Below are 70,412 nucleotides of genomic sequence, written 5' to 3'. Positions count from 1 at the left end.
GCTTTTCGTCAAGAAGGGGAGGATGATGAGGACATGACACCCATGCATATGACCATGTTTGGCACATGGTATGGAGGGGTAGGAGGCCATCAAGGGTGTCCAAGTCAAGAAGGAGGCCCGAGGCTAATTCGGTTCGAGTCCCCGAGGTGGAGGCCCAAAGCAACTCAAGTTCGAGTCTGTCTCGGCCTTCAGGACCAGTCTACCTTAAACTGGTCACCCAGGACGCATCCAGACTCCGTTTTCAATGATCCACATATGGTTGGAAAGCTAATTTGATAAGGAAGCCGATCCAAGTGGTCTCACATCAAAATCCCTTCAGAATGAACGGGAATCGTTGAAACAAGTCAGCATCCAGAGTCTACCAGGGTGCTACGACATCGTATTTTGGTCCGTTGGACCGCGTATCGTGTTTGGGCCCATTAGGGGGCGCATCTTGGGTAGTCAATGACCCTAAGACCTTTATAATCATATGCCGTCACCGTCATTAGGTTTTGGGTTTTGCTTAGATTAATCTGTTAAGAACAGTTTCGCCGTTCATCGGTTTGTGAGACCCCCACTTCGGGAGATTAATCATTCATCTATAATTTGGTTGTTTTCTTTCTTGTTCTTGCTTGTGTTCTTCATTGCGCAGGTAGGGATTAGCCTTCTTAGCGAGGTCAACCGGATCTATGTCTCGGTTGATAACCAGAGGAGTTGTGGTGCTAAGATTGTAGGGTTCGATCTTTCGATCTGAAGCCGGATCGGTGTGTCATTCTCTGCCACAACGATAGTTACCACTACCTGACAGAAGATCAAGATCCCCGTTCCCATTAGTGATGGGCAGATCAATCAGCCCAAGTGGCATGGCCTGCTCTCTAGGCACGATGCCATGGAAAGGCACCCTGGTCGGCCGGACACACACTCGGTCGATGCCCGTGGCGTCGAGCATTTCAGCGTACATGATGTTAAGGCCGCTACCTCCATCCATCAGTACCTTGGTGAGCCGCTTCGTGCTGATGGTCGGGTCGACCATGAGCGGATATTGTCCCGACTGTAGGATGCTTTCTGGGTGGTCGGTCCAATCAAAGGTTATGGCAGACTCCGACCATTGGAGGAAGGAAGGCGTGGCTAGATCGATCATATAGACCTCACAATGCACAAGCTTCTGGCGGAGCTTGGAGTCATAGGTCGTTGATCCTCCAAAGATCATAAGGCAGCCATCCAGTGTCGAAAAGCCGCCATCTTTTCCCTCAATGTCATCTACGACCGGCTTGGGGTCCCCCCAATGCTCCCCCTTGTTGGAGTCTCTGGACAAGAACCACTTCATGAGGCCGTAGTCCTTGTATAGATGCTTGATGGAGAAGGCATGGTTCGGGCATGGCCCTTTGAGCAGCTTCTCGAAGTGGTTCGGGGTACCCTCGGTGGGCTTTTGACCCCCTTATGGTCGGCGGTGTCCATGAGTGAGCCCTCACACCGTTGCTTGTTTTTCTTCTTGCTAGGACAGTTGGAGGCGCCTTCGCCGATGTCCTAGTCCCGCTTTGCCTTGCCCTTGAGGTGGTTGAAGATCGCTCTGATCGCCTCCTTGCATGAGGCATGGCTAGGTGGCGATGTTGAGGAGCTCCTTGGTGGTTCATAGGCCCTTACATCCTAGCTTATGGACTAGGGGCTCATAGGTGGTCCTGGACAGGAAAGCTCCTATGATGTCAGCGTCGGCGACGTTGGGTAGCTCATTGCACTACTGGGAGAAGCACCGGATGTACCCACGAAGGGTTTCTCCGGTCTTCTATCGGTAGTTTTTGAGATCTCATGGGTTCCCAGGATGCGCGTATGTGCCCTAGAAGTTTCCCACGAAGATCTCTTTTAGGTCCGCCTAACTTTGGATTCTGTTGGGCAAAAGGTGTTCCAACTACGTTCGCATCGAATCGGCCAGGAACAATGGAAGGTTGCGGATAATAAAATCATCATTATCCGCTCCACCGGCTTGGCAAGCAAGCTGATAATCCTTGAGCCATAGTTCGGGGTTTGTTTCCCTAGAGTATTTTGGGATGTTGGTTTGTGGTTGGTACCATGGTGGGAAGACGGTGTTGAGGATGTGTCGGCCAAAGACCTGAGGTCCCGACAAGTCGAGGCTTGAGCTTTGGTCCTCGCAGTTGTCATAGCGTCCACCACAATGAGGGTGGTAGCCGTGGCTAGCAACCTCCCTCGCATCACCGTGGGCATGCCTGCGGGCATCGAGGGTGTCGCGCACGTCACGATGGCGGTCGAGACGCTCATGCACCAAGACCGCGGTGCGTGGCCTGCTGCCTTGTGGTGCCTAGTGGACAGACGCATCTTTTTTGGGTTGTTCTGAGGGCATGCGCTGGCTAGCATCGAGCTTGTGTCATTGGGACAGTGAGCTCTTGGCCTACTACGCCGCCGCATGCTCGAGTAGCGTGTGAATCTTGCGATGGGCTGAGGATCCTCAGGCATCGTGAGCCCCAAAAGCCCTCAGAGCAAGGCCACCACAACAGTGATGTTCTGGCTCGCCCGAGTGAAGTGTGGGAGGGCTTCATTGTCCTCAATGATCCTTCGGTTCACATCATGGGCCATGGCGTACGCTTGCCCACCGTCTTCGTGGTGCTCGATCTCTCGCTTGAGCTCCGCGCGTTCCTGCTCGAGCTAGAGTCGTGCTTCCTCGAGCTCTTAGTGTTGGGCCTTTAGCTGCTCTACCCGTAGGCGAGGTGGGGCCCCTGCATCCCTCTTGACCTCATCGTCGAAGTTGTTCATCAGGGTAGCCTCTCCCTCGTGGATGCTTTTGACGTGTCCCTCAGGGGTACCTGCCATGAAACATTCATGAGAAGGATGATGGCTCCCCTGTTGGAGTCAGAGCTAGAGGGTGACTCCGATTCTCCTATGAGGAGGTCATGGAAAGATTCCATGACATATTCGGTCATCCCCATGAAGTCATCGTTCATGGGGGATGGAGGAGTGTGTTGCGCCACTAAGGTGGCCAACGGTCTCGACAGGTGTTGCAAAGACCGGATGGGAGCGCTGTCGGGGCACTCTGGATGAGGTATTCCGGAGAGAGCAGCTCTCCTCTGGCAAGCTGTGCCATAACATTGGTGAACAAGAAGGTGAGGTGGTGCAGGTCATCTCAGGATGGCTTGGGTCCTAGGAAGGCACTGAGCTAGCGCTCTAACCTCCCATAGTCGAAGCCAAGGAGCTGGTCGCTCCTAGGGGCGTGGGCCTCCGGTGCGTGGAGCTATAGCTCCTAAAGCGCCTCGGTGATCATGTTAAGGCCGGTGGAGTGGAGAGGTTGGACGGCGGCGGGAGCCTACACCAACTCTCCATCTGTTGTGACGATGAAGTCCAGGTCCTTGAAGCGCATGTGCGTGCCTGGGACTAGCTGACACCATGATCGGCCATCCGACACTTGAAGTGGACGTCGAGACACGCAAAAAGCCCCTATCTAGCATGCCAACTGTAGGTGTTTTGAGTTACCACCGATGAGTAAATTTCTAATATTGCTTGTCTGGCTCAGATGGTGTGCTTAAAGGACACAAAGTTTATACTAGTTCGGGCAAAAAGTCCCTACATCCAGTTTGTTGCTGCTGCTCGTGTTACTAGCACTACAAGTTTGTAGTAGAGGGGTACAAACGGGCAAGAGAGGGAAGGATCCCAAGACTCTAGTGGAAAGAGTGAACAGGTGCTGAGAGCTCGATCGTTGCTCAGTCGTGTGTTTGTGTCATGTTCTTGTGTGTTTATCTCGTGTTCTAATCGGTTCAGGGTGATTCGATCGGTCCTTGATGGGTCGATCACCACCATGGGATGCCCTGCTTTCCCTATTATAGGACAAGGGAAAGCACGGATTACAGCAGAGGAAAAGAGAAGAATGAGAGGGATAAGAAGACCTTCAGGATCGTTGAGTCCTTCTCCCTCATGGGGGTCCGCCGACCCTGTAGATGTCAATAGGGGCAGCTCCACGTCATGTCCCTGTCCATCACTGGTGCCATGCGTAGACGTTGTTGGTCGGTCATGGTGTTCCATTCTGTCCTGGCAGACATCGTGATGAACTAACGTGCCTATCAGTGTTCGCACGATGGTTAGGCAGAACAGCACCGACACGCCCGATGATGTTCTTGATGTGAACCCTCAAGTATGGCCCATCACGACCACGGGTTACATTAGGGTGTGCCAGTATCTTCCTTGGTGTCAGAGTTTTGACCCAGGCCCATACGCCTGGACCTAGAGTGGTTGGCGGTGGTATGGAACCCCATCGGGCGAGGCGGAGCCCTCCCCCTAGAGGTTGGGCGAAGCAGGGCGCGTGGCCTCGGGGACGAACGAGGCAGAGCCCGTGGCCTCGGGGTCAGGCGAGGCAGAGCCCGTGGCCTCGGGGTTGGGCTAGGTAGAGGCTGCCCTCATAGGTCGAGCGAGATGAAGCCCACGAGCTCAGGGTCGGGTGAGGCAGAGCCCACCCCCAGAGGTCGGGCGAGGCAGAGCCCATGGCCTCAGGGTCGGGCGAGGCGGAGCCTACCCCCAGAGGTCGAGTGAGGCAGAGCCCGCGTACCTGGGGGTTGGTTGGAGCTGTAGTCATGCTCTTGACTACTCGGATGAATCGATGTTGATGGTCATTAGCTCCTCCTCTTCGGGTACCCTAGTATTGGTCCCCGACAACTAGGAGAAAACACCAAAAATATTCTTGATAAGATATCCACCAAATAAATGCTCCAAGTTCTTGTTGCTATCTCTCAAAAGTTTTGTTGTAGAAAAGAGACATGGGGCTATGCAAAATTTATTCATAAAAAAAGAAAAAAAGTGTTGAAAAAATGTACAAGTGTCTGAGATATTGAAAACAAAGGGTACTTCGATGCCCGCCTGAAAAAAGAAGAAGAGATGAATAAGATAGCCCATGCTTTCTTGCAAAGTTGCTTCTAAGTTTCAAAAGAGAGAGATGTTTTCAAGGAGCAAAGTAGAATTAGGTTAGCCAGCATATACATCCACACACATGCACATCTTGATTTGATTGTATGACTTAACTCTCTTTGGATCTGAGGTTTGACTTTACAATATATGTATTGTAAGTATGCTCTTTCATGCTTTTTCCATTCCTATGAGCTCCACATAAGCCTTAGTTGTAGGAAGAGAAAGGCATAACATTATTATTGTTTTGGTGAGGATCCACAAATACCAAATATATTGAGATACTTGAGAGTGTCATACAATGGAAGCTCTGAGTTTTATTTTCAAAACCTATAAAAACTCTAGAATAATGGTTGAGCATGTAACACCCTAGGTGTTAAGCTTGCATTTACCCTTGGCATTGCATGAGCACAAGCATCATTGATCATTCATGACCATGAGTATTTCAAATATAATCTCTATGTTTGCTTATATTGCATGTGTTGTCACTAAAATGCTTTACATATGCTAGGGTTTATATGTAACCAATGTATAAAATGTGTGTGGAACCTTAGGAATACCTTAAACATGTTTAGAATGTCACTAGGAACAACTTTGGTATTCATGACTAAGGCTAGTTTGGTCTCTAAGTCATAGCTAGTGTAAACCATCATTTTCAAGTTGTATGTTTGACTGGAGTTGAACATCACTTTAGAAACTTTGCATGGCTGTGTACCCTAAAACAAAGTTGTAGAACTCAAGTAGTGTAACAACTTTTATTTTTGGGTCATAGGCTAGTTCAGCTCCTAACATGCTTGAATTTGGCTCACAAGAATCAACATTGTACTGTTTTTGGAACTTAGGAATTTTTCTGTCATATTGAGATTACAGTTTTGTTGTGGCTGACTTTGTGATGATTTAACTCCAAACCGTTGTGAATTAGGAGATGGTTTCTGAAGCAATGTTGTATCCCTTACATAGATCTACAAATTTTGTTTTTACATCGTGCACCAATTCACCGTGGATTAAGTGCAATACCATCGTCATTTTGCTCTATCAGTCGCTGGTGCGGAGCCTGATGACAATCGTGGTCAGGTCGTGCGTGGCCAACCGGGCGCAGCGCTTGGCCGCCGCGTGGCCGCCATTGGCCGGCGTCGGGCCCCCACCGTAGTTGGTTGGCGTGCGCTTAAGGAGAAGCTGTGCTGTCCATTTTGCTCACTCCATCGCACTCTCTCCCTCTCCATTGCTCTCTCTCGTGCGTACAGCGGGAGCACTGAGTGCCGCCGCATCACCGCACGGCTCCACCGTCGCCTAGCACCGGCGCCACCACACCATTGCCATCTCCATCTAGTCAGCAGATGCGCCATCTTCCTCTCTACCTCCTCAATGCAATAGCAGGGCCAGGCGAGCTACGGTGAGGGCGAAATCACCGTTCTTGTCCTCATCGGAATCTCGGCTTCCATAGCTGCCTTCACGGCAAGCTCACCGCAGCTCTGCTCCTTTGCGCATTCCTTCGCCTTCTTCACGTTAGACCTTGGTTAGGGTGTGTCCTAGCATGTAGTGTGACCCTCTGGTGAATTGTTGTCTCGCCAGTGCAAAACACGACGGCTAGCGCCGCCACGCTCTCGCTGTCGCAAGACCATGCACACGGTCAAACCTCGTCGTCGTGTCCCACCTAACCTAAGTAGTCTCGGTAGGTTCATGTGGTCATCGCAAAGCCCGTGCGTTTCTCACCGAGCCTTGCCGTGGCCAGCAGCGGCTGGCGTACCTCCACGCAGCGCCGCCATGCCGCCATGGCCAGCGACGAGCATGCTCCGATGTGTCCGCGCTGCCACCACCGGTACCAGTCGAGGCGGATGAGTGAGGAGAACACGAGGGTGGGGTTGGTTTCACCAGAGAGTTCGCCGTCGGCGAGCTAGCGCCGGTCAAACCCGTGCCCCTATTTTGGTTCGCTGACAGTGGGGTCCGCTGACTACTAGGTCCCGCGTGTCAGCGACTGCAGTTAGGGTTTAGTTTTATTTCTTTTCTAGATTTTTGTGCTAACTTTGAAAAATGATATATAGAGCTAGCAGTGTCCAATTTTGGTGAACCAAATTTTGTTGGATTCCTTATGAAGTGTAGTATTTTATAAAATATGAAATGTACCATTTCTGGTATTTTAAAGGTGAATAAAATGTATCTAGATAAGTGTTTTTTGAATGTTTGCAATCTTGTAAAATGGATAACTTGAGCTAGGGATGTGATAAAATTATGATTCCAATTTTGCTGATCTTGTGTTGACATGCTCTAGCTAAGAAAAATAATAAACTTACAGTAAATTGTCGATGGGGAACCCTATGGCCCCCCATGGACCATACTGCAGGGAGGTAGACCTTAGTAACAAGGCCTACAGCCCAATCGCCAAGAAGAACGCAGAGCAAAGCAACGTGCAAAACCAAAACTCCAACGCGAACTGTACAAGGAAAGGCGCCCAAAGCGTAGCTTAGGACTCTGACCTTGTATCCGAATAGGACACAAACAACGCCTCTCAGCGCCTGGACTATAAAGGGCTAGTGAGGGTACCCATTGTAAGAGGAGAACGGATACCCGATACTCAAAGCAATACAACGCAAACAGGCTAACGCCAAAACTAAACGTAAGGTTATTACTCGACCAAGTCGAGGGCCTGAACCAGTATAAATCATGAGTCTCTTTGCGTAACCGCCGAATTCTGCTATTCACCGAAGCCCGAACAACTATCCCAGGTACCCCCGTGGCAGGCTATCGGTGGTAAAACATCGATAGCTGGCGCGCCAGGTAGGGGCTTTCGACAAATTTTTTCTCGAGAGTTCGGCGGACCTCAACCTCAAGATGACCTTTTCGGCGGGAACAACCTTTGTCTTCGGATCCTGGATCTGCAAGGCTGACGGCGACGGCAAGCTTTGTACCCGTCTCCGAGAAGAAAAAGAATTCGATGACGAACTTCAATACAAACTCGCCGAGAAGATGATGAAACTCTCAACTTCGGATACAACTCGGAATAAGGAAGAAAGCGGATACGAAACCGACTCTGAAAAAGAGATACAACCCGATTCCAAGACAATCTTCACGGCACAAGAGCCAAGCCTAATTGCACTCAGAGACACAACAATGATCGCAAAGGGATACGACCCGTACAACTCAAAGAAGAACTTGGGAACTTACGGACTGCGCAACGCGGCATCAGTCTATCAGCACTTTACCCAAAACAAGATGAACTTATCAAGAAGAATACTCCTGGACGGAGCACAAGAAGGGATGATCATGACAATTACCCCATAAGATTGTGTGGTGCATTGGCCAGGTTCTTTCTCCTCAAGCAAAGCCCAGACTGGCATGCGCGTTGAAGAACTACCTTATCAAGAAGGAAAAGAACTCGGATCCAGCTCAGAAGCTACAGACAGCTCAACCAAACGAAGGATGGAATACCGTACAAGAAGAGCTCAGAAGAGGTATACTGTATACATGGCAGAGCAATTAGAACAACCTTTGGAACCACCATAGATACTAGATATAAAATCTTCAGACGAATCAGAAGGCAACATCTCGCCAGATGAGAAAAGCGACAGCAACGAAAATGATGAGCAAAGACTAGCAAGGCTAAAGAAGAACAAATTGAAAGCTAGAAGGAGGAACCGGGCTAAACAAAGGAAGCAAGTCTAGAATAAATACAAAGCGGAGCTAACGGAATACAACAGAAAGAAGGTGGAAAAAGAAGCCACAAAAAATACAAAAAGGGAAAGAATTGAAGAATTAACAAAGGAGTTGTACACCCTCACGAATAACGGGAAAGCAAAGGAAGACCAGAAGAAAGAAGTCGGGGATCAGAAAAACAACCCGGCGAAGAAGTTCCACAGGAGCCACAAAGGGAGCAGCCACCCAAAAAATCAAATTTTCAAAGGATAGGACCAGTAGAAAGTGCAGATATCAATGGAAGGAAGGAACACTACTCAAAGCAACAAGAAAGAGACAAACCAGAATTGAGCCAACGCTACCAAGAAATATCAAGAAGATTTGACAAAGAAGATGACTACGGAGAGTCTGAGTTAAAAGAAGACAGGTCTTATTATAGAAGGGCATGATCGCCAGATTATGGAAGAACGGAACCATATGATAGATTACCTTGTTTCTTAGGAAGACTACAAACTTTAAAGCTACCGCACAAGTTTAAACCAGCAAATCATTCCAAGTATGATGGCAAAGTCGAACCAAGACAATGGCTAAGGGTTTACTCCCAATCTATTGAATTAGCTGGAGGAGACGACGACATCAAGGCTCTATTCTTCCCAATGGCCCTCGAAGCAATGCCGCTACAATGGTTTGACAAATTGAGGCCAAGATCAATCAGGTATTGGGAAGACTTGCAAGAAGCTTTCTGCAACAACTTCGCAGGCATTATTACCCATCCAATGACTACAGCCGAATTGAAAGGAGTAAAGCAAAGGAGAGGAGAAAGTCTAAGGGAATGCTATAGAAGATTTGGAGAATTCAGGGCTCAAGTCCACGACATTACTGATAGGGAGGTGATAGAGGCCTTTGTAGAAGGAATCTGGGCAAACTGGCAATACAAGGACTATTTCAATGAGAACCCAAGAACAAATGAAGACTTCAAGAGGGTTGTTGAGAAGCTAATTTCGTCAGAAGAGAGAACTCAGCATAGATTTGCTAGGGACAACCCAGAGAATAGAAGACCCGATTACAGACAGCAAGACAAAAGACCAAGGCAGGACAATATGGTGGCAACCACAGACAACAAAAGAAGATACAATGGCAACGGCAATGATAGCAATGGTAGCAATCATAATGGCAACTACAACAATAGCAACAACCGTAACAACAGTGGTTACAATAGTAATAGCAACTATCAGAGTAACAACTACCGAGGAAGAGCGCCAGAAAACATAGAAAACATGCCGTGTCACATACACCCAGGGGCCAGACACAAGTTAGTTGAATGCAGCACTTTTCAGCGGCAATTCATGAAGAGAGAAAACAGGAATCAAAACAACTCGGAGCCAAAGCAAGAAGAATCCAAGAAGGAGGAAAAGAGAGCTGAAGGAGATTATCAAGAACCCCAACACCAATTAGCGGTGATATTTTCAGGTGTTCCTAACACACGAAGCAAAAGACAAGAGAAACTAGCTCACAGAGCCATCATGGCAGCTGAACCAGCCATCCCAAGATATCTAGATTGGTCAGAGTACCCCATCCACTTCACAAGAGAAGACCAATGGACTAGTGCAGCAAACGTAGGATGCTACCCGCTGGTACTGGGTCCGACTATCGCAAGAGTAGCAGTAACTAAAGTACTCATTGATGGAGGAGCCGGGCTTAACATAATTTTCACAGACACTCTCAAAAGGATGAATCTGGATTGTGAAGGTCTAATGACACCCACAAGCACACCATTCTATGGAAAAGTACCCGACAGAGCAGCTATGCCCCTCGGACAGATAACCCTACCTGTCACCTTTGGCACACTAGACAAATACTGGACGAAATTCATCAAATTCGAAGTTGTAGACTTTGAATCATGCTACCACGCAATACTTGGGAGACCAGCTTTAACAAAATACATGGCAGCACCACATTATCCATACCTACTACTCAAGATGCCAACAACAAAGGGCGTATTATCATTGAAAGGAGATCTAAAGAAAGCACATGATTGCGACGTACAAGCAGTACAAATATCCAAAAGATTACAAGATATAAAGGAAGGAAAGGAGATTGCAATGCTGGACAACGAAATGAACCCAGATCAGATTAAGATACCGGCTAAGAAGCCAAGCAACTTCGCACCACCAAAAGAAGCCGCTACCATTAGTGACTGGTGATCCGGAGAAGACGGCAATCATTAGTGCAAATCTCGACCTCAAATAGGAACTCGCGCTCACCAACTTTCTTCGGGGCAACAAAGATATTTTCGCTTGGAAACCAGCAGACATGCCAGGGGTCCCAAGGGAGTTGGCTGAGCACATAATTGATGTGAACAAAGGGTCCAAACCCGTTAAGCAGAAGTTACAAAGATTCGCTCCAGAGAGAAAAGCAGCAATCAAAAAAGAGATCACCAAGCTCATGGCAGCAGGATTCATCAGAGAAATAATCAACCTGGATTGGCTTGCCAACCCGGTTCTAGTAGAGAAGAAGAATTCAAAAGAATGGCGCATGTGCATCGACTACACAGACCTCAACAAACATTACTCAAAAGATCCATATGTCCCACCAAGGATTGATCAAATCATCGACTCGACAGCAGGATCAGCTCTGTTATCCTTTCTAAATTGCTATTCAGGCTATCATCAAATATCCTTAAGAGAAGAAGACCAAAGCAAGACTTCGTTCATTACACCCTTTGGGGCATACTGCTATAAATCAATGCCTTTTGGGCTACAAAATGCAGGGGCAACATATCAAAGAGCAATTCAAACTTGCTTGGGGAGTCAAGTCGGAAGAAATGCAAAAGCATACATTGATGATGTAGTAATCAAGACAAAAGAACCCGGATCATTGATAGAAGACCTCGAGGAGACTTTCAAGAATCTAAAAGCATGGCAGTGGAAGCTAAACCCCACAAAGTGTGTTTTTTGGATACCATCAGGACAACTACTCGGGTTTCTAGTCAGTAACCGAGGAATTGAAGCAAGTACAGAGTAGGTTAAAGCCATCATGGATATAAAACCTCCAAAGAAAGTTAAAGACATACAGAAGCTTACAGGATGCATGGCAGCACTCAACAGATTCATCTCCCGACTAGGAGAAAAAGGGCTACCTTTCTTCAAATTATTGAAAAAGGCATGAAATTTTGAATGGACAGAAGAGGCAGAAGAAGCATTCCAAAAGTTAAAAGAATACTTGGCATCATCACCAGTAATGACACCACCAAAAGACAAAGAGGACATGATGCTATACATTACAGCAACCAAGAACGTTGTCAGCACAGCAATTATGGTTGAGAGAGAAGAACCCGGACACGCATACAAAATGCAAAGACCAGTCTATTACATAAGCGAAGTACTAATAGAATCAAAAGTGAGATACCCACACGTGGAAAAACTACTTTATGCAGTGTTGATATCATCAAGAAAGCTAAGACATTATTTCCATGAACACAAGATTACAGTGGTAACCAATTTTCCACTTCAAGACATTCTACGCAACAAAGATGCAACAGGTCAGATATCAAAATGGGCAGTAGAACTCGGTGCTCTCAACCTAGACTTCAAACCAAGAACAGCAATCAAATCTCAAGCATTATCCGACTTCATTACTGAATGGACAGAAATCAGTCAAAAAGAACCCGAACCAATACTTGTTCATTGGAAAATGTATTTTGACGGTTCCCTAAAGTTAGGAGGAGCTCGAGCAGGAGTACTATTCATATCACCAGAAGGGAGATAGTTAAAATATGTGCTACAAATACTTTGGCAGGCAACTAACAATGAGGCAGAATACGAAGCATTAATACATGGTCTAAGAGTTGCAAGCTCGCTTGGGATCAAAAGACTACTTGTCTACGGTGATTTAGCTATAGTAATCAATCAAGTCAACAAGGATTGGGATTGTACAAAAGATAATATGGATGCGTACTGTGCAAAAGTCAGAAAATTGGAGAAATTTTTCCAAGGGCTCGAAATCCATCATGTACTAAGAGATTCCAACGTTGCAGCAGATGTGCTAGCCAAATTAGGATTAGATAGAGCAAAAGTACCACCCGGTATATTTGTGGAAGAACTCATAGCCCCATCCATCAAACAACTTGGGAACACAGAAAAAGAGAAGGAGACAATAGATCCAATGGAAATAGATCAAGCAGAAGAACCAGACCAGTCAAGACAAATCATGGTCATACAAAGTGATTGGAGACAAACATACATTAATTTTATCAAAGAGAAGAAACTACCTGAAGACAAAGCAGAAGCAACTCGGGTTGTACGAAGAAGCAAAAACTACGTTCTGGTGGGGGATAAACTATACAAAAGAGCAGCATCATCAGGAGTACTGCTAAAATGTGTTCCGACAGATAAAGGAAAGGAAATCTTGGACGAAATCCACTCAGGATGCTGTGGAAATCATGCAGCCTATAGGACACTAGTCAGCAAAGCATTCAGAACCGGTTTCTATTGGCCAACAGCACTCAAAGATGCAGAAGAGCTCGTCAGAACATGCAAGAATTGCCAAATGTTTGCTAGGCAATCACATATGCCGGCTCACAATTTAATATGCATACCGCCGGCTTGGCCGTTCTCATACTGGGGGCTGGATCAAGTCGGACCACTCAAAAAAGCAAAAGGAGGCTTCGAATACATATTTGTGTCAATCGACAAATTTACAAAGTGGATTGAATACAAACCTTTGGTCAAATACAGTGCAGAAAAGGCAGTGGAATTCATACAAGACATCATGCATAGGTTCGGCATGCCCAACAGAATAATCACAGATCTTGGTTCACCATTTACAGCAAGAGAATTCCAATACTGGGCAAGAGATTGTGGGATAGAAATCGACTTTGCATCAGTAGCACACCCGCAGGCCAATGGATAAGTCAAAAGAGCAAATGGACTCATATTACAAGGTTTAAAACCAAGATTATATGAAGATTTGAAAGATTATGGTGGAAAATGGATCGACGAATTACCAAAAGTAGTATGGGGTCTAAGAACCTAGATCAGCAGAGCAACTAGATACTCACCATTCTTTCTGGTCTATGGATCAGAAGCAGTACTACCAGCCGACTTGATATGGCTATCTCCAAGAATAGAATAATATGAAGAAGGCAAAGCAGAAGAAACAAGGCAGTTAGAAATTGATTCAATAGAAGAAATAAGAGACAGTGCAATCATACAAAATGCAAGATATCAGCAAGGGTTATGAAGACATTATGACAAAAGTACTCAACCCCGATCACTAAAGCCAGGGGACTCAGTACTATGACTAATCCAGAAGAAAGATGGATGACACAAACTACTCAGTCCATGGGAAGGACCCTTCATTGTGAAGACAGCAACAGGACCCGACACATACAAGTTGATGACTCCAGATGAAATACCTGTAAAGAACACTTGGCATATCAGCCAGCTCAAAAGATTCTACAATTAAGTACAACAGATTGTACTCAAGTTTCAAGAGAAATAAAACAGAGATTATTCAAGAAGAACAACTTCAAATATGAGCCCTATCCAACGGACAGAACCAACCCGTAATCAGGTTGGGGAAAAAGGGGCTTCCCTGTTAATAGCCAACCCGGAAACGGTTGCGCTACACGGGCAATCTTGTCACTCAACCATATGGAGATGGTCTGACTGACGGCCAACGGCCAAATAGCTTCTTGGGTAAGGAGACCCAAGCTAGCATTTGTCACTCTACCATAAAAGAGATGGTACAACTGACAGCCCTGTCCAACGGACAGAACCAACCCGTAATCAGGTTGGGGAAAAAGGGGCAGCCCTGCAAATAGCTCAACCCGAAAACGGTTGTTGCTATACGAGCGCAATCGCTTACCCTAAGAGCTGGTACGATTGCTTACTTACCCTGCAAACAGCCAACCCGGAAACGGTTGTGCTATACGGGTCCGGTCGCCTACCCCAAGAGTGGTACGATCGAATACTTCGTCCAAGGAGCGGCACAAACATTCCAACAACTCGATCGTCTACCCCAAGAGCGGTACAATAGACTACTTCGCCAAAAGAGCGACACAATCACTCCAACAACTCGGTCGCCTACCCCAAGAGCGGTACGATCGACTACTTCGACCAGAGAAGAGCACAAGCACTCCAACAACTCGATCGCCTACCCCAAGAGTGGTACGATCAACTACTTTGCCTAGAGAGGGACACAAGCACTCTAACAACTCAGTCGCCTACCCCAAGAGCGGCACGATCGACTACGTTGCCCAAGGAGGGGCACAAACACTCCAACAACTCGGTCGCCTACAACAAGAGCGGTATGATCGACTACGTCGCCCAAGGAGGGGCACAAACACTCCAACAACTCGATCGCCTACCCCAAGAGCGGTACGATCGACTACTTTGCCCAAGGAGCGGCATAATCAGCAAAAACAACTTGGTCGTTTACTCCAAGAGCAGTATAATCGACCACTTCACCCCAAAAGTGGCACGAGTAACAATTACAACTTGGGAGCTTACCCTCAGAACTATCCTGCCTCAAGAATGACGCAGATCTACAGTACAAATCAATCGATTACCCCAAGAAAAAGTATAATCAACTCTTTCAGCTCTACTAGATCACCAAGAAGAAACAAGCTATGGCAGAGCACAAAAAAGTCACAAGGAAAGACAGGGCGAAACTTTTCCATATTATTCAAAGACATCTCAGAAGAAAAAGAAAGATAGGTCGAAGCCTGCTCATTTCAGTCAAAGACAAATTCAAAAGCAGGGCAAAGCCTGATCATATTTTCAGAGACAAGTATATATTACAAGAAACCACAAGTTCATTACACAAAACATCTAAGGAGCTGGAGGCACAGCAGGAAGCACATCCATCTGCTCCAAGATTTGGTCTGTAAGACCACCAAGCTCCACCTTCGCCTCATCCCATCGCTGCGCAAACTCTGTAGTCATAGAAGGATCTACAATCTGCTGAAGCGGAGCATCAGGAGTGGCAACCCGGATGAAGGATATAACATTGTTTACACAACGGTAAAAACCACCCTTGACAAACTCAAAAAATTGAGTTGACAACACCGGGATAATGCCTCTCAACCCTTGAGCAAAGTCCTCCTAGCGACAAACAGCAGCAATAATAGGCTTCACAGCTTCATAAAGAGCCCGGAATTGATCTTGGGCACCTGTCAGCTTAGTTTGGAGAGCCTAGAATTGATCATGGGCAGCTGCTAACTTCTCCTGCAAATCTTGCATTGATTTCAAAGCCTCAACAAGGTCATGGTCAGCTCCAGATCTAATCAGCTTGGCCTAAGCAAATAAATCTTGGGCCTCTTTCAATTTGATATCAGAAGAAGAACTTACAGACTCGGCTTGATTTTGAGAAGTACGAAGGGTATTGACCATCTCCTCTCGTTCTTTATGCCAACTCTCCTTATCCTTAACAAGAGCTGAAAAGAAAGCAGACAAAGAACTCAAAGAAAGAAATAAAAAACAAGGTAGAAAAAGCAAGTATGCAAAGAAAGGAAAACCACCAGTTTTTTCTTTCTTCAACGTGGAGACCTCACTCTGAGCAGCAGTAACAGCCTACAAAGATAAGTCGCGCACCTTCTTAGCCTCAAGCACCTTAGCATTGAGGGCGAACTCCATCAGAGCACGCTGTGCCTTCTCATAAGTCAGGACAACATCAGTCCGAGCCGGCTCATCTTCCTTTCTTTTCAAATTGGCTTCAGCAATGGCAATAAATTGTGCCTCTTGAGGACCGAACAAGACATCCTGATCTTGAAATAAAGACTGCAAAGCAAAAATATGTGAGACAGCAGCAGAAAAAACCAATATCGAAAGTTAAAAAGAACTCGAATACCTTGAGTTTGGCGCCTTATGCGCCCGAGAAATTCTCCCACAAAGAAACCAACTTAGACAGCCGCTCAACACGACAGAGTTGGACCAACTCTTCCCCACCCTGAGTTAACAGGAGAGTACTTGGAGTAGAAGTCAAAGGTTGGCCGGCACTAGAAGTACCAGCAGCATCCACAGCAGCAACAGACGAAGGATTATTATCAACCGGCTCCCCATTCACTGCATCCTCCCGAGCAGCTGCTTCGAGGTTGTCCAACAGGGACAACCCGATCGGCAGAATAGGAGCAGCAAAAGGGCTGCCTAAGTTCACTTCAACTCGGTGCTCCATTGGAGGAGACACCGGAGTCTCAATAGCCTCCTCAACACGCGGAGCAGGAGAGGCAATACGTGGAAGAGAAGCTACAAAGAAAACAACCCGTCAGACAGAAAAGAAAAAACCAAGAAAGCAAGCATAAACAGGAAAATAACTTACCAGCAGTAAAATCTTGTAGAGGTCCACCAGCATCAAGAGCCAGGGAAGAAGAAGTATCCTCCGAAGGCCTACATTCGAAAAAAGAGCTCGGGCCAGTCAGAGACAAAAGCAAAAATGGCGAATCAGAAGACAAGATAAATATACTTACTTGATAACCTTCTTAAAGTTTCCAGCCACCCCTGAGAAGCCAAGATTCAGTAGAGGCACATCGACCAAATCATCCTCAACCACCTCAAAGGAGGGGATTGGGAGGGCCTCTAGGACAGAAGCAGATACAACTGTCACAGAAGGGGCACAAGGTGCCGGTCTCCGACTATAATGAAAAAAGCAATTCAGTTATTTAGGAAAAGAGCAAAAAGACAAGCACAAGAAAATTTACAGCGGAAGACTTACGGTCGAGTGATCAAGGGGACCTCATCCTCAGTCTCCACCTCGCTCAAGACAACAGACTGGCCTTCTATCAAGACAACAAAAGCTGGGATTAGTAAAACAAAGCAAACCAAAAGACAGAGGCAAAAACAACACAGGAGAAAGCACAAGCTCACCTACAAGAACATTACCTATTGAGGCAATCTGACGAATTGAACGTTGCCTCTTGGGTAAAATATGCTTAGCAGTAACCTCTGACTTCCGCTTCCTGGATGACAAGATATATTGAGCAATTCGAGGATCAGGAACATACTCAACGTAGGAGTGGTGACCTTCAAACAAGCCAGTAATCAACCTGGCAGAAGAAGAACCCAGCCCGGTAGCAGCAACTACCACAGGACCGGCAACAGCATCATCATCTTCATCTCCTTCTTCGGCAGGCTCTTCAACAACAGCCCCGCCACCACCAGCAACAGCTATCTCAAGCTTAAAAGCCCGACCAAAACCCTACAAGAGAAGAAGAAAGAAGTCAAAAACAGAATACGAATTACAAAAACCCAAAAGAACTCGGAGGAGATTACCACTTACCTCAGGAGGAGGATGAGCAGCATCATACTCTTCAACACGAGCAGGCATCACAGAGACCCCACCCAGAATACGCCCCAGGCGTTCAAGAATGACCTCCTCAGGCAACTCGACATCAGGAACAAGTCAGGAAGGATCTGAGGGCCTAGTATATTCAAAGCCGTAATGCACCCTCCGCATAAGAGGTTGCACCCGGCGACGCAAGAAACTGGCAACTATACAATTGCCACTTAAGCTTGCCTGTTTAAGCACTACAACTCGAGCGAGTACGGGCTTCAGAGCAGGACGCTCAGCAGAAGAGATTTTATCTTTTCAAATAGAGAGGGGAACGGGAAGAACAGAAAGATCATGAGAAAAGGAAAGAGCAGGTTTTGAAATATAAAACCACTTCTCCGCCCAATTCTTGACAGAATCAGAAAGGGTAAGAGAAGGGAAAGAAACTCCCTAACGGGATTGGATAAGGCAGCAGCCGAGAAAAGGAGTATTATTTCCGTCTGACAAACGCACACAGAAAAAATGACGAAAAAGAAGAAGATTTGGAGGAATTCCAACGAAAACTTCGCAAAAATACATGAAGGTAGAAAGAAATAGAACCCCGTTAGGGGTAAGATGATGGATTTGAATCCCATAGGATCCAAGAAACTCAAGCAAGAAATCGGACGGGGGATAACAGAGCCCCGCCCACACAAAAGGAACAAAAAGAACAGATTGATTCGGAGTGGGAGAAGGGACAACGTGCTCACCAGGACCAGAGAAATTAGAGAGACATTTCTCCTGAAGAAGGCCATGAGCAACAAGTAGATCCAACTCCGCCTCCGAAGTCGACGGCTTGGGGAGTTGCCTCTGCATTTTCCGCATCGCAACAAATTCGGTGTTCTCGATCACCTTGAGCGACGCCTCCTCGTCGACAGATTTGCCCTTATTCTTGCTCTTGTTCTTCGCCACCATCTCAGAAAAACAAAGACAAGATTTGGATGGAAATAGCAGGAGATTGAAGGCACAACAGAGCTAGGGTTTTGGCTGAGATTGGGGAATTTTTTACTGCAAAGGCAAGTTAAGCCAACAGTAACAGAGCAGTTATCTTTATACAAGAAAAATACGCGGCCCACGAGGTCCAAAATCACATGGATTGCCTGAAGAGGCCCTTCAAAGTTACCATTCCACAATTATCGTGCACACAAAACGAAAAGGCAATGGTCCGTTCAGACTATAATGGATACATGACGAATTAACACATTCACAAGGAGGCAACCAGGAAAGAAGGATGCAACAAGTCAGTCATGACAATACACCACAGTACAAACATACAAAAGAGCTCGACCACATCAATAAACAACTCGGTCACAGAGCAGAAAGGAATATTTTTTCATTTCATCAAAGGTACATTGAGATTACAACAGAATACAAGATCGGATGAATTCGATGAAGAAAGCAAAGGAAATCATTCAGCACGAGGTTGCAACCCTCGAACCAAGATTCGATATTACCAGGCAGGATAAAACAACTCGAACGTACTTTTCTCCAAAGGAAGGGCGCACATCCAAGATTGCTATAGGTGACAGAGAAGGCACCCACAAGTCATCCAAGATTGACAACGACAACCACATCAATATGGAAGAACCCGGCACCATCTCTCAACACGTGCTGATCTGTATTGGACTGAACCTAAATGGCACAACAGAAGACTGAATAATGGCTGATCTACAACGGACTGTCGAAGAACAAGCCGGAACACGCGCCAATCATCACTGTAAGAAGAACAAAAAAGAAAGGGTAGGCACTGAAAGATGAGGCAACGCAACATGCATCACAAGACCTACACCATTTACTAGCAGAAGAAAACAGAAGAAAGAGAACAGGCCCGGGGGCTCGTCGAGCTCCCAAACTATAATATCCATGACTACAAAAAGAAGAAGAAGAAACTGCACAGCAGGGTATCAGCAACAGGCCATATTTATAGCACAACTCAGATACACATAAGCCAGACCCATGGAAGAAAAAAGAACTCTAAAAGGACAACCATGTGAACCACAGCAGAGCCAGGACTTCAGTAAAAAATTAGATGTGACTAGACCATCACGAAGGAACAGTACATGCCCAGAACAACCACAGTACAAGATAAAGCATATCCAAGAGAATATTCCACAGCAGCAATACAACCCGTGAAGACACATTGAATTCTCCAACAACCAGAATGACAACAGCAATAAGTAACCGAACAAACAATTCAGAGACGTATGAAGGATCACATACAAAATTACAATGTCAAAGGATTACAGTCGAAAAAGAACTCGGACAGAGAAAAATCATACATCTCATTGATCAAAGACAAATACAAAGGTTACAGACGGCCAAACAGGACCGGATAAACTCAGACATAAGATAGAGACAAGATTCTTAAATATTGCAACAAGGAACCCAGTGGCGGCAGCAGCGACAGCCCAGACGCAGAAGAACAGATAGAGCAGCATGTTCATTACCAAGCAAGCATAAGCCCGGGGGCTGCTCAACCTCACACACCAGCATATCTACGAATGAAGAAAGAATTGAAGAAGAAATTTCCTACTCAAGGAAGAACCACAACCAACAAAGAAGGTATTTATAGCAAACCAGAGGTAAACAAGGCTAAAGATCACAAGAAAGAAAGAGGAAAAGAACAAAAGAGCAAAGCAACAAAGGTGAATAGTACCCAAAAGCAAGATTCCTGACAAAAAGTAAAAGAAGACGCTCACTCATGGCTATACAAGACCCATCCGTGACTAGCAAAAGACAAAGATCAAAGGAGTACAAATCAAGACCCTTCTTCCGGCTTCTTTTCAACAGAAAAGAACCCGGAGAAGACTCGGGGGCCGCAAGTACCTACCATAGAAAAACATATTTTCAAATTTTTTGACCCTCCAGCTTTTTGTACCAAAAAACAGAAGGCTCGGGGGCTACACTCAATGAGTGCAATTTTTGCAAAATTGCACTCGCTGCACTCAAAGGAAAAAGAACCCGGAGGACATCAAGCAAAAGTGCACATCAGCCAAAAGAAGAATCAAAGAAGACCATCTCAAGATTTCACTTCAAGAAGGACCCGGATCAAGACTACAACAACTCAGCCCTTGAAGCTCAATCATGAAATGCTCGGGGGCTTGTCGATGGGGAACCCTACGGGCCCCCCATGGACCATACTGCAGGGAGGTAGACCTTGGTAACAAGGCCTACAGCCCAATCGCCAAGAAGAACGCGGAGCAAAGCAACGTGCAAAACCGAAACTCCAACGCGAACTATACAAGGAAAGGCGCCCGAAGCGTAGCTTAGGACTCTAACCTTGTATCCGAATAGGACACAAACAACGCCTCTCAGCGCCTGGACTATAAAGGGCTGGTGAGGGTACCCATTGTAAGAGGAGAACGGATACCTAATACTCAAAGCAATACAACGCAAACAGGCTAACGCCAAAACTGGACGTAAGGTTATTACTCGACCAAGTCGAGGGCCTGAACCAGTATAAATCGTGAGTCTCTTTGCGTAACCGCCGAATTCCGCTATTCGCCGAAGCCTGAACAACTGTCCCGGATACCCCCGTGGCAGGCTATCAGTGGTAAAACATCGACATAAACTTGATTGAAATATGATCTTTCTATTTATCTATTAATAAATGGTGTTTTCTGAGGAAAATTATAGGGATAAAAATAAGTAACATATTGCCATGCAAATTTTTGTACAGTATTATGGCACTAGGATGAAGCTAAAAAAATATAAAATATGTTGTTTGACACTTTTCTATAGGGTTAACTATTTTCACTAAAATAAACCTTGCTAGCTTATTATTTTTGTAGAGGATGTTATACATGTTCAAATGGTATGAAATTTATATAGTAGTCTATTGGGAGCACTTGGAAGCTACTATAAGTTTATGAGAATTTATTATGCACATTGGGTATATGTTTGTTATTTCCCCTAATTATCTAATTAAATTAATAAAGGCATTTAAACAAATAAATTGTGCTTGACCATGATGTTTTGTATGGTGCTTGTGATACATATGAACTATTGATGTTAGTAGTAAGGCTTAGAAGCAATTGGTTGTATGCAACTAATTAATTATTGCTTTATAATTCAACTAGAAGGTTGCATGCATAGTTTTGGTTGAGTTGATAATTTCATGGTGATAATGGTCTTTTCTGTAAAACTTGTTAATAACAAAGTTGTATATAACTTACTGATATACCTTGTATTAACTTTTCATAGTCATAGGCTTTAGGGTTTAAGAGTTTTGGCTGTTAGAAGTTTGCTGTCTGAAATGTTTGCTCTCTGGACAAATTTGAATAACTGAATTGTTTAACCTAGATAACTGTTGAATCACATCAAGGGTATTAAAATAAAGTTGTAGCCAATTTCATAGGATTTCTAGAATGTCCACAACCATATTATTTCGATGTATATAACTCCATTTAGGATCAAAAAATAGTTGTTGTCTTATAGTCTAGAAAATATATTACAGAAGTATTTGCTTAAGTAATAGAGAAGTGATATGCAGCTACTCAGTAAAATAAGATGCACTTATTATTACTTTAATATCATGCTACTGAAAACACTTATGGGGATGCATTCATCATGTCATATCATATTATACGTGTCATCATATGTGTATTCGTGATATCTTATTCCATGCTCATGCATATAGGATCGTCCGAAGAGATAACGTTGTTGGAGTTCAATGAAGAAGAGGAAGGGGATCAACAGGAGACGCCCCAAGCCGTAGCTCCAGGAGAAGAGGAGCAGACTCTTGAAGAGCTCCCTGAGTGCCCAGATCATAGGCCAACCTCTTTCCTCAAAGGCAAGCCCCAGAGCATTCTAAGTCTCATGTTTTACAAAATATTACTTGAGTCCTTTATGTTTGATGCATTACATTATAAGAGTTGATTAGAAACACTTGATGCATGGAACTACCTTGTCCAGATACATATACTTTTAACCCTGTGTAGGTCCAAGATCGAATATATGCTTAGCCATGCTTAGACCGATAGAAGTCGAGTGATTTCCTATCACCTGCGAGATATAGGTGGATACCGACACACGGTTGGCTATATTTGCTATCGTGGAAAAGCACCATGGGGTAATGTAAATGGAGGCCGGGCGGAGTCTATGTGTAGGTTTACTCATGTGATTCTGTCTGTGCCGATTAAGGATCATACCCCCTTCTGGCAAGATTGAACACATGCCTATCACTTAGCTGGCTGGATAACTCGTTCTAACCGTGAAACTGAGTAGCTCAACTCAGGCTGGGCCCCATTCTATAAAAGTGCACACTCTAGATGGTAGTAAGGAAGTATGGGGAGCCAGACGTGACCTAAACTCGGCCTGAACATCCTGGCAGCTAGTTGTCCCTGATTGTACGGCGCTAGGCGAACCCGTGAAATGTGGACTTGAGTTGTACCAAAGGTAACCTAAGGTGACCGTTGATCTGGTCTGCCTGGGTTTATGTTAGGAATAAATTCTCAGCTGGTTAAAATCGATTTGAATCACCATCTCTCTCGGATAGAGAGAAACTTGGCTAGCTCCAACATCGTAGTAATTGTATTATGGAATATGATGGTTCGGATAAACATGAAATTACTACACCGGCTATGGTTACAATTGTACGGTATCAAATGATATACCACATGTTTGGCACAGGTTAGTTACTAATCTAGAGATGAATAGCTATAATTAACTTGGTGACTAAATTATAATTGTATAACTGAGTTAATCGCTTTTATGCAAAATGTTGTCAAGCTACCTCCACTTATAAAGCCTTACATAATCCTTGGAGTCAATTTATTTCTAGTTTATGACAGGTAAGTCTAGCTGAGTACCTTCTCGTACTCAGGGTTTTATTCCCATTGTTGCAGATGGTACAGTTTATCACGGCTATTGCAAGCACTGCTTCTGTCCTGTCGTGGATGAGGAGTGAGCCCTAGGCAGGCATCCTTAATAATCCTTCTTATATGCTTTTGTGGATTGTGATCATGAGTTGGCACTGTATTTGAACTATGTTGGCAAATGCTAGTTTTGAACTTTAATTTGATTCTGCTACTATTTACCGAACTTGGTTTGTAATAACCTTATTTCGTACTCTGATGAATGAACTGTATCTGTGAACTTTATGTAACATATGACATGTATGTTGAATCATGTACAATCTTAGTTGTATGTGGATCGTTAATTGAGACCTGTCGGGGTACTCGACGGACTACCAGGTTTATATGGGCCCAAGTATGACAGTGCGACCGTTTGCGGGCTACCATTATACTTGTGCTCTTATAAATTGGTCGGTTCTGTGACAGAGCAAAGAACTTGAGACATAGTGCTTGACTTGATTATTCTATCTTTCAATTACTCAAGACCCTAGCGAAGTATAAGGAGCCCTATAGTTGAAGGTAATATGGGTAAGTTTGAAAGTCAAATCAGTTCATTCTAATCCGGAGGAGAATTCTTGTTTGAATGCATGTGTACTTTTGAGGCATGAAAGCATGGACGCAACTCCTGATCTATTTTTGCTAAGTTTAGCTTTGCTAAGGGACTAGCAAAGGTTAAGCTTGGGGGAGCTTGTTGACGGTAGTTAACAACCATTATAAACTGTCAATAAAACATACATAAGGGCACAATTGAGATCACCAACAAAGGTTTAGGGGTTTAAACCAACAAATTCTACAAATTTTGGTGAATCTATGATTTCTATAGGGTTTATTCAGAAAACCATCAAGGTGGACCTAGATGTCAGAGTTAATCGCGCTTATCCACAGAGAAACGGACACTAGAAGACTCTAGAAGACTTGAGAGGACTCCACACCAAGGCAGAGCCCAAGGGGATGCTAGGTGGGGCCGCCTGGCCCCTGGGCCCACCTATCAGCCTCCGCGTTGTAATGTCGGTTCTCCACCGCCTTCTAGGTTGCATCTACGCCATTCCTTAAGTTGATTTGATCCAAGGGCTCACGTTCGATGCTCCGACCTATATATATCAGCCTCTGCCCCCTTGAAGTCATCAAGTCATTTAAGAAGACAAAAACCCTAATCGTCCTCAGAGCTCCATCATATTCTAGGGCATAGCTAGTTAGGCTAGGTCTAGAGGGAGGCAAGCAGGCTTCGCTTGGATTCCCGATCGTGTCAAGAGCGTGGTTTGGTATAATCTTTGTACCCCCTCTCTCTTTTGTATCTCCATTATTTTTATATGCTTGCTACAATTGTAATGACAATATTAGTATTCGTCTTATTCATGTTCTTTGTTATAATGTTCATCGTCTACTTTGATTATATACCTAGTACAGTTAGATTATCATCATATTCATGCATATGTTCGTATAGTGCTCACCCTAAGGATCCATGGGTGGGTGGTCAACATTGTGTAAGTGTGGTGCTTATATGTTGTTTACCTACGGATACACCCTATATTCTGGGTCATGTGGTAGATCGCAGACATGACACTCCCGTTGAGTCCTTTGTAGTCCACTCTCCGATGTAGGTAGCACGTAGGATCTGGTTACGAAGGGAGACAAGCTATGTTCTTAATCTCCCTTAGTAATATCCCTTATGTGTAGATATGAAGATGATCTTAGCAATGACTATTAGGTATAATTGCACTAATCAATGTATGTTTTGACTTATAATTAAGAATGATTTAGGAATTATTCCTCTAATATTCTACCTGACCATGCTAATGCCATAGAAAGGAGTACTTTGAGTGATTTATCATTATCATTGATCAATACTTATCATATATATATATATATATATATATATATATATATATATATATATATATATATATATTATCCTATGACTTACCCCTGTTTTGAGTCGAATATTGGTTATGGTTTACTTCTCCATCAATAGTATAAGTTATCAATACATGTCAATGATAGACCTTCCATGTGGTAAAAATATAAATAACGATACCTGGAATACTCTCGGGTGAAGTGCTACAATGGTAAAATTATCTGTGTGCTTGTAGATTCTTTTTTATTCATATCTATATATTTCTCCTAGTCACATAAATTAATAAAGAACTATTTAGTATTATTCCAGTAGTAATGCTAGGTAGTACCAACAAGTATCTCTAGCAACATCACTAGGGATGACAACCTAGTAAAGTAATGTTAGGGGATATAGGTTTATAATATGTGGCTATTAAAACAAGTGATAATTTAATAATACCAACAAACATTTCTGGCGTTGTTGCCGAGGACTAGATTTAAAACTCTGTTCTTAGTAGCGACGCTAAAAAATGTCAATAGCAACTAATCTTGCCTTGTTCCTTCTCACCACACCATGTTCATCTTGCTTGTTTTGGAAGACCCACTTGGTGCCAATCACATTAGTCTTGGGTTTTTGCACCAACTCCCATACTTGATTTCTCTCAAAGTTGTTCAACTCTTCTTCCATACCTATCACCCAATTCGGATCCTTAAGAGCTTCATCTAACTTAAGTGGTTCTAAGGAGGAAACAAGCGAGTAAAATTAGCAAAAATTTGCTAGACGAGATTGAGTTGTTACCCCTTTTCTTATGCTCCCAAGGATGTTGTCAATGGGATGGTCCCGTTGTACACTTTGATGGACTCTTGGGTGAGGTGGTCTGCTCGAAGGTTGATGTAGGGGTTGGTTGTCATCATCTTCATCAGCTTTAGGCTCATCATCTTGAATATGTTCATCCTCTTGCTGATTGTTGTCCCAGACCCCGGAGCCTCTGTGTCCTGGCGCGAAACCTCTAGGCCCCGAAGCCACCGCATTCAGGCGTGGAGCCTCCACGTCCTACATGTTCACAGGACCTGGAATAGCAGTTGGCCCTTGGAGTGGTGTTGAAGCTTGTAGTGGAGGATCTTCTTCTTTAGTAGCTTCAACTGGTCTCACATCACCTGTGGCTAAATGCCTGATTGCTTCACAAGGTGGCTCTTCTTTTCCTACAACATCTAGATCAACTTGCTCCACTTGAGAGCCATTAGATTCATCAAACGTCATGTCTATCATGATTTTAGTTCTTCTGGTAGAAAGATTGAAAACCCGATAGGTGTGCTCGTTTGGACCATAACTAAGAAGAAAGCCTTCATCAATCTTACGTGTAAATTGAGAGATTCTGGACTTCTTGTTAAGAATGAAACATTTGCACCCAAATACTCTAAAGTATGACACCTTGGGTTTGTTACTGGTTAGGAGCTCATATGAAGTCTTCTTGTACTACTTGTGAAGATAGAGGCGGTTGATAGCATGACAAGTGGTGTTGATTGCTTTGGTCCAATAGTTGTCCGAAGTGTTGTACTCATCAAGCATTGTTCTTGCCATGTTAATGAGAGTGCGATTCTTCCTCTCAACCACCCCATTTTGTTGAGGGGTATATGAAGCCAAGAATTCATGCTTGATGCCCTCCTCATCAAGAAACTCTTCAACGTTGGTGTTGCGGAATTCGGTGCCATTATCACTTTGCACCTTCTTGATAGGTAGCCCAAACTCTCTTTGTGCTCTTCTAATGAAGGTCTTCACCTTCCATTGCACTTCACTCTTATCATACACAAAGAACACCCACGCGAAGCGAGAATAATCATCAACAATAAAAAAGACCATATTTGTTACCGCTAATGCTAACATAGGCAAACGGTCCAAAGAGATCCATGTGGATGAGCTCCAATGGGCTTGAGGTAGTGACGATGCTCTTTGGTGGGTGTGGTACGTCTACTTGCTTTCTGGCTTGGCATGCTTTACATATCCTATCTTTCTCAAATTAAACATTCATTAGTCCAAGGATGTGTTCCTATTTTAGAAGTTTGGCCAAGTTCCTCATTCCAACATGAGCTAGTCAGCGATGCCATAACCAACCCATGCTAGATTTTACCACTAAACAAGTCTCAAGCGTTGCTTTACTTTTGTTGAAGTCGACTAGGTAAAGCTTGCCCTTCAAGTGACCCATAAAAGCAACAGAGAAATCCTCTCTTCTAATGGTGGTCACACCCTTATCCGTAAAGTGACAATCATAGCCCATCTCACATAATTGTGATATGGACAATAAATTATAACTTAACGAATCAACATGTAAAACATTGGAAATTGAATGATCTTCAGTTATAGAGATTTTACCGACACCAAGCACTTCTCCTTTTGAATTATCCCCAAATACTATGTTTTCACTTCGACCTTTCATTTGGGCATAAGATGAGAACATACTCTTCTCTCCGGTCATATGATTTGTACATCCACTATCAAGCACCCAACTTGATTCACCGGAGGAGTATGCCTGCAAAACAAGTTTAGTTCCTTCTTTTAGGTCCTCAATTAGCATTGGGGCCTTGAGTGTTAGCCACTAGAATCTTAGGAACCCATAGAGATCTTTTCACATATATGTTGGACTCATTTCCAACATACGTGGCAACAACTTTACCAAAGTTGTTGCGTCTCAACACATAGTTAGAGGACATGCTCTCATGGGGTGCATGGGCCTTGGGCTTGTAAGCATACTTGTTCCTCTTTGGTATGATTGGGTTCTCCTTGACCTGTAGACGAGTGTTAGATGCTTCAGGAGCTTGTTGTCTTGGTTGAGATAGTGCCTTGGTTCTGTTGGTGCCACTGTTCTGCCAGACCCCGAAACCTCCATGTTTTGGTGCAGAGCCTCCAAGGCGTAGAACCTCCGCATTTCTACATGTAGCCTCTGCGGTCTACACAGGCTGCACCTCTCCAATGGTCTCCTTCTTCTCAAACCTGATGCAAGACACTCCATTCACCATCTTCCTTTCACCGGTCTTGTCACCCTTCTTGTGGCCGAGACCATCCTTGATAAAAGGATGTCTTCCTTGAATGAACTTGGGCTTCTTGCTTGCATCATTCATGCACCCACTAGCTATGATATTGTTGAGTCTTGCAATTTCCTTCTTCATAGCTTCCATATTAGCAAGGTTAGTAGCACAAGCTTCTAAATCAACATTGTAGCATCTATCACAACCCTTGCTAGTAGATGCATTAGAGATCTCACTTGCCTTTGTAGGATGTGAGGTTTTATCCAAAAGGATGCTAAATTGCTCTTTAAGCTCCTCATTTCTTGTCTTGAGGGCATTGTTCTTTTCTTGAAGAGTATTTAGGTCATCCTTTAGGGTAGCTATGACACTTTCTGCTTGTTCAATTTCCAAACATAAAGTTTTAACCTCACTTCTTTTCGATGCAAGAGCTTTCTTGCAAGTAACATAGAGTTTCTCTTGTTTGGCAAGAGTAGCTTGAGTTCTCTCTAATTTATCTACCACCTTGGCTATGAAGTTCTTAGATTTTTTATCCATTTTACTTACCAAGTTGTTTACTTCATCATCACTAGATTCATCACTAGAGTCTATGTTGGATTCATCACTAGATGGAGGAGAGGGTTTAGGCTTGGATTTTGGTTTTACCTTTTCTCCTTTGCCCGTGAGACAAAAGAGTGTAGATCTCTCCTCATCATCGGTCAAGTTGGTGAAGAGCTTTGGTGAAGAAGAATGCTTCTTGATAGCAATGGTTGCAACTTTCTTTGTTTCTTCTTCACTTGAGCTATCATCATTTGAATCCCATTCATGACCAATATGAGCTTGACCCAAATAGTTCTTCTTGTGTTGGGTCTTGTCATCTTTCTTATAGTGCTACTTCTTCTTGTCTTTCTTGTCCTCTTTGTTCTCATAAGGACAATCGGCAATGAAATGCTCCGTGCTCCCAAAATTATAACATTTCCTCTTTTGCTTGTAGGAAAATCTCCTCTTCACAAACTTGTACCTTCTCTTTTCAACCCCTTCTTGTACTTCCTCATGAACAAAGCAACATCACCAATCTCACCGGAAGACACTTCATCATCTTCATCATCACTTGAGTCACTTGATGAATCAACCGTCTCAACCTTGTTTGATCTTGATCTTGGTGGCTTGCTTGAGGTGAAGGCCTTGTTTGATTTGTTTGCCTTGAGAGCTACCTCCTTGACCTTCAAGTTCTCCATCTTTGCTTCTAGCTCTCCAAACTTCTTCCTTTGTTGTATCTCCATCTCCATGAGCTCATGAGTGAGTATTCTTCCAAGGACATCACTAGGGGTGAACTCTTCAAACCTCTTCTTCTCTCTAATCAATGTCACAAGAGTTGGGTTTCTTGGTGCAAATGCTTCCAACATCACTTTTACAACATGATGATCATCCAAGTCATCCCCACCCAAGCCTCTAATTTTGCCAACTATCACCATCAATCTATCAAACATCTCTTGAGTGCCTTCTCCATCCTTGATAACAAACCTATTGAGTTGAGCCATCAATAGATCAATCTTGGACTTCTTTACCTTAGTAACTCCTTCATGTGCAAGATGAAGGGTGTCCCAAATCTCCTTAGCAATCTCTAAACCAAACACTTTGTTGTACTCTTCTGGGCTTAATGCACTTAGAAGAGCACTAGTAGCTTGAGCATTGTGATGTATCATGCGAATCTCTCTTGGTGTGGGATTTTTGGGATCAATAGGATCTTCAAAACCTACACACACAATATTCCACATCTCCGGATAGAGCCCAATAAGATAAGCCTTCATCATATGCTTCCACTTGGCAAAGTTAGTCCCATCAAATTAGGGTAACTTGCCCACGGGTATGTTGATGAGTGTTAGTAGGCAAATTTACGGAATCATAATTAAAGGATACACTCGAATATGATCTCTTGGTGTTAGACTTGAGTGTCCTCTTTAGTAGCCTTTGAGCATAGTACTCATCATCTCCATTCTCTGACTCGCTGCTTGGTTGTGGACTTGATTGCACCTTTCTTCTTGCTTTGTGTTTCTTCTCCTCCTTGTTCTTGTTCTTGTCCCTTTGCTTATCTCCCTTGGAGGATCCCTTAGCACCAAGCTTCAACTTTGGAAGTCGCTCAAGCACTGTTGTGGCATCATCCTCAGGAGCTTTGGGTTCCTCTTCACTAGGAACATCCTCAAAGCGGTTCTCTCCATCTTCCTCCGGTACCCTTTCTCTAGGACTTGCCATTTCCTCACACGGTTAAGTGCTATCACGAGGAAACCTGCTTTGATACAAATTGAACGGACCTAGCAGGTGGCCTAGAGGGGGGTGAATAGGCCTTTTTCTAAAATTTAATCAACTGATAAAAATAGTTAGAACACAGAACCTCCGGGTTTGAACACGGAAGTTCCGGGGAGCGAAGGTTCTAGGACTAAGCGTGGAACCTCTGGGGATTAGAGTATGAAATCAATCTACTACAAAATTTAACAAATGAAAAATAGATCGAATGTAATACCAACCTTCCTGGGGAGTATGTTGAGCTATCCAAACAGTCGGTTGCACCTAGAAGATGAGGAATTCGTAGATAGGATGCAAACCCTAAACATCAATCCAAATCACAAGTAATAGCAACAACAACAACAATCAAAGTAAACACAAGGATTTATCACGTGGTTCAACTCATCACAAAGGCTTATCTACATCCATGTTGTTGAGGTTAGCCACAAAGGCTATGGAGTCTCTTTCAACTCGCTCCTCTTTTCCAACCGATCACCAAGGCAATAGGTTAGAGGGTTCCACTAAGTCACAAAGGGTAATACAAACTTCTTGATGCACAACCACAGCGGATTGGGAGCTACTAGGCGACCGCTAGTCGTCTAGGAGCCAAGCTCCAAGAGTAACGAACACACCAAGCGGCTAGAGCTTCACCAAGTGCATAAGAACGGAGGAGAAGGATCTTCTCGAGCTTTCTCACACTCTCTAGAGCCAAATCCCTCAAGGAATCACAAAGATTTGAGCAAGGGAGTTGGGAGCACTGAGTTTTGAGAGAGAGAGCTTCTGTTGCGAGTCTGAGTGAATGAGGAAGAAGATGACCATTGGGGGCGAAGGGGTATGGTATAAATACCACCCACGTCACCAACAAAACGATCGAGTCTATCAGACCCCGAAGCCTCCATGTCAGGACGCGAAGGTTTCATGCCAGAGCACGAAGGTTCCACGCAGGCCAGAGCAGATAAGAATTTAGCTCGGCTGGCCTTTTTGTGGCTATTATTTGAGATGTAGATGGAGTTTTGAGCACTTGGTTCCACCTAGCACACCATTAGTATCCCCCCTTGATAGTATGGCTTGTCCTATGACTCAAATTCAAAATATAAAATGAATTAAACTAGCTCTTGGAGCCATGGCAAGCCATCCATTCGAGTTGGGGGGTCTCCTCCTTTGTTTCTTTGCATCCATGATTAAAGATATGCTGTCAAACACTTGTCAAAGCCATTAGTCCTTTAATTATGTGGTCAACATCACCAAAACCCACTTAGAGCTTGATTACACTTACAAGGAGGAGCAAGCTCATAAACTTGATTGATGCATTTGAATGTGCATTTTCATATGTTTGCTTGCATGGCACAAGTTTTAAATTTTAATATCCATGCTTGTGTGGTGTATGCTAGTTGTAGGCTTGATTGATGAAATGAAAAACTAGCATGCATAGGTTGAGTAACTAGACTTGTGTCTATATTGTGAAAACTAGACCCTTGCTTCTAATGTTGATCTCACGGGGTATTCTAGTTTTTGTGAATGTTTAGTTACTAATGGTGCTAATGATGATATAATGGTGCACTCCGATTGGTATCACGCTTCAAAGGTCCATCTCTTATACCTTAGCATCATTTGGTAGACATTGCCCTCCCATATTTCCAATTCATGCATATGTGCAAGCTTCAATCTAAATTCTTAGCACATATGTAGGGGGAGCTAATGCTACAAATTGGGGTTCATGAAACTTGTCCATATCCTTTTACACATGGTAAAGATGCTTGGGCAAGCAACATGGATTCAAATGAATTTCAATTCACATCTTTGTGAAAGGGTTATCATCAATTACCAAAAAGGGGGAGATTGAAAGCTCTAGTTTGGTTTTGGTGAATTGATAAAACCCTATGTGCTAACCTAGTTTATCTAAGTGATCAATGAGATAGGTAGAACATTCCAAGTGGTGAAGAAATGGTGAAGATCATGATGATGGTGTGGTGGCCATAATGATCAAGTGCTTGACTTAGAAAAGAAGAAAGAGAAAACAAAAAGCTCAAGGCAAAGGTGAATTTCCATAGGAGCTTTTTAGTTTGGTGATTGAGACACTTAGCGAGTGTGATCACATTTAGGATTGATAGCCGTACTATTAAGAGGGGTGAAACTCGTATCGAAATACGGTTATCAAAGTGCCACTAGATGCTCTAACTCATTGCATATGCATTTAGGATCTAGTGGAGAACTAACACCCTTGAAAATGTTTGTGAAAATATGCTAACACACGTGCACAAGGTGATACACTTGATGGTTGGCACATTTGAGCAAGGGTGGAGAAGTTGGTGAAGTGAAGGAGGTGATTTTCACTGAAAATCAGTGACAGGATGCTGCTCCCGGTGTGACCGAATGTAGGCCTATGAGTCCGGTCAGTGTTGGGCTGAGGAGGCGCGTTGTCGGTCTCTGACCGGACGCTAGCGCAAGTGGTCACCTGACACGACGCTTGTGCGTTCGGTCAACGATGACATACAGTGACGTAAACGGCTGAGTGAGCGCGGTGGAGACCTGACGCAATGGTGTGTCCGATCACGTGCACCTAACGCGTCCAATCATGAGTTTGGGGCTCGGGGAGCTCTTTGGAAACAACCTGACGCGCGGGCGCTGTAGTTGATCGACGCGTCCGGTCGTGTGTTGCAACGCGCGGGCATGGCTGGCACCGGCGCGTTTGATCCCGTGTTGGGCGCGTCCGGTCGTCACTTGACGCCTGGCGTGAGCGCAGCTAGCCGTTAGAGATCGACGTTCGTGGTTGAATTGCAGTTACACATGGCTGCAATCGAGTGACCGGACGCTGGTGGCGTGCATCCTATCGATATGACTGGCACGTCTGGTCACCTCGAGGAAGCTGCAGTGAGAAACCCAATGGCTCTATTTGTGGGGGCTCTCTATTTAAGCCACTTGGCCGGCTCTAGCTCACTCTCTTGGCCATTTGCATTGATATAGCAACCTTGTGAGCTTAGCCAAAGCCCTCTCACTCATCTCCATCATTGATTCATCATTTTTGTGAGATTGGGAGAGAATCCAAGTGCGTTGCTTGTGTAATTGCATCTAGAGACACTTGGTGTTCATGTTTCGCTGCGAGATTCACTTGTTACTCTTGGTGGTTGCCGCCACCTAAACGGCTTGGAGCAGCGAGGATCATCGAGCGGAGGTTGGTGATTGTCTCCGGCTCCGATCGTGGTGATTGTGAGGGGTTCTTGACCTTTCCCCAACGAAGAGCCAAAAGGTACTCTAGTGAATTGCTCATGGCTTGTGTGATCCTCATCTTGTGTTGGTTGTGCGACACCCTATTGAGGGTTTGGTGTGTGATGCCAATTAGCGCGTGAACCTCCAAGTGAGTGAATCACCACAACGAGGACTAGCTTACCGGCAAGCAAGTGAACCTCTGTAAAAAATCTTGTGTCATCTTGTTCTGAGGATTTCTTGATTGATTGTGATTAATTGACTCCATCATATTGTGATTGGTTCAATTCCTCGACACGGCGGTATAATCATCACATCCCCTCGCTTGTATTTATATTTCTAGTGTTGCTTCACTCTTTAGAATATTTAGTTTTGAGAGCAAGCCTATGTCGGGTCTAGTGGTTAGTGTGGCTCTTTAGTTAATCTTTGAGAACACACTAACTTAGTGTAGTGACATAGCCTTTGTGTGCTTAGAGATTATAGTCACTAAAATTGTGGTAGGTGGCTTTCATTTTTAGTAGGCTAGCGCAACACTCGCTTCGTCTCATATTTGTCTAACCGGTTTGCTAAGTGTTGTTGTAGAAATTTTTAATAGGCTATTCTCCCCTCTATAGCCATTAGGACCTTTCAGGGGAGCACGCACACACAGGGTGGGTGAGGGCGCCGCCGCCGACTAGGCACGCGGCCATGGCCACGCATCGAGGTGGGGCAGGGCATGAGGGCAGAAGGGATAAGGATGAGGAGGAAGCGAGGGATAAGAGCATCTCCAGCAATACTACCCAAATCGGACTACCTAAATGTCTATTTGGGTAGCCACCCATTTTCATAATACCCATATTTCGCTTCCAACTCCAGCAGTACTACCTAAAACAGGCTACCCAAATCCATCCTGGTAGAGAATGATAGGCGGGTCCCATATGTCATTCTCTTAGTGTTCTTCTTCCCATAGTCGGACGAAGCAGACGTGCCGGAGACGGCCACCGTGCTAGCGATGTGGGGCAGGCCACCGCGTCGGTCAGGCCACGTTGAGGCATGCTACCGCACCGAGCAGCCGCGCCACGTTGGGGTAGGCCACCGGCGCCGAGGACGACCGTCTTGTTGGGGATGCAGGGCAGACCAGCGCACTGGGGATGCAGGGCAAGCCACCGTGTCGACCAGGACATGTCGAGGCAGGTCACCGGCATTGGGAACGATCGCCGTGTTGGGGAGCTGCCGTGGATGCCCGTCGCGCCAGTGGGGTGTGCTCGTGGCTAGGGATGGCCGGATTCGGTCGCAACCATCCTCGACACGCCAGCGAAGCTAGGAGAAGGAACGACGGCGACCTAGGTTGAAGCGGCGGCAGGGAAAGTTGCGCGCGGGCACACGCGTGGGGACAGAAAGCGGCCGAGCAGATTTTTGGGTAGTCTCTCTGGCCCAACAAGAGTGGGTAGTGGGAAGAGAGATTTGGGTAGCAAGTAGGTAGTCTGGTGGAGTTGGTTTTCTTGCTCCCACTACCTAAATTGGGGATAGGTAGTCTATTTAAGTAAGATTATAGATGTGCAACGGGCCAGCCCGGCCCGACACGGCACGGCAACAGGCCGGCACAACCCAATGGGGGTCGGGCCGACAAGGCACGACGTGCCCTGCGGGCCGTGCCGCCATGGGCTTCATGTCTGGCCGACGGCCCAGGCACGGCCTGTTTGGCCATTTTTCGTGCCGGGCCGGCCCGAGAAGCACGGCTAATCCAGCGTACCGAGTCGGCCCAAGGCCCACTACACCGACAGAGAGAGAGGGGGGAGGCCAGGGTGCCAGGCTGCCATCACTGCTTCGGAAGGCCATGGACGACGCGACCTCTCCATCCGCGGAGGATGAGCGATGAGGAGGCCGGATCCGCGGAGGATGAGCGATGAGGAGGCCGGATCCACGAAGAACGAGGCCGGATCCGCGCAGAGGAGACATGTGGAGGAGCAGCAGTGCGTGGCGGTGAGGAGGAGGTGGCCACCGTCGGCGGAGGTGGGTTGGAGTGGGGTGGGATTCGGCGAGCCGCGGGGAAGCAGGAGCTCGAGGCGTCGACGGCCGGTGGGGCGGAGCTCGAGCACGCCACGCTCGCACCCAAGGCGCGGCCTCGTGGAGGGGCGGGAGGAGAGGAGCCCAAGGCAGGTCGCGGATGGCCACTGTGGCGTTCTGCAGCTTATGTGCGAGGAGGAGGCGGGCGGCTGTAGGACGGAGAAGCAGGTGAACGGCGATGAAGGAGAAGGTCGCGTCCACGCCGCACGTGTGCGGAGTCGTGTTGCGTCCGCGCGTGTGTGGTGCGGGGAACGGGAGGTGGCGGCGGGGAGGGGGAGGGGAAGGCCGGAACAGAGTTAGGGTTCGGGCGGGGGTGGGAGCGTGCCACGGCTACGCGGGCCGCGGGGCCATATGAGGGGGGAGGCGGGGATGCTGGGCCGGCCGCGCTGGGCCGCGGGGAGGGGAGGAGTGAGGAGGGTGAGGGGGGAGGCCGGGCCGCTATCGGGCCGACCGACACAGGCCGGGCCTGGCCGTGCCAGCCCATGGGCCTAAGCAGCAGCCCAGGCACGACCTGCTCCCTCGGGCCGGGCCGGGCCAGCCCAGCCCCGCACGTCACCGGACCGGGCCGTGCTCATGTCAGGCTAAAAAAACGGGCTTCGTGCCGTGCCGTCGTGCCTCGAGCTGCATGAACAACTATAGGTAAGATGCTCTAAGATTTTCTTTTCGGTAGCAAGCGGTCCCGCATCATTATCGCATTCAGAGAGGTCCTGCCCAGGAAGAGGCCCCGAAGATCACTTTCGTAGACCTCCTGGCTGGGAACGACTGGCCGCCGCAAGGGAGAAGGTACGTACGAGATCATGCACGGGAAGTCACGGATTCCACCGCACTTCAGCTACATTTGTACATGTGAGATCCGTCATACGTAGACGCACACACCATAACATGTGTTGTGCTAGTCGTGTGATCTTACCGTGTATAACCGATGGCATGCCTGTGTGTGTCGTATACATGTGCCATAGAAACAGTCACGAAACCACAGTTCTACTGCAGATTTTCCATAGTACATTACTGTTACGACAATCGATAGGCTTTCCAGAAAGAACTGCAAATATAACCACAAAACAGAAACAAAGCTGGTAACTCATGACTGGTTCTGGAGTAAGGGCCTGTTTGGTTCGCCTAGTAGCTACTAAATTTAGTAGCTTTTAGTAACTTTTTAATCAAACGCTATGACTAAAAGCTACTAAAAGGGCTTTAGTCCTCTCTAGTAACTCTGGAGTTACTAAAAGTGACTAAACCGTTTAGTAGCTAAAGTTTAATAGCTCAAACCAAACACCCCCTAAAATGGCAAATAGCCTAACAAAATTCTGACAGACAACTCTGACATACAAAGTCGACTCACAGCAGGGAATAAACATGTGACAGCATTATGTCTGATTAGCACTTTAGCAGTGGAGCAGTAATCTGCGAAACAGAACCCGACTTTGATACAGCAAAGATGATATGCGTTTTCAGGTACCAGATGTGTTTTCACTTCCCACCAAGCGAAGGGAATTGGGATTGGTCTTGAATTGCAGGAGCAGCTGGTGGAGTGCGATAACCCCCACCATATCCCCCTCTGAACCCTCCACGGCCCCTGCCACGCCCACGCCCACCATAGTACCTTTCTCCTTCAGCTGGTTTCAAAAACTCGTTGATGCTCACCGACTGCAAGAGAAAAAAAAAACAAGTGAATCATTCCCTCATTAGCGGTAGATATACAGTAAAAAAGAGTGTGAACCCGGTGATCTGATTGAATGCACAAGCAGGACAAATCACTATAGCACAGTTAGACACAGGACAAAGGAATGGCAAATGAATCCAAGAGAGTAAATTTTAGTGTGTTCATGGGAGTTCAAAAAAGACAGTGCATTAACTGGCTGTTGACAATTTCACCAGTGTGGAAATAAAAAAAAATAGCATTTTTCAGCAGCTTGATAAGAGGAAATCAGAACAATTTGAGATGCAATACCTTCTTAGCGCGTTCATCACGTTCAGCATTTTCTTTCTTCTTCAGAGCATCCTTATCAGAACCCTGCCAAGAAAATAATAATCAATCTTGGACATCTCCATTACATTACAAGAGCAGAAAAGTTAAGGCGTAATGACAATTTACCAGCTTTACGAAAATTTCATCATTTCCTTTCTTGTTTGCAAGCGGCTGCATAGACTGCAGGTCCCTATCAACTTCAACCTTCCTCTCTTCAGTCTTAAGGGCAAGAAGTGCCTTCCGCTTTTCCTCCCTTATTTTCTCAAACTCCTCAAGAGTCATCTCCTACATCATCAAAAAATTTGGTCAGACGATCATCAACATGGAAACACATATCAGTACAATAATGAATAAGGAAAGTTCCTTATGGGAAACAGGTGTCATGATCACCAAGCTTAAAACTGCCCATATAGAATAAAAGATGTGGGTAAGAAAATATTAGAACTGTTGCAAATTTGATGTCAAGTAACTGCACTGGAATACATTACTGCAGCTGCTGCTAATCACCTGTTACAGCAACTCATACGGCTATTGAGTCTACCTTACTCAAAGTTTCTAGAAAACTTGTCTGTTACACACAGTTTCATCAGTTCCATGAATGTGGCAGGTTGTTCTTGCAATGTTAAAATTTAAATAACCGGAGAAGATCCACATGTTAATTTCAAATTAATTCAATATCAAACAAAAAAGCAAGTTAACAACAAAATCATAGCCTTTAGGTCATAAGATCAAAGCATGCAGAAGTATACCTTATCCTCTTCCTTCTCTTCTTCCTCATTAGCTGTGGCATCCTTGTTCTCCTTGTTCTCCTCTCCCTTTGGAGTATCCTCCAGTGCACCCTGCTTCTCAGGAACAGGGGCCTTCTCTTCCAGCTCCAGGCCTTCCTCAGTTTTCCTGGTCATCCAAACAGCACGACATGTTAGTTCTATCTTCACAAATGTACAAATCAACAGCTAATACAACAAACACATAGCTATCTTACCGGGCGATAATTTCATCAGTGGTAGTTCCCCAGTTCCCACGGCCTGAACCCTCGCGCTTCATTTCAACCCCACGGCCAGTACCGCTATGGCGTTCATAGGGCCTCCGAGGTGGCCTCTCAGAATCATCACCAAATTCACCATCACGGTATCCACCCCGCCGGCCACCACCGCCGCCGCCGCCACGGTAGGGTGGACGAGGGCCCCTCTCTCTATCCTGGGCGCCTTCTTCGCCTCCAGCTCTGGCACCCCCTCCAGCACCGTATCCTCCCTGAAACCCATTAGCATCTTCGCTGCCATAGTCGCGGTTCTGACCATATCCACGCCCTCCTCTGCCACGACCACGTTCGCCGCGCCCATAACCTCCACGGGAGGGAGCACCACCACTGCGGGACTCCTTCACTGAAACATTTAGAGCATAAGCATCCCGTGCAAAAAAAAAAAAAAAAAAAAAAAAAAAAAGCTGAATTGGCTAAAATCGGACTAACTGTTTCGAACATCAAAGGTAATACTACTCCGATTATGACTGGAGGTAGTATTTCTTAAGATGGCATCCGAATTAATGTATCGCCTATGCTAATCAGCAGTATATATATCCTAAAATTGTTCAGGAAAAAAACACTATTTTCATAGTCCACGCCTCAGGGTGAGGATAAAAACTCTATTAAACCCCAGATCCAACAACCACGCAACCGAACCCGAACTCACCGGCCTGGGCGGGGGGAGCAGGCTTGGACGGCAACTTGGCGGGGGCTGGCTGCGCGCCCGCCGCTTGCTTCTTCGCCTCGGCCTTCTGCTTCGCTGCCGCGGCGGCGGCCAGCAGCTGCGTGGGGTCGTCGTTGTCGTCGGCACCAAGGAGTTCGAAGGGATTGATGGTCGCCATGGAGACGGCGGCGGCGAAGGTCACACTACACTCGCGTACTTGTAGGTGGGGACTGGGGAACTGACCCTTCTGGCTACAAGACCCGCCTGCCGGACCTCATCGCCATGGCTCTGCCGAGGTCAAGGAGCTGGAGGCGGCGAAGGTTTTCTGCGGCGGCGGACCGGAGGCAGCTGGTGGAGACGAAGAGAGGGGGGAGAAATGTGGGAGGACGTACAAACCCTAGCCGCACTTCTCTGCGCGAGCACATATCCTTTCGCCATCGATTGGGCGCACGAAATGACCTCCCTAGGCCTCGTTCTAATGGGGATTCGGAGGCCTAGTTGTGTGGCCCCATGGGCACTTTCGGGATTCCGGGCTTCGTGGGTCCGCGGGATTGATTCTGCAACCGTGGGCGAGGGGCGGCTGTTGCCCGCGGCCGTGAGATTGCAACCGAGCGGCTGAGATTGCTCGCCGCGTGCCGGAACGGGGGCCTCGCCTGTCGGTGTAGAAGGATTCTCCGCGGCCGTGATCCGTGATGACGGTATTATGGTTCAATCCAGTTTCTTCCACATGAAATTCCAAGTTTCGCACGACAAGTCGACGAGAGAAAGACAATTATAATCCTTGTCAAAAGGTTATACGAAGAGTCTAAAAGCATGATTTAACAAATATAGACACCATTACTTTCCTTGAGATAGTCCATAACCCAATCAACCTTACTGTGTATGATAGATTAGACTAGATGTCTAAATCTGTCTCACCCCTCAACTTATTCAAAGTTGACTACTTAAGCCGTCAGCAATGAAACTGTTAGGTATCTATCCCAAAATATTCTAAACGACCTTCGTAGCGTTTTAGAGGCAACTAGCAAACATGTTTGTGAATTGCAAGAGGACGTTACACAATGTCCATGCCAATAATAATGAGATAGTTATTTTTGTTGGATTTATTTAGGATTGGTCCAATTTAGATTAAAAGAATTCCAAGGTTCATATCAAATGTCAGTGCAATAAAAAAATAATCATATATTGAAAATTGACTTAACCTAAATAGATAGTTATTATGTACGTCTATTGCGAGTTTAGGTCGAATGTAAGCTATACACCTACACACATGCCATGAAGCGAAGGAGCTTGTAGGGGTGGCCAAACCATGGCATGAGTAGTTTTGCAGTTACAAACCCTTCGAGAAAAGAGTCCATGAGAGACGACATAGGGAGAAGAGTGGCAAACAAAAGAAATAAATTTTCGTTCTTTAATATTATTGGGAATAGATTTTACCTACATAGCACACAATGAGGATTATGACACAGAATGATTCCAAGGTAACTATATAAGTCAACCACCACCATATCGAGGTTAGCAAGGAAAATATTTTGTTTGCTTTTTCACACGATAAGACATGTTTTTTCGGGATTTATTCTAGGATTTGATGACATTATTCTTTTCGGTGCTAGACAACGTATCCATCGACAGTGAGGCACCTATGGTGACTTCGTCAATCTTGAGATTTGTCGGTGCAACTCAGTTCTTCAGAGATGCTCATAGGAGTAGGGTGTACGTGCATGAGTTCAGATGGGATGAGTGTACGCTCGTGTATATGAGCGTTTGCGTCTATACTCGGTCTCGCAAAAAAAAACTCGGCTTATTTGTCTGTGGCAATAATGGCTTGGGCAATAGAATTGTGAATGAAGAAATTTGATGTAACGATTAAAGGAGATTAGAGGTGAGGAAAACACATATATACACGACTCTAAACTGTGGGGTGTGCACTGTTCCCACATCATCACCGCGAGTAGCGCTACGTAGGTAAGCCATGTTTAAAACCACTAAACATGGGTTATATCAATGGTTTTTTATACTTATAAGGGGGTAGCATCCTTTGATTTTCTAGGCAACGAGTTAAGCCAACCTGGCTTAAATAAATAGATGAAAAGTGTAGTAGATTTATTCCATAATAGATTGCACTTTTTTTTATGCAAATTTATTCATTGTCTTATATAAACAACGAACCATGGTCGCATGTTATGTGAAAATAGAAACATCTTCATAACTCAAAATGATCAAACATGGAGCACACGTATATATGCATTGCACTTTTGATTGTTAACGGTCAAGATCTTTTTGACAAATGTTGTATCTTTTTTTAACACAAGAACTAAGGAAGTATCAAATTTACTGAGAGGTTACTTCGCGTCCAATTCTATCTGCTTGATTTGTTAACTTTAATTATATGTATATACAATAATACTTATATATAGTGATCGGAAGATTCGTTTGTACAAGTAATTTGCTAGCACATGAACACTTATTAATCGAATTTTATCGTGCCAGAAACGAAATTTGCAGATGCTTATTAACTCTATGTAATATATGCCGCGGATGCTGGAGACAATTGAGCCTCGTGCCCTTGTTGACATCTGGCATAAGAATTAATATATATAAACCTAATTGTGTACGACGGCATCAAAGTTGCTGTGGTGTAGTGGTTATCACGTCAGTCTTACACACTGAAGGTCTCCAGTTCGATCCTGGGCAGCAACAGTTTTTTTTCACGTTTATATTTTTAATTTAATGATTGAATTACCTATATTGTTTTTCTCCCCACCTTTTGACTTCGTCTCCTTTCTCCCCCCGCACTTTTTTTTTCTCCATCATCAAAATCAAAAGAATAATAACACATCTCGTTCGACGTTCCAGGCTCTTCATCGTTTCGCTGCCCGCAGCTCGGCGGCTGCCACCCGCCCGCTCACCCACCGGCCACCGGTATCGCAAAGTCGGGAACCCACCCACAGACTCGCACTGCACTAGTCCAGGGAGGCTGGGAAGGATCAGGGATCCATCCACCGTTCTGTCTTCTCAGGTCGACAGGAGGCCAGGCCAGGTGCGCAGCGCGTCCGTGGCGGCGATGGGCGCGGGCGGGAGCCGGGGGCGGCAGAACGCGATGCGCTCGGGGGTGGTGGTGCTGGGCGCCGTGGCCTTCGGCTACCTCTCCTTCCGCGTCGGCTTCAAGCCCTACCTCGACCAGGCCCAGGAGGCCATGGACTCCGCCCGCGACCCCGACCCCGCCGCCGCCGCCGCCGCGGCAAGGGACGTGTCCGACGACCCCGGCGCTGCTGGGGGAGACCTCGCGCCGTCCAAGGATCCGGCCGTCGTGCTCCGCGACTGAGGCGACGGACCGCGAGCGGCGGATGTCTCGTTGCGTCATTTTGGCAAACGCCTTGTACGCTGGCCTTGTTTGCTTCGCCTGTTTTGGTAGTATGTACCCTGTGAAGCTTCATTCTGTCACCTTGTGTTGTGTGGGATTCTCTTTCCTGCTGTTTTGAACTGATTTCTGTTTGATGAAGCTTGCTATTCGATCCACCATTATGCATTGCGAAGAAATCGATTCAAGGCTTCAAGCTGTGCTGGCGTTGGATGATCCGAGGAAACGACGGTGCTGTCAATTTTAGATAGACTTGGTGTAAGTGCAAAGTGCCCCATTCTAGCTGTGAACTCCATCAGGAAGATGAGAGTTGGAGTAAGGTGGAAAGCAAAATTTCCATCACATTATCGAGAAGGTATTATTAATCAAGGTCATGAAATTGATCATAGAAGAAGCCGAGGGCATGCTTATGACGCTTTATGTTAAAAAAAACTACTATTTTTGCGAACTGATCAGAGATCAGTTGGCTGGGTTCATTGCGGTGGAACCTGTCCATCCAGGTTTAAGTTCTCGACTTAACATGGGTGCTCGTATTTTTCTAGATTTATTCTAGGATTTACCGTCGCTATGCTTTTAGTGGTAGGTGACGTCTCCATCGAGACTTCGTGAATCTCGAAATCTGTCGGCTCAGTCCATCGGAGGTGCTCATAGATATAGAGTTTGCGTACGTGTGCTCATAGGGGTGAGTGTGCCTGCGTGTGTGGACGTCTACGTTGTACTATGTAATTCTAAAAAAAACTATTATTTTCTATAGTAGTTCTATTTAGAGATCTTTTTTTAGACGAAGGTAATAGGATCTTCTTGTATTGGTTCCTTCCCGCGGAGAAAGCTTTTAGACGAGTTTCCTCGTCTCATGATTTCTCCTCAACTTTGAGTATATTTTACCAAGCACATCAAATGTTGTGTGTAGGGCGTCCGTTCCGTCCGGACGCTCTTTTCATGGACTTGCATCCCAGCCCAATAGGCCTCCCACGTTCGTTACTTTCATTCTCATGTTGCTCGCCCCTCCCGCTCCTCCTTTGTCGCTGCCCCGTTGCTATCGCTCCTGTTCCGCGCGCCCGCCCCGCCACTACTACTCCGCCACCCCGTCCCGTTGCTCTTGTTCCGCGTGCCCGCCACACTGCTCCTGCTCCGCTGCCTGCCCAGCACAACGACGCCGACAGGCACCGTCAGCGCAAGGAGAAGCGCCGGGCCCTGGCGCGGAAGTCGTCCAGCCTCGCCTGCTGCTACGGCTGCGGTGCGCCGGCTCCCTGATGCAGATGACGGAGGAGGCCGCAAGGGGATACAATGCATGTTGCAAGTGTACAATTCAAATGTTTCAGATGTTTTAGAGGTATGTTGCAAGTGTTTCATACTGATGTTGCAAAAGTAGATCATGATATTGTAAATGTATATCTGGATATCGTATATGTTGCAAGCGTTTATCCCCCGATGTTTCATCTGTTTTTGACTTTTTTCAGACATATGTTACAAGTGTGTTTATCTGGATGTTGCAAGTATTTTATCTAGATGTTGCATATGTTTGCAATGGTTTTCAAGTGTTTCGTCTGGTTTCAGACGTGTGTTGCAAGTATTGCATCTGGATATTTTAAAAGTAAATCGGGAGTTGCACATGGGATCTTAGCAGCCGAGGAACGAGAACATGGCCCATGTTCCCGTTCCCATGTTCCACGTTCCGGGAACGTTCCCGTTCCCACGTTATAAAATGATACCCTAAGTTCTCGTTCCCATTCCAGGTACGTGAACGGGAAGAGAAACAGGAACACGAGTGCTAAGCGTGGGATGTGCATGGGAAGCGAGAGGAGGCGCTAGCAATCCCCACGCGCGTGGGCCCCTAGGTAGGCGCGCAAAAAGCAGGCACGAGCGGGGCACGAAGTGCAGGCACGCGTCGAGGATACGAATCGGCCTGATCCACGATACCGTTCGACAGATCGATATCCGATCGGAAATCGGCACCAAACTTCTTTCCATTCGCATCTTGCATCTACCCTGTAGTTCAAAAGCTTTAAAATGGTCGTCGCACGGGATCGTAATTTGAAGTTTTTTCGCTTCATTCGTAAATACGTGGCACCTTCAAATTTTGAGTCGTCAATGCTTTTAATAACGAGACTGAAACCTGAATTTTGCAGAATTAAAAAAGGTAGACAAATTAGGATCTGAATTCTCGTTCCTATGTCTTGTGGTTTGAGGAGACAACATGAATCCAGACTTCCACGGCACAAATCTTTACATAGGCAAAAAAAAAAAAAAAAAAAAAAAATTACTGCCGGTCGGCTCGGGCGCCTAGCTCTTGCCCACAACACTTCTAAGAGCAACTCCAATCAAACTTCTACTTAAGTCCTCGTCCTATTTTAAGAGCTCAAACTCATGAAAAAGCTCTCCAACTGAGTCCCTATTCAAACCCCGATGGATGAGAGACTCTCATTTCTCTCTCCTAAACCTCCAGATGTAGGAGTCCCTCGTCCTCTCCTCTATTCTTTCTTTCTCTCTTCTCGTAAAGTTGACAAGTGGGATCAATAAACAAGTCCATGTCAATACAATGTGAAGTAGGAAAAATTTAGGAGATTGGTTGGAGTGTGGTAAGGATTAGGGAATGAAATATGGATGATGAACTCTCATTTAAAGGAAGAGGAGGGCAAAATTTGAGAGTTTGGTTGTTCAAATTCCCCGTCTCCATAGTCCAGACTCCAGAGCCTTCCCTTCCCGACCGTTGCGCCCCCCCTCTCTCTCTCCCCAACTATGCAGAAGAGCCTCGGAGCCAACTCGACAGCGCGGCGGCGCCCGCTCACCGTCCTCTCCAGCAGCAAGGCGTGCCCGGCGCTGAAATCCCTGATCGGCAAGCCCCCTCCTCCCGCCGCCCCTGCCACCCCTGCCGCCCGGACGACCGCCGCCGAGGACGACGCGGCGCTTGACCGCAACCGCACCGACCTCGCGGGCATCGTCTCCCAGGTCGACCCCCCTTCCACTCGGAACCCTAGCTCTCCAATCTTCATCTCCTTTGGTACTTGGTGATTTCGTGATGCCGGAACCTGTGCGTCCTTTAACAAAATTAATTGTCGATCGAACTATCTGGTCAAATTAGATTGGTTTTTGCGCTTGCCTGCACTACTCGCGATTTGGGTTGGCAAATTCGTGGTGATGTGCTTGACTACTTGTGTAATACAGGATAGCCTCGGGGCCAACTCGACGGCGCCGCGACGCCCGCTCAGCGTCCTCTCCGGCAACAGGGCGCGCCCGGCGCTGAAATCCCTGGTCGGCAAGCCCCTTCCTCCCGCCGCCGCCGCCAGCCCTGCCGCCGAGGTCGACGCGGCGCTCGACCGACTCCTCTTCGCCCGCACCGACCTCGCGGTCATCATCTCCCAGGTCGACCCCCCTCCACTTGGAACCCTAGCTCTCCGATCTTCATCTCCTTTGGTACTTGCTGATTTCGTGAAGTCGGAACCCGTGCGTCCTTTAACAAAATGAATTGTCGTTCGAACTATCTGGTCAAATTAGATTGGTATTCGCGTTTGCCTGCATTATTGGCGATTTGGGTTGGCGAGTTGGTGGTGATGTGCTTGAATACTTGTGTACTACTAGTTTCAGAAAGGTAGTGCTTAAGAAACCACCTTCCTGATTTTGTTGATATGTTTTTGTATCTGTTTATTGTCTACTTAATTTGTAACCAGCAATTGGAATATTGCAGTTATAAAATAAGGCGAAAAACATAATATCTTTGTGTTTTCCTGAACTGGAATGTAACTCATTCATTTGTGCCTTTAAACCCGGCTTGATCCGCTTCTTATTTCATCCGGAATAGTGTTTTCCTCTCACAGATTCCTCCAGATTCCTCCAAAATTCCTCCAAGCGAACGGGGCCAATAGTGGCTCGCTGATCCCTGAATCAGTTCCAGTATGAAGGACTATATATGCTTAAAAATTATTTTGAAAAGTCAGTTTTTCTGTCTGTGTAACATAAACATACTCTTCTAACGTTTTCACATTCTTTTTGTTTGTCAGGTTGATGAATTGCTCTCTGATGCCCTTAAATGCGAAACTCTGTCCAAAAGAGCAACACAAGAGATAGAATCCTTCAATGGCTTCTTAACAGACACTAAGGCTTCCTTCAAGGTGTGTACTGTAATCAAATCTTTCATTATCCTCTATGTATGAGCCCCTGGTATTGCAGTTCTCTTTACCATCATGCTTTTTCTTTGTAAGCAGCAATGGTCTTCTAGACTGAAGCAAGCACTAGAGACTGGTCCGGTGGAAACCGAAGCTATCTCAAAAAAAACACCAGGAACGTGCCTAAATACTGCTGCAAAAGGGAATGGCAAGTTGATCAGCGGCAGCGGCAGCAGCAAGCTACCTGATACAGATCCAGTAGAGTCACCTTGCAGCAACTTTACTGAGGCCGACATGATTGTCTCACCTTCACCACTTGTCTCATGGCACACTGGATCGTGTATGGTCGAGAGCGGAAAGCAGTTGTTTCACTTGACACCATTGCCAAAAACAGAAGGCTCATCAAGGTGCACAACATCAAAAACCCAGATGAAGACAGCTTCTAGCATTGACCAGTTGAATAATCTTGTCAGACCTGTTTCAAAGTTAACCATTTCTGATGATAATGATCCTGATCTAGAGCAAAGTGTGAAGGTAAAGGAATCATGGACTGGCACCATGACACCTCATGTTGCTCCAGCAAACAAGGTCTCACTAGAAGACAAGCTCTGTTCGCCTTGCACTTCCTCAATTCAGAAGAGCAGAGCACTACCTAAATCATGCCTGAAGACAGCATTATCTAGCAAGCAGCAGTTGTTCTCTCCAATCCCGGAGGGCTCAAGGAAGGAAGATATTGACAGCAATGGTCCAACTGGGGATGACAAACGTTCTGGATCATCATCTGATGAAATCTCAAAGGATCTGGCATCAAGGTATGACATTTATGGGCTCAATCGACCCACCAGACAAGCCGAAGATCCTCTTGAGTGGTTTCTGTCACCATTAAAGACCATGGTGTTAACAGACCCATCAGACAATAATCCACTTCCAACTCCAGCTTGGACTAACATGGAGGGAAAACTGAATGTTCCAGATGACAAGCCCATCCAAACCCCTGCTGTGCATAGCAAGGCCTTGCTTGGTACCCCCTGGAAAGGCTTGGAAAGCACGAACCTGAAGGGAAGGTTGGCTGGAGAAACTACTCTCAAGAAAGAACTGTGGACTCGATTTGAGGCGGCTTCAGCCAATGAGCTGCACTTTGATAAGGCGCGCTTCCAGAAGACAGACACAAAATGTTTCCTAGACATGCTTGAAGAAGAGGCATTGTGATTCTAGATTGTAGAGTAGCAGGTCGGTTGTACACTGCGATCAGACCCTCTTGCCGATGTCTGAGTGCTTAAAGCCGAACTGTGCTCAAATGCAACATCAGTGGCCAGTTGTTATTGCGGCAGAGTGCCATTGTCATGGTTAGGCTGAGCTCTCGAAGCTTGTGCTGAATGGCCTCAAAGTGCTGCAAATGTTTTTTGTTCTAAGCTGTAGATAAAACTGGTTATCTTTCTGCATTGTCTCGTGCTTAGTTTGTACTCCTCAAACCTCAATGGTACCACGCTATGTGATCATGGCTGCTGTTGGTTGCCTTGCCGCTTGCGGTGAACGCCCTGCTGATACCTATCAGTCTCTGCAGCTCTACATGTCTGTGTTGCTTTTCACCTGTTTGTTTCCAACTCCCCATGGCTTTGGTTAGCTACAGCCATGGCCCATGGGGACATTGTTTATGCACCTTTCGTTCGTTTTTAAACATACAACTTTAGGACATGCTAATTAGTTCATTCATATATATTTAAACTGGAGGATGATTTACTCCATTTTCATACATGCTACCATTTGTGTGCACTAAACATTCTCTAGACATGCCATTAGTTAAGCAAGGCTGGGTCCCCATCCAATGACCAAAAAGAAATTTCTCTGGCACGTAATTTAGATGTATTACAGTACTAATTACTGATTCACTGCGAGCTGCCTACTTTCTCTGGCACGTAATTTAAATATTAGACTTCGTATTACTGATTTGCTGCAAGCTGCCCGTCTAGCTCAGTCGGTAGAGCCTGAAATTTCTCTGGCACGTAATTTAGATATATTACAGTACTAACTACTGGTCACTGCGAGCTGCATACTTTCTCTGGCACGTAATTTAATTATTATACTCCTTATTACTGATTCACTGCAAGCTGCCCGTCTAGCTCAGTCGATAGAGCGCAGGGCTCTTAACCTTGTGGTCGTGGGTTCGAGCCCCACGGTGGGCGATTTCTTTTTGTATAGTGCACTTTTGAAGAACTAAAAAGTACTTACTTTTTTTTAGGGCGCAAATCTTTAAACTTCTTGGTAACCAGCGGCACGTCTGGCTGCAGTGATTGTGACTGCGGCACGTCTGGTAGGGCGCAAGACAGGTCGTTGGCTTCACAACCCCACCTAACCAGGACCTGCTGACCCGTGACTGTGAGGACATACGCCGAATCACCGGGGCAACCTTTTGAACGAGTAGTACTTGCACAAAATTTACAAAATAATAAAGGGCGAACTGCCTATATGCAGGGAACATAACATCAATGGAACTGAGCATAATATCAATGAACAAAATTGAATATTGGTTTGGCGCTGTTATGTACAACAATGATGAATAACTATGAACAAATTCCGCTGGGGCACGATTACAAGCCCCAGCCCTAAAGGAACATTGTGGGCGATTTCTTTTTGTATAGTGCACTTTTGAAGAACTAAAAAGTACTTACTTTTTTTTAGGGCGCAAATCTTTAAACTTCTTGGTAACCAGCGGCACGTCTGGCTGCAGTGATTGTGACTGCGGCACGTCTGGTAGGGCGCAAGACAGGTCGTTGGCTTCACAACCCCACCTAACCAGGACCTGCTGACCCGTGACTGTGAGGACATACGCCGAATCACCGGGGCAACCTTTTGAACGAGTAGTACTTGCACAAAATTTACAAAATAATAAAGGGCGAACTGCCTATATGCAGGGAACATAACATCAATGGAACTGAGCATAATATCAATGAACAAAATTGAATATTGGTTTGGCGCTGTTATGTACAACAATGATGAATAACTATGAACAAATTCCGCTGGGGCACGATTACAAGCCCCAGCCCTAAAGGAACATTGTTTGTATTCCGGTACACGCTGTGTAAGCGTGACTGTGTGGGAGTATCCAGACTCTGGTACTGAGGAAAACTTACGTCACATCGCACCCAACCCCCCGGCGACGGGTTTCGGGAGACGCCGTCGCGAGCTCGATTTCTTCTCCTTTTTCCGCTTCACGGAGGGCTTCTTCGACGGAGGAGCTTTCCTGCTTTCAGCCCGGACTTTCCGAGGTGGTGGTGCGTCGGTCGCCGCCGCCGCAGATGGGGACATCCTACCGGACGCAATCATCTGCTCCAGTAGCTCCCTGTGGTACGCCTGGTGCAATGTTAACAGAGACAGATGTACTTGTGAGCTTAGGCCTTGTTTAGATTAGGTTAGGAATCAGTATTTGGCACTGTAGCACTTTCGTTTGTATTTGACAATTATTGTCCAATCATGACCTAATTAGGCTCAAAAGATTCATCTCGTAATTTACAATCAAACTATGTAATTAATTATTTTTTTTATCTATATTTAATACTCCATGCATATGTCCAAAGATTTGATGTGATGGAGAGAAAGTGAAAAAACTTGCAATCTAAACAAGGCCTTAGCATGTGCGGCCGGTAGGAGTACACCCAAATTAAAAGGGCCACTTGGTTTTTTAGTTTATTTGTGCACTAAGGGCGTGTTTAGTTCCGAAAATTTTTGGCTTTTGGCTACTGTAGCACTTTCGTTTTTATTTGACAAAAATTGTCCAATTATGGACTATTTAGGCTTAAAAGATTCGTCTCACGATTTCTCGGCTAACTGTGTAATTAGTTTTTTTTTTCGTCTACATTTAGTACTCCATGCATGTGCCGCAAGATTCGATGTGACGGTTACTATGCAAAAATTTTTGGTTTTTGGGTGGAACTAAACGGGGCCTAACTGTCAGGCAGCCGTGCAACAGAAAAAGGTAGGGGAGGACCGAATAATGGGTTCTGGGTCAGCGGCAATACCTGAACGACAAAGTTGCGCCTTTCGCAGTCCAAGAACATTTCAGGCATCCAGCCAACTCTAGCCCTGATTTTGTCCCGGACGGTGCTGAAACTTATTTGGTCCCTGGCGGTGAAGCGGTCAACTTCATTGAACCACAGGCACGTGAAGAGGTTCGTGATGGGGATGTGTTCTCTGATGATCACACAGCCTTCAGGGACATCTGCATGTGAAGCAAAAGGGGCAACATTAGGATTTCAGCAAGCAACTGAAGTGCCATTACCATAATCTGATCACTGATGAGATAACTGACCACTTGTGATGGGAAACTTAGCAGGAGAATAATGTGTTAGGCCCTCATTTCTGTAAAACTCTATTTGGTAATCAATTGAAGCATTGTCATACTTTCCAGCAGCTTTGTTAGCTTCTGCTTCTTCAAACACATCAAAACGTTTGTAATGCCGAGAGATTGCAAAAGTGGTATTCTTCCTCCACAGGAACCTAATAGGTAGAGCAAGAAATCAGATTACTCATTATCACTTACAAAGTCCAATTATCATAGAACAGTCAAATAAATGCCGTACTAATAATATGATAAGATACAAATACAAGACCCACCCCCCAACACACACAGATCCAAATCTGCTGTAATCAGTTCACGATAGTATTGGTTATAAGAACTAAAAGTGAAGTTGCAAGGGTTCAGGACAGCCCCAAATTCATCTATCTTTCCTCAAATTGACAGGTCGTTCCAGATTTTCTCTTTAAGAATAGAACCATCAAAATGTAGGACACTACAAGTAAAGCTCTCTACATCAAGAATACCTCTCAAGCAGGAGATAGGGATCCGCACCAAGCTCAAGTTTTGCATCTATCCAAACTGAAAACCTCACATTTGGAAAAAGCCTATGGAGCAGAAGTTTTGGAATCTGCACAGATAAGTATTTGTCCATTTAACTTGATCAAAACAATGTACATATAAGAAGGTAGCCATGCTCATGCAAAAATACATTTCCTGCAATCAAACTACTACTATCGTCAATGAAGCTAAAACTATATATAGAAGAATTTTCAGACGTCTGGAAGGAATTACTTTAAACAACTTTGAACACCTAGAAAACACGTAAAAGGTGAAATTTACGCCTTCTCTCATGATGAGTGGCCTTGACTACTTAATCATAAGAATAGTTACCTATTTGAAAACAAATAAAGGTTACAACAGCTAAGTCAAGGCAAAAGAGCCTCTAACAAAAATCAGTTATATAGGCCAGCATAAGTTGAGTACCTATGATACAGAAATGATGGATAACACAATAGCATAATTGCATGGTAGCTCGCTCAATAAGTTTGCCAAAAATACAGACTATCACTTTATCCACATTTTTTCATAGTGTACATTTGGCACTTAAGTTATCCCAAATTTCTTATGATGTTCTAAGATATGGCTACGATTAAAAGCTTATATGAACATTGTAGTTCTTATCCAAAAGAAGTTCGTTGTATTTAGATTGATATGAGATTCATGTTCATTAGGTATAAATGACAAAACCAACTGCTTTCCCGTACCCATTTGTTGATTCTTAAAATGGGTGCTGAATTGCTGATAGTAGAAGCACAAATCATAAGGAATAAATGTTGAATATCGCAATTCATAAGATAGGCACCTTTCCTGTACGCCTTGGGTCTTCGTAAGGGAGGTTTCGGACAACAACCAGCCTCCACAGTCCAACTTTATTATTATTGTACAGAGAACTAGAATTCTTGATATAAGCCTCTGTTTCTTCATCGACAAACATATAAAAACATGCATTCGCCTTTGAAAATTCACTGATGTTCCTTGGATGTTGAACCATATCATAATTTCCTGAGCAATGGTATACAAATAGTGAGCAGAGAAATTCATTGCAATCAGAGTGAAGACACCTTTTGAGGACAAAGAGCTAATACTATTAGCAAACAATGATGCATACCGAAAATAGCAGAAGCTACGACTAGCTCACGGCATTGCTCCATCTCTAGCAGATCATCATCCTTGATATCGAATCCAGTACCTTGGCCAGGCTTCTTTCCTCTGACAAAGCTGATAGAAATAGTATAGAACATTCACTTCAGTATTCATGTTTGAAACTACATTTATTTTGAATAGGTGCGGATTTAATCTGGACAAGGGATGCATGTAACCTACCCGCAGTGGACAGTCATTGATTCATTAATGTTGAAAGATTCGTTTCTCTGCTCCAGGGATGGATGCCCTCCAAATCCAGACCCCTGATTTGATAAATTTGCAGTAATACCATCTTCTGATACATAGTTTAAGTTCTTTAGGACAGGTGACGGTGAAGCTTGTAGGGGCATCAAGGCAAATGCCTGATCCACAGAAACATAGCAAACAGGGCATGCTACAGGGAAATGAGAAACAGAAAACACGATCAGTGATCATTTACAAATTAATTTGCAAGGCTAGTAGAAAAATACAATAACAACTCTTACGTCGGGGTCCAGTGCGTTTCTTATCAACCAGGGGAGGAGGAAATGAGAAACCTTCACAAGGAAGTGTGAAGTTTGCATATGAAAGATGAAGCCGATTTGGAAGCTCGATTTTGTTGACAACACTGGTGGAGTATTGGTTTCCGGACATCATTAGAGGCCGTGTTGTGCTGGGATACACTGACTTCTGTATGGCATTTGGGACTTCGTAATTATTTACAATACTAATTGAATTACTGTCATCTGAAACAATTTATGAGGAAAACAGTCAGTGGCATAGTACTTTGTAACCACAAGGCACATTCCAATAGAAAACATCTGTTTGACAATTCGTGCAGACATTGCACATTTTAACAAAAGGCATACAACACGAGCAGGGAACTGAAATGGCCATTGATGGCTATGGATCAGCAAACAAGTGTCCTGGTTTGGCCATCTCAATTAACAGCAAAATCAATTGCTAAAGGCCATGCAAGATAGACACAAGCATAACATAGTTCAGCTCAACTCCGCCACCTGATTTATCAAAAAAAAAAACATCTCAGGCGAATTCCCTAATCATTCTAGCCATATCCATAGCCATCAGCAGTTCAGCATGAAACATAATTACCCAAACCAAAAATTACACACTACCTTGCAGTAGACCAGGTCATTAGCCACAAAATATCCAGTTGTCCACGAAGACACAGGACTACGACACGAGAAGTGAGAAGGGGGTCGTCACACTATCAGCGCGGAAAGCATTTGACAGCATCCTCTACAAGGAGTGGAGTACGCACACACGATTGTTCCCCATTGTTTAAAACATAACAAACCAGTTAAAATTCTGTAAACGCCAGCTGCATGACCCTGTAACAGGTGCAAGCATTTGACAGCATCCTCTACACGGAGTGGAGTATGCACACACGATTGTTCCCCATTGTTTATAAAACATAACCAGCCAGTTCAAATTCTGTAAACGCCAGCTGCATGACCCCAGCACACTGCTCTAGTATCTTCTAAACTAAAAGTCACCCACATCACAAGGACCAGGCCGGCAAAGCAGAGCGCCAAACGCGCGCAGAAGCAGCTGCATTAGAGGAGAGGAGAGGAGACGAGCAAGCTAGCGGGGATGGGTGGGCGCGCTGACCTTTGACGACGGCGAAGAGGGAGCAGAAGACGGCGGCGGACGCGACGGCGAGCAGCAGGAGCACGCCGGCCCTGCGTCGGCCGACCAGCCGCAGCGCGCGGTGCAGCAGCTGCAGGCGCTCCTTCTCCCCGCGCAGCGGACGGCAAGCGGCGGTGCCGGCCTTCCTCCCGCCGCTCCCGCCGGCGACGACAGCGGCCGCGAGGGAGCCGTAGCTCCCGGACCGCAGGCCCAGCGAGGCCGCCGTGCCGGTCATCGCCGCCGGCGCCCCACTCTCATCCCAATCGCTGGATCGTGGGGCCCGGGGCCCGCGAGATCCCGCGCCGCGCGCGCGAGATTCGGCTGCGGCTGCGGCGGCGGCGATGCGGTGCGGTGCCCGCGGGTGGGAACCAGATCAGATATTCAGATGCGCGGGGGGCAAACCGAGGCGGATGGATACTTAACGCGCAGGGCGCGTGGGATCGGAGGCAGAGGCAGAGTTGGGTGGGGGTTAGAAGCGCGGCGCGGCGGGGGCGGGCGGCGACGCGGTTTGCCTGTTCGGAATCGGAGAGCGAGCGGGCAGCGGAGCCGGGCGGGAGGGTAGGTGGTGCGCCGGCCGAGCGAGCGAGCTCGTGATGCGATGCGATTCTGCGCGTGCCAGTGCCAGGCGAGCCGAGAGAAGCCGAGCCGAGACGGACGACGCGCTCGCCCTTGCGGGGCGGTTCCTGGCGCAGTCGCGCTGGTTTCCTCACCTCGCCTCGTCTGCTTCCTCCGCCACGGGCGACTGGGGCTGACTGCGCTGCGCCTGACACTGACCGGCTAGACGCCTAGGCGGACGGTTAATTAATAAATAAACGCGGCCACCTTCCGGTTGATGTGGGGACGTCCGCGAGACGACGACGACGTACCGCCGCCCCGCCCCGCCCCGCCCTGATCTGGGGAGCGCGAGCGACCGAGCGCTAGGGTGGGTCGGCGCCGTGCTTGCCTTCCATTTGGCACTTCGCATCGCAGGCACAGGACTGGGTCCGCCGGTCCGGTCCGGTCCGTCGGTGCGATGGCGAGGAGTGCTCGGCAGGTGAGACAGCACCGTTTACACGTTTGATTTGATGACGCCGGAGCTGGAGCTAAAGCGGTTTATTGCTAGAAAAGAAAGTGGGAGGGTGCCGTGCATCCGCACCGCGCAGTAGCCGTCGACTTCTTGTGGCTTTTCAGTGGACATCACGTGCCTTTCTCTCAAACGACGTTTCAGCGGCCTGTGTTTCGCCCGTGGATCCATCGGCTCGGCGTCAACTGCGCCTGGACTTGGTGTACTGCTTACGAAGCTTCACCTGTGGCTAGATGTAGCGCGTGTTTGTCACTCAATCATTGGACGTTTGGTTGAGATCGCAACGTTTGAGCGAGCAAGGATCATGCATCTGAGGCCTGATTTTGGTGCGTACGTAGGCTCTGAAAGTGGCTACAGCTATCACGAGGCTGGTTGGCACTTGGCAGAAACAGCTTGTGCTTACTTTTTCAGTCAACGAATGGTATTTTTTTTATCACCCTAAATCAGTCAACAGTACTTTCAACCATGCCTTATCAGCTAAATAAACCCAAACAAACAGGACGAAACGTGGAGGGGGGGGGGGGGCTATGGCTATGCATGCTAGTTCGAGGTGAATATGGAACGAAAGAGATGGAGAGAACGATTGGAGCGGATAGATCAATCAATCGAAGACGAGATCGAGGAGAGCTGCCAATTAAGGTACAGTATGTGCGACGAAATCGCCTCATATACACATACACGTTCGAAAGCAGGCAGGACAAGCTACTGCTACGGTACCACAAGCCACTAGAACCTCACGCGACGGTCCCTGACGTACACATACAGATCTGTCGTATACGAACGAAGCAAGCAACCAGCGCTTATCTTATCTTGTTCCGGCATAAATGCATGCGCGTGTACGCTCTCCACGAATGTGATGATGTGAGGGGCGACTCATCTTCATTTCTAAACCATGTTCTTGGTATCTCTATTTCTTGCAACCGTCGTCCACTTTTTTGTCCGTTCCGTTCCGTTCTGATGGTTATGACTTATTGCCCGCCCCGATTTTTCTCTCTTAATTACAAGACGCACGGGGCCGTTTTTTGTTTTATTTTCAAAATTTGCTTAAAACAGATTCAACGAAACAAGTAGGTTTATTTAGCTTTGGTTTGTTGTACAGTTATTAGTTATTACAGCCAGGCTTATCCTACTATGCCCATCACCTTTTGGGCTTTGTAACTTTCCTTCCAACCATTTCAGGTGTAACTATAGGGCTGGCCTGGCCCAATGACCCAAGTGACGTTCAAAGCAGTTCTTCTGGGCTTACAAATTACAGCGTTCCACACTGAAAACAGAACCCGCTTGCACCAAAGTACAGTAATTTTTTTCCCGCTAGTTCACTTCCAGAAGGAATAACTATGTAGATCTAGGTTATATTCATAATAAATGTGTACTGATGTCCCTTCTTTTTGAGTTTTGAAGGGATTTATTTAAAGCTAGAACCTTTGTATTGTTTATTTTTTTTAAAATAGATAAGAGTATTTTTTTTCGAATACGCAAAAGATTTGCATATCATAACTATGCAGAGTAATTAGGGATTTGCTAAATTTCAGGTGCTTGAATTTTAGTTTTCTTTCAGACGACAATTATTGCATATATTTTATACTAAAATTGCAGTTCTAGTTCGCTTCAATTTCTGTAGACACTATCTGCAAATTTTTGTTTCGAGAATAAAAAACCCATTAGACAAAACCACAAACCAGACAAAATCTAATATGTGTTTGCACAAAAGACAATTTAATAATTTACAATTATTTCTAGAGTCAGACAGGAACAAAAATTTGATATGTTATGACACAAAGAAAAATAAAAAATCAATAACTTTACTTGTACTAATTGATAGTATAAGAGTGTTGCCTGAAATCATCTTAAAATTCAGATACCTGAAATATAGGAGAAGTGGAGTAATTAATAGCGCAAAAACAGGCAGGTGCTCAATCGTTCTTCTTATTACATAAATCTATCCAATCGACCAAGCAGCAGGAAGAACTAGTTTCCAATCCATAACAATAGAAACGGTTAAGCACCAACCAACACTAGCTAGTACCTTAATTAAAATTACCCAACTAACTCAACGATCTCAAAGAGACAATAATTAACCTAGCTTATTTTTATTCATGTCCCTGCTGGCATCAAACGTACCCTAAGACCTGGACACCTTGCATTGTGCGTTCTACTGCTAGCCTAGCATCAGCATGCCGGGTGATCTTGGGTCTGGTGGGTCGGTCGTCGTTGATCATTAGCTACTAGTAGCACTTGCCCGGGTACTTGGGGCGGAAGAAGCGGTTGCCGACGGAGTACATCCCCTGCAGGCCGTTGTCGCGCTTGACGAACTCCTGGAACTTGAGCGGCAGGCCCTTGCGTCCGGCCGGGTAGGCGGGCACCCCGCAGGCGCGCACGGGCGACCGTGGCACGTACACCCGGCACTGCTGGCTCGTGAACGCCGACACCTGCTGCGACGTCTGGATCAGGAAGTAGCCGCCCGGCCCCGACTGCCCCGCCACCGTCACCGCCCGCCGCCCGTGCTTGCACCGCAGGTACACCTTCGCGCCTGCATGGGCAAAAGGCGTCGTTTGCATTGTCGTCTCGACGTTTGTTCAGGAGTACTGACAACAATGGACAATACTGAACGTACCTGGGAGTGGGGACGCGTCCATGGGCGCGAAGTAGCCGGGGTACCTGCACGACTTGCACCACACCACGCCCTGCACGCCGATGCTGAAGTTCACCGTCGGCGGGGGCGGGGGCAGGCTGCTCAGCATGGCGGAGGCGCCGACGACGAGGGAGAAGAGCACGGCGGAGAGGGACAGCAGCACGCACTTGTTGGCGAGCATAGCCATCGTTGTCGTCGTGTGGTAGCCTTTGCTTTCTTTGCCTACAAAAGCTAGCCAGCCAATGCCCAGCTGCAGCGTACGCTACACGTACTGACGTACAGTGCTAGCTAGCTAGGATACAGCAGCAGCAGGTTGCGAAGACCGGAAGCGAGATGGCTGCAATTTATAGCAGTAGCTAACAACTCCTCTGATTTCCTAGCTTGGTGTGTGAGATTACATTGCATTGCTCGTGATTGCCGTTTTGGCTTGTGGATCAGCGGAGATCCTTCAAAGTTGCGCGGAAATCAGGAGGCCTCGCCGGGGAATCGAGGGCAAGACATGATGAGCTCGCATGTGGCTTGGAGTGCACTGCAAGCGAACAACTGCTTCGTTTACAGCATCAGTCGATCAGCACAGTTCAGTCCAGATCGATAACTTCCTTAATTAATTAATTAATTAATTACGGAGTTCCAGGTGCGTTAGATTGTGTGTGTAAATTGTACATAAATCCCTAGCTATATATAGTAGCCATGTTCGTCTACACGAGCTCGATCTAGTCAGAGTTAACGTGTATGCATGCTATGCTCAAGCTCAAGTAAACACAGGACCAGCGTCGACGTCCCACGCTAGCATCATCCTCGGTTGAGCATCCGCGGCCGCCGGTCTCTGCAGATCGAGGCCCGTATGGGGTGAATACATAAGAGGCGGACTGATCGTACTTAGGAGTGTGCAACAGAATAATGCAATCGAGCTGAGGATACGTAACGTTTAAGGCATCAGATCCATTTCGTTGGGGAATGTAATATAAGCGCGTGTTTAGTTCTCACCCCAAATCCTAAAAAGTGCTACAGTAGCCATCACATCGAATCTTGCGATACGTGCATGGAGCATTAAATGTAGACGAAAAAAAACTAATTACACAGTTTGGTTGGAAATTACGAGACGAACGTTTTAAGCCTAATTAGTCCATGATTAAACACTATTTACTAAATAAAAACGAAAGTGCTACAGTAACCTAAATTCCCAAATTCAGGCAACTAAACCCGCGCTAAACTGCTGCTGCTGCTGCGTAACTGAATACTATCTCGATGGTGTTCAGTTCAAGGGGAATCTCTATATAGGAATCCCGCTTTCAAAAGCGGGCTAATGGATAGGTCCACGTCACCCGCTAACCCGCTGGCCGTTGGATCAGCCTCGAGCGCAAGACGGACCGTCCGATGCAAGTTCAATCGGGCCTGTCACTCAGCAACCCGCAAACCCGGGCGACACGAATTGTCGAGAACCCGGGCGAGGTCCTCACCCCTCCACGCTCCTCCTCTGACCCCTCCGCCGTCCTATGGCCTCCGCCTGCCGCGCCGCTCACAAGGAGAACCAGCAGCCCGAGCTGTGCCTGGACCTCAGGCAACGAGGCTTGTCAGTCCTCTTCTCCTTGGGGCAACCCCTCTCCCAGCCCTGCTCAAGCTCCACCACACAAAGAAGCTGCATCTGACGCCGCCACCTGAAGCACAACTCTAGACCAGACGGTTGCATAGCTCGGCGAACTCTCCTCGCGTGTCCGCAATCGGTTAGTACATGCTCTCCTCTCGGCGTTGATGTGCGTCAATGCGTGGACACCGCGATCACCCGTCCTGCACGAGCCCGTAGCTGATGCTCAGATCTGAATCTTGTGTTCTGCCGCATAAAAGCCAAGGCCTGAATCATACAAGCAAATCAATCATGGGACTGCAGCACAGTGACCACCGTTGCTGCATGCTTGCAGCCGTACGTTCATGCACACAATCTGTTTGATTCAATGCTTTAGAGCCATATTTTCTAAAATATGGCAATCTATAATCTAAACTCCTCTACACCATCTCTTATGATTAATTTGATGTTCTTACATTAAGAAACCACTTTCAATTCTACATGCTTCAAGCTCTAATATGAATGAGAATCGGGCAAATCCTCAAAAGTGCACACTGAATTTGAAATAGGTTCTCTACTACTTTAATAGCAACTACATATATGTACTTTCCTGATCCAATATTCAGACCCTTTGAAAACTTAATTTCCTGTCCACATATTTCATTTCTATTTATGAAATCTAAAAATATGTAATATGAACTCCTCTACATGCAAGTGCTAACATGCAGCTGTTCTGTGACTTATTTTCTTCAGATTGACTATGTTATAGCAATATAATATGGTGCAAAGCCTGATCTAATTTCTAGATATGTTATATTACATTTTAAATTTCTATTCCTCAAAATTTACAGTAGCAGAATCTTTGCTTTTCAAAACCTGAAATATAGTACGGTGCAAACGCTAATCTAATTTCTAAAAATGTTATCTTGCACTTTATATTTCTAAAGGGTGTACCCAGTGCAGAGAGCTCCCGCTCTATGCGGAGTCTGGGGAAGAGTGTCAGTGGCAAGCCTTACCCTCGCCTGTGCGATGCGAGGAGACTGCGACTCGAACCCGGGACCTTCCGGTCACAGGCGGTAGGACTCTACCGCTTGCACCAGGCCCGCCCTTCTTGCACCTTATATTTCTATTCCTAAAAATTTATGGTAGCATAATCTTTGCTTTCTGAAATCTGAAATTTTATTATACACTAGCATATCTTATTTTTGTACGACTATAATGTCCTGATTCCACATTAAAACTGATACAACAAGTGAACTGGTTTACAAAGTATATTACATTAAACCTAAGAAATAGGATTAACTTCTGCCTTGGCTCCCGATAGTTTGCTTTGCGTCTCTACTGATGCCTTTCGGTGTAAATCAAATTATTTCAATAGTTTATGGAGATAATGATATATGAACTCACGATCCTCACTAATCTTTTTATCTCAAGCTGCAAGAAAAAGAAAAGACAAACAGGGCCTCTATTCATAATTAAAAAGGGAAGAAAACAAGAGGCATATTTTCATCACATAATTTATACAAAATTAATTTCTTTTATATATATGATGATTGATAAATCATCTTGTTTTGGAATCTCCTCAAGTACTACTGCTTAGATTTATTTCTCAAATGTTTTTTCTGCTTGAAATTCAACACCTCAGCACAGTACTTAGCTCTCAACTCTCTACTCTTGATTGTCATTTCAGGTGCAAATCTCAGGTTCTCAGCAGATACTGCTAACTCCCTTGAGGTGAGATAAACCATATATTATTGTTTTCTCTCAAATACAAGGATTTAAAACCAATAAAAAGTAGCACTGTCTTATCACGAAGATATATATGAACCCTAGTACTAGATTGATCCTCTGTGGCACTAACCTTTGATATCTGCTTTGTAATTACCCGTTAGTTATTTTCATAACACCTTCTATTCATCTTTTTCTTTTCAGTTTACATGGGCACGTGAATCTCTATAATTTTCATAACCTTTGATATCTGCTTTGTAGCCAATGTTGATATAACACAGTAACTTATAGGTCAAAATGAATTTTGGCAAATACAGTTTCAGCATATTAACTGTGTACATATAATTCTCCAACTACTAAGTGAAATTGTAATATAAACTACCAAAATAAATGCAGTTAGAACTATACAGTTTCAAAACATAAGGGAGCTATGGCCGACGATCACTTCATTATCTCAAAAAGAAAAACAGTGATTTATTGATTAACCGTCTTTCTATTGCTTGATCTTTAAGAATGTCTATAACTGATGGGTTTCTCGAGGATACCTATTATCATCTCTCAGTTTTTTTCTCATGTACGTGCCATCAGTTTTGTTAAGCTTTTTCCCGTATCTGCAATTTGAATTTATTATTTTCAAAAGGGATTTTCTTTGTTCTATCTAATATAATCAACCATTTTCTTCCTTTCATATGTAGGATTATACATGGGTAGGCCTTGATGAATTTATTGAGGCAAAGAACTGGCCCCCATGTCCATTGTTGCTCACCATCATGGCAATCCTACAACATACCGTGGAATCACAATACAAAAGGAGCTTAGTGGTTAGTGCTGCCCACACAATGTTGCTACCCTAGCTTGCCAAATCCGGCCAATCTAATAGGTTGGCATTAACTCTTTTGTTCCGGTGAAGTACTCTAGGGCTAACTCTGAATTGCCTCATATGTTGTGTGATTACAAGTGAAATGGATTGTTTACATGGATTTTTTGTTGATTTGAATCTGTCGTGTGCCTCAAACACATGCAGTGATGCCTCATATGTTGTGTGATTGCAAGTGAAACTGATTGTTTACATGAAAATTCTGTTGGTTTCAACCCGTCGTGTGTCTCAAATACTACAACATGGGTGTACAACACCAGCCATCCACGTGCAAATAGGATAGCTATAAATCCTTGAGAGCATTGTCCATTCTACCATTGTGCCAACTTAAGTGGATATATGCCCTGGGCAGAACCTTGTGCTCAGACATGCATTGCTAAAAAAAACCTGACCCCATAAAGCAAAAGATTAATACTCAATGGAAGTAATTTCGAACATTCATCACAGTAATTTCTACAGGTATATCAACGGTGCAATCAAGGTAAGCGTGGAAAAGCCACGCCTAGGTAAGCTTATGAAGTATGATAAATTGAGCACAAAAACAATTTAATACCTGTTTATTATTCATAATAGACAGACACAAGCTATTTATGCCTCTTTGATTATTTGAAAGCCTATCTCGTGAAAGAACATTTGATTGGGCAGAAAATAGACATACACATTTGTCCTCAAGATTTCAGCAAACAAAAGTTTTACTACAACTCAGTATTACCAATGTCAAACAAAATTATCCCCTCTATTTATCAGTAATACGTCTTGCAAAGAAGATATGGTGAAAGGTATAGAAGATATAGAGCAAAGAGGAGCAACAAAACCTGTAAAAACTTGCAGGCTCACTCAACAGATGGCGTGGCAAAGCCGCGCTGGTTTTCTAGTCCGTTTGGGTTTTGGATCTCGCGTAGTGGTAACTGGATGGTGAGTCGCGGCAAGATCGATCGAGTGAGTAAAACGGTTGCAACTCCGATAGAGCCTCCCAGTAGATCCCAAGGGAGGGTGGCTTATTTGGTGGAATTACACCCACTGATTTTTAGCTCTAATAGAGTGACGCTGGTGGGTGAGTAGGTGGGAAGAAGTGAGTCTGGAAGGGATTAAACAAGTGGCGGTGTTGAGTGGATTTTTTTAGCTTTCTGCTCGTGGGGTAAATGGACAAGTGATTCTTAGCTCCAACTCCTTAGTTCTCAGTTGTAGCGATTTTGGTGGAGGAGCATGTGGTGGGTGATTTCGGTGAGGAGAGCAACGAGGAGCATACTTTTTTTTAGCTTCAAGTATAAATGGAGAAATGTTGTAGTACTCTTTATAGATGTTAAATAACTCGAGGTTGATTGTCTGTCCCGAAAACGAAATTTATATATTCTTTTTGGATAGAGAGTAGAAAGCTTACACAGGGAAGCCATATTTGCGGTGCTCTCTCTCTCTCTCCCTCTTTGAGGTGTCTGATTTTCATACGGAGGGAAAAGGGCCTTAAAATTGGGCCACGAGAGCCCACGACAAGGCCATCAAGGCAGAGACGAAGATGGCACACGCAAGTAAGCCACGATCCACGAACCAGTCGGTCCAGTGCTTTCTTGGCAGATAAACCTTCTCCCGTGCACCACCATCAACCTACCGCGGCACTGCGGCAGTGGTAGGGCAGCGATCGAGTTGGCACGGGACTTATTATTGGTGGTAGATCATAAATCGGCACTCTAGCGCCCGGACGTTTGACGCTCCATGGCTGCAGTTTATTTCCGCGTCTCCGTTTCGCGTGTCGAGGGCTCGTGCCGTCCGGACGTCACCTGTACGCGCCTGCGTTTCGTGCGCCCAAACGGGGGCCGCGCCGCCTGGGCATCGCCTGCGCCACGCGTCCCTCACGTGTATTCCATGTGTACCACCCGATCTACTTTTAAAATATTCAGATGCAACACTTACGACATACAAAAGAAGACAAATAAAATACACGAAACATGCGTCTGAAACACTTGAAAAAAAACACCTAAAAACATTTGAAAAACATTGCAAACATACGCAACATACAAATAAAACACTTGCAACATATGTGTGAAATATATGTAACATCCAGATAAATCGCTTACAATATAAATCTGAAACAGATGAGATATTAGAAATAGACGCTTCCAACATACCTATGAAACACTTGCAACATATGCAACATTCTAATATACTTTTGCAACATTCAGATGAAACATTTGCAACATATAGATAAAATACCTAAAACATGCGCTTGCAACATGTGCTTTCAGCATAATGTTACCTTTCTGCTTGGATGAATGGACGCTCGTCGTTCGTGGAGCTCGACGCCGGCGTGGAGATCAGCGGCGGTGAATGGAGCTCGCCGGTGCAGCAATGGCGTGGCCTTCCTATGATTCTCCAACGCCTGCTCGCAACCGTCGGCGCGACCCTGTTGCTTCTACTCCAGCGCTACTACTCGGTCGACCGTAGTCGTCCAGCGCCGTCCGCTCGCAGGGGATGGGCATGCGGCGCAGCCAACGATGGGGGTACGGCGTGGTAGGGGGAAGGGCACGGCGCAATGCCGCGGCAGGAGACGGGCCGCGGTTGGGGAAAGACGCGAGGCGGGGCGAATGGATGAACAGCTCGAAAATTCTCAGCCACGCTGTGACGGGTGGATGAGCGGAGTGTGAGGATTTTTTTTTAGAGGTCGGTCCGCTGTGAAGACCGGTGCCGCGTCCAGACGGACGAACGCGCGTGGCTGAGCGTTTTTGATCATAAATTAGTTAAATTAAGATCTAGCTAAGAGGCAACTCGTTCTCTATGAAACTTCTGCAACATAATCTAGCTTCTCAGGAGAGGACATTTTCTTCTTTAGCAAAGCTACCAACCTTTCAGCCCACGGAATCTTTTACATTCTATTCTGTATCGGGTCAATTATACTCTCTCTCTCCTAATGAAAATATAATACTCCCTCCATACTTAAAAAAAAATGAAGTCGTTTTAGACAAGATTTGGGTCAAACATTGAGAATATAAATCATGAATAACTTTTAAGTTGTTGGGTTTGGAAATGTGAAAACCATACAGATAGATTTGTCTTGAAAAATACTTTCATAAAAAATATACATATATCACTTTTCAATAAATATTTGTTATATAATAAGAAGTCAAAGTTATACTTTGAAGACCGTGTCGCTGTTCAAAATGACTTTATTTTTTAGTACTGAGGAAGTATAATTCTTGTTTTTTAGAAGTCAAATAATTTTAAATTTCATCAAATTTATATAAAAAATATTAACACTTATAATACTAAATAAGTATCATTAGATTAGTCCACGTCACTTCATTTTTTATATGTCCTTTCCTACTCATGCATTACAATTTTTAAATATATTAAAACCTTATTTCCTCATTCTTGAAGAGAAACTTTGTATCAAGCATAATAAAATTCTGAATAAATTAAATAAAAAAGCAAAAGGAAGGGAATATAAAAAACACTATTCTAATTTTGTAGAATATATTAAATGAAAATGGACAAGTCAAATATGAAACTTTTTACTATGGAAAATGTTAAATCGAATTATTGAGTAGTTTCAAAATGTTGAGTCAACGATTTACAAAAGAGAAATCTAAAAAAAATATTTTGACGACAATTTGGAAATGTTGAGCCAAGAAGTTGTAAACGTTAATAGAAAGAAAAAGAAAGGCATTCCAAAAAAGCCAAGTCAACAATTTCCAAATGATGACTCAACATAAACACAAATATCGAGTTGAAAATTTTAAAATCATGTGTGAACAAAAAAATGAATCAACAATTTGAGAACTTATAAAAATGTGCGATCGATAAACTGAAAATTGTTGAGTAAACAATCCCAAAAACTTCAAGTCATAATTATTTAAAATTTATTAAACTATTTTTAAAAGTTGAAGTCAAAAAATGGAAAAAGGTTTAACCAACTTTAAGAAAATGTTGAGTGCACTATTTTTAAATGTTGAGTCAATAAAGTTTAAGCAAATGACTGAAAAAACTAAAAAATGAAGAAGAAAATATTGAAAATCAGTATATCTTGCAAAAAAAGGAATGAGGAGAAAACAAGTAAAAGGATGAACAAACACGATTGCCCCCTTAAGATCAATATATTTTTGTATTATTTCGAATGAGGATAAAATCAATAAATAAGGAAGCTTAAACGAAAGAGGTGGAAATACTTCATAATGAAAACTATATACTTTGAAGCTGCGTGGCCTGTTTGGTAGGGCTCCTCCCCGGCTCCGTCTCTGGCTCCTGCGTGTGGCAGAACCATCTAATCTAATGCCTCACAGGAGTGCTCATCTTTCACTAGACACTAAGCACTCGAGAGAGAACACTAAATTACTCGGTTCCGTCGGGCACACCCTAGGGGAGAACCCGAAAATTCATATTTTTGCCATCAGGATCACAAACGAGAGAATAAAGCTTACAACATTTAACCATTTCTTACATCACTTGTAGTACAACATCAGAGTATAATATTTAGCATTATAACATCAGAATATAATCATATTATCAGAGTTATGACCAGTTTAATTTAACAGCAGAATATAAATATGTGATTAGAATTACAGCGGAAATAAATAGATATTCATAGCATGATGAAGCATTAGTATATAAGTTATGACAACAGATTATAAATCTTTCATTTATGAAAACATTTGGTGAGAGTTGTAAATAAACTACGATCGCAACATAAAGGAATCATCGCTGAGCCCACCAGGAGGTAGGTCAGCTCTAGCATCCACCTGTCACCTGCAACAGGGGGAATAAAACCCTTAGTACTCAATTATACTCAGCAAGACTTACCCGATAGGAGAAAAGAAAGGACTCCAAGGATATGCAAGGCTATCTGGCTTGTGGGTTCATTGCATTTGTAGGAAGCATTACTAAATGTGCGTCCTTATATTTGTTTTTTATTAATAGCCGCATTGGTTCATTAACTAACCATTCTATGTAAGCACATGTGCTACTTTCAAGCAGGTGGTAAGCAATCAGATTTTCTTTTTTCATCTTTCATCTTCGGTTCTTACTACGATGCTAGGTATGAAACAAGCCGTATCGGATTGCCCGACAATTCACGAATCAATGCCCCCAGCTGGGTACCCTGAAAACACACGCCCCGCTTGTACCTAAGGCACAAGCAGGACTAACCCATCACTCTCATGTCCCGGGTGTCCAAGTCCCTGTTTAAACTTGGACTCCAAGCCCCCATCCCTGAGTCCCGGACTCCGTGTGGTGCAAGGACCTCCACCATCCCCGTCTTCAATCAGTTGGTCCAAAAAGAGCCAGATCCGCGACAAGAGAGCAACAAGTCTTTCAAGCGCCCATACCCAAGTATGTGCTCGGGATAATAAGTCTGTGACTTGCCTCGATGGCTTATGCAATGATCGGTCCTTAACCGACCAGACAGGGAAAGCAGTGTAACCAAGCCATGCCCCGCGTCCACGGCGATACAACCTCTTACACCCACCAATACCCAAACCATATCCCTGCTCGGTCACCAGTTTACCTTTCCACCATTTATATTTTTCCAAGTAATAATAATACAGTAATATATTCTCTATCTCTCGCGAGTGACAGGCAATCACTCGACTTCTACCTGAGTCCTATAGCATAGCAATCTACCCGATCCTGTCATACTAGTAAGCCTCATAGGATAAAGATAGGTATATGCAAGTGGGTTTCAATCAACTCCTTAAAACTTAATGCACAAATATAATTTAAACTGCAGAAAGTAGGGGTTATGCACCGGGGCTTGCCTGGGTAAGATATATATTAAAAAGTTAGTATCTGCATCTTCAGATCATCCACCATCAACGGAATAGAAAGCTCATTGCATCATCTCCTGGAGAGAATACCAATACACCACCTTCGGATTCCCAATTATCCTTCAATTGATCCGTTGATCCATCATTGTACCTATATGATATGCAATGCGATGCAAATGCAAAGACATAATTAATAGACTGCAATCATGACTCATAAAATATGATTTACGCCACTCGAGTTAACGGGCTAGTTCTAACGACGACCGTACTTAGGCTCCATATACACGTTGTCAGATAAGACGTTATTTCCCAACAATAATTTTAGTTATATAAACCAAGATGTTTCTTTATTTTATTCTATCGATTTAATCATTATTCGAAATAAGACATCATTACCTATTTAGCAAACTAATTATTCTGAAGCTACAAAAATTATAGTGAGTACCTAATAATATTAGTAATTTGCTATAAAAATTTTAGAGCTAATGCTATTACCGATTTATTATGGAAACTCCTACAAGTTTATATTTTTCAATACTAAGTACCTTAAATTAATTATATAGCTTCCACGAATATTATCAAACTATGTGAACAAATTATACTAACAGGTAGATCATGATTTTAGGAGACTAACAAAACTGGTTTCACCATTTTATGAATTTTATTTGATTTATTATGGATTTACAAACTTCAGCCATTTCAAACAAATAATAAATCTAGCAGAAAAATAGAAACGCTTCACGGCCGCATTAGGCCCAGCCGGACAAGGCCGGCCAGCCCAACGCGAAACCCAGGCCGTGGCGGCCCAAGGCCAGACCAGGCGGTGCAGCACCAGCCCGCCCAGCGACAACCACGGCCCACGCGGAACGGCGCTGGCGGTCCAGACGACGCGGCACTAGGCTGGGCCAAGCGATGCGCGGCCGACGTCCCAGGTGCGGGCGCGAACGGTGGCCCGGCGGCCAACGGCAAGCCGGACCAGCGCAGGTGGTGGCCCAATCACGACCGAACGGCCCAGGCGCAAGGCAGCCCCACCCAGTTTGCAATTTTTGCAAAACGACCATATGCTTTTCTCCATTCCGCGCTAGATCCAACAGCACTATGTACTTGAGTCTAGCGTCACGTGACTGGATCCAAGGAAAAGTATTATTTCCATTTCTCACCTTGCTCGCCTTCTCTGCTCGCAACAGAACGACGACCGGCGGCGACGGCCCCGCTGACCCGGGCCGGTGATGGCATGCTGGCCCGAGCGGCAGGCGCGGCGGCAACGTGGGGGCTTCGCAGGCCCGCACGACCAGGAAGTGAAGGCGGCAGTGCGTAGGACGCGACTGGGCAACGCCGTCAGCGAGCAGAGCCGCGGCGGCAGTGCTGCCTTATCGATGGCATCCTCGGCGAACGGCAACGTCAGACCAAGCTGTACAAAAGGAACCCAGGAGGTATTAAGGCGATGCTAAAACTCGACTTGAACAGGACCGAGAAGAAACGGAGCAGCGCAATTGTGGAGCTTCATCTCCGGTGACCATGGCGGACCTCGAGCACAGGATTCCAAAATTTGTTACGTACCGTTGACGGATGGCAATGAGGTCTCGTCCAGGGCTATATAACAACCGGGAGCATTCACGACTGCGAGGAACTGGAATGAAAATCACTGGCGTAGACGAATTCCTGCAAGAGACGGAGGCGGTCGCGGCGCCCGGTGGCTCGGCCTCGGCCCTAGCGTGTGCTGCGGCTCGGACGTGGTACACGGCAGCGCGGAAGGGACAGTGCTCTAGCGCGACCGTGGGGACCCACGCTCTCATGCGCGCACGCGAGGGAAACGTCAGGCGAGCAGCGCGTGCTCGGGCGGGTGCTGCAGGGCAACATGAATGGAGGGGCGGCGACTGCAGAGATGCACGTGGACTCAGCGCGATGGCGGGCGTGCATGCGCGGCCAGCAGCGGGATGCGGGAGGAGCAGCACGGTAATGGAGCGTGCGTGAGCAGCGCGAGAGAGAAGCGAGGAGGGGCGCTGGTGCTCGCGTCG

At 45.4% G+C, this 70,412-nt stretch overlaps 5 protein-coding genes, 1 long non-coding RNA gene and 2 other non-coding genes across 8 annotated transcripts; 5 read left to right on the top strand and 3 right to left on the bottom strand.

The window, feature by feature from the left end:
* Positions 1–37,064: 37,064 nt before the first annotated feature.
* LOC136516363 (RGG repeats nuclear RNA binding protein A-like) lies at positions 37,065–40,096 on the bottom strand. The gene is made up of 6 exons (XM_066509745.1): positions 39,693–40,096; positions 38,987–39,386; positions 38,754–38,898; positions 38,131–38,289; positions 37,987–38,049; positions 37,065–37,682 (listed from the first exon to the last, which is right to left on the bottom strand). The coding sequence occupies exons 1-6, from the start codon at positions 39,865–39,867 to the stop codon at positions 37,506–37,508; spliced, it is 1,119 nt and encodes a 372-aa protein (XP_066365842.1). The 5' UTR covers positions 39,868–40,096; the 3' UTR covers positions 37,065–37,505.
* Positions 40,097–42,316: 2,220 nt separating this feature from the next.
* On the top strand, positions 42,317–42,389 carry TRNAV-UAC (transfer RNA valine (anticodon UAC)). Its single transcript has one exon. It is a non-coding gene; the product is annotated as a tRNA-Val (tRNA).
* A 225-nt stretch (positions 42,390–42,614) lies between these two features.
* On the top strand, positions 42,615–43,489 carry LOC136518740 (outer envelope membrane protein 7-like). The gene has a single exon (XM_066512430.1). The coding sequence runs from the start codon at positions 42,754–42,756 to the stop codon at positions 43,012–43,014; it is 261 nt and encodes an 86-aa protein (XP_066368527.1). The 5' UTR covers positions 42,615–42,753; the 3' UTR covers positions 43,015–43,489.
* Positions 43,490–45,724: 2,235 nt separating this feature from the next.
* On the top strand, positions 45,725–48,720 carry LOC136518194 (uncharacterized). Its single transcript, XM_066511852.1, has 4 exons — positions 45,725–45,999; positions 46,216–46,413; positions 47,049–47,159; positions 47,253–48,720. The coding sequence occupies exons 1-4, from the start codon at positions 45,790–45,792 to the stop codon at positions 48,360–48,362; spliced, it is 1,629 nt and encodes a 542-aa protein (XP_066367949.1). The 5' UTR covers positions 45,725–45,789; the 3' UTR covers positions 48,363–48,720.
* Positions 48,721–49,263: 543 nt separating this feature from the next.
* TRNAK-CUU (transfer RNA lysine (anticodon CUU)) lies at positions 49,264–49,336 on the top strand. Its single transcript has one exon. It is a non-coding gene; the product is annotated as a tRNA-Lys (tRNA).
* A 746-nt stretch (positions 49,337–50,082) lies between these two features.
* On the bottom strand, positions 50,083–55,561 carry LOC136517313 (probable hexosyltransferase MUCI70). The gene is made up of 9 exons (XM_066510864.1): positions 54,763–55,561; positions 53,637–53,876; positions 53,332–53,545; positions 53,117–53,226; positions 52,811–53,010; positions 51,972–52,075; positions 51,460–51,647; positions 51,170–51,369; positions 50,083–50,504 (listed from the first exon to the last, which is right to left on the bottom strand). Exons 1-9 carry the CDS (start codon positions 55,013–55,015, stop codon positions 50,286–50,288), a joined length of 1,728 nt encoding a protein of 575 aa, XP_066366961.1. The 5' UTR covers positions 55,016–55,561; the 3' UTR covers positions 50,083–50,285.
* Positions 55,562–57,808: 2,247 nt separating this feature from the next.
* LOC136514787 (non-classical arabinogalactan protein 31-like) lies at positions 57,809–58,788 on the bottom strand. The gene is made up of 2 exons (XM_066508496.1): positions 58,458–58,788; positions 57,809–58,373 (listed from the first exon to the last, which is right to left on the bottom strand). The coding sequence occupies exons 1-2, from the start codon at positions 58,660–58,662 to the stop codon at positions 58,069–58,071; spliced, it is 510 nt and encodes a 169-aa protein (XP_066364593.1). The 5' UTR covers positions 58,663–58,788; the 3' UTR covers positions 57,809–58,068.
* A 961-nt stretch (positions 58,789–59,749) lies between these two features.
* Positions 59,750–62,734, top strand: LOC136514979 (uncharacterized). The gene is made up of 4 exons (XR_010773913.1): positions 59,750–60,199; positions 60,987–61,115; positions 61,730–61,773; positions 62,463–62,734. It is a non-coding gene; the product is annotated as an uncharacterized lncRNA (long non-coding RNA).
* Positions 62,735–70,412: the final 7,678 nt, after the last annotated feature.

Source organism: Miscanthus floridulus, chromosome 17, assembly GCF_019320115.1.
Source record: "Miscanthus floridulus cultivar M001 chromosome 17, ASM1932011v1, whole genome shotgun sequence".
In the NCBI taxonomy this organism is placed as follows: Eukaryota; Viridiplantae; Streptophyta; class Magnoliopsida; order Poales; family Poaceae; genus Miscanthus; species Miscanthus floridulus.
Note: the sequence above shows the minus strand (reverse complement) of the source record. Positions and strands in the feature narration are given on the sequence as shown.

What these genes read in the sequence shown, in the direction of transcription:
- LOC136518194 (XM_066511852.1), top strand. Translation starts at nt 45,790, where the DNA reads ATGCAGAAGAGCCTCGGAGCCAACTCGACAGCGCGGCGGCGCCCGCTC. An exon ending in TCGCGGGCATCGTCTCCCAG is followed by an intron (nt 46,000 to 46,215) that starts GTCGACCCCCCT and finishes TGTGTAATACAG; the next exon opens with GATAGCCTCGGGGCCAACTC. An exon ending in TCGCGGTCATCATCTCCCAG is followed by an intron (nt 46,414 to 47,048) that starts GTCGACCCCCCT and finishes TTTGTTTGTCAG; the next exon opens with GTTGATGAATTGCTCTCTGA.
- LOC136516363 (XM_066509745.1), bottom strand. Translation starts at nt 39,867, where the DNA reads ATGGCGACCATCAATCCCTTCGAACTCCTTGGTGCCGACGACAACGAC. An exon ending in ATGAAATTTTCGTAAAGCTG is followed by an intron (nt 38,050 to 38,130) that starts GTAAATTGTCAT and finishes TTTTCTTGGCAG; the next exon opens with GGTTCTGATAAGGATGCTCT. An exon ending in GTGATGAACGCGCTAAGAAG is followed by an intron (nt 37,683 to 37,986) that starts GTATTGCATCTC and finishes TTTCTCTTGCAG; the next exon opens with TCGGTGAGCATCAACGAGTT.
- LOC136518740 (XM_066512430.1), top strand. Translation starts at nt 42,754, where the DNA reads ATGGGCGCGGGCGGGAGCCGGGGGCGGCAGAACGCGATGCGCTCGGGG.
- LOC136514787 (XM_066508496.1), bottom strand. Translation starts at nt 58,662, where the DNA reads ATGGCTATGCTCGCCAACAAGTGCGTGCTGCTGTCCCTCTCCGCCGTG. An exon ending in GGACGCGTCCCCACTCCCAG is followed by an intron (nt 58,374 to 58,457) that starts GTACGTTCAGTA and finishes TTGCCCATGCAG; the next exon opens with GCGCGAAGGTGTACCTGCGG.
- LOC136517313 (XM_066510864.1), bottom strand. Translation starts at nt 55,015, where the DNA reads ATGACCGGCACGGCGGCCTCGCTGGGCCTGCGGTCCGGGAGCTACGGC. An exon ending in GAAACGCACTGGACCCCGAC is followed by an intron (nt 53,546 to 53,636) that starts GTAAGAGTTGTT and finishes ATTTCCCTGTAG; the next exon opens with CATGCCCTGTTTGCTATGTT. An exon ending in ACCCAAGGCGTACAGGAAAG is followed by an intron (nt 52,076 to 52,810) that starts GTGCCTATCTTA and finishes TTATCTGTGCAG; the next exon opens with ATTCCAAAACTTCTGCTCCA.